Raw genomic sequence first — 72,089 nt, forward strand, 5'->3', positions numbered from 1 at the left:
TCCAACCCATAAAACCCTTCAAACTTTCCATAAAACATGCTTAAAATACCATAAAACATAGAGATCAACCCTTACCTCTTGAGTTGGTGTGACCTCAACGTCAAAACGTGGAGAAAACACTTCCAAAAGCTTCAAACTCCAAAACTTACTCCTTTTGCTCAAAACCTTCAAAACCAAGGCAAAAGCTTACTAAAACTTTAAAAAAACTTGGAAAGACTAAAAAATCATGCCAAGGAGGACATGAGCTCACCTTGGGTGGGAAGAGGAAGAAAACTTGCCTCTTCCACCGCCCTAAGTGGCTTTTATAGAGGAGCTGGTCAACCACGTTCGGCGGCCAAACATGCAGGCGAAACCATGCAACGTTCGGCGGCCAAACTTTTCTTTCGGAAGCCGAACCTCTAGCACTTTCGGCGGCCGAATGTCACCTTCGGCGGCCGAACCTGTGCTTTTGCCTCTTTAGCCTTTTCTTCAAAACGCAAAATCCTTTTTACTTACAACCTTTACTTAAACCCTTACTGGCAACTCCGACATCCCGAATTTCCACCGGACGGTGAGAATTCCGATGCCTGAACGAGCCGGGTATTACATTCTACCCCCCTAAAAAAAAACATTCGTCCTCGAATGTTAAAACAACACGTAACATATAATCAAAGCAACATGCAAAGCTAACATGCAAAACGTAAAACTTCCACCTTGTTCTTGACTTTCATAACCTTCTGCTGCGCTACTCTGATCTTTCTATTCTTCTTCCTTCTTAGTTCTCTATTACTTTTCTCTTCTACCTTCCTTCTTTCTACGTTTACTCTTATTCTTCTTTGCTCTCCTCTTCCTCTGTACTAATCTCTTTACCCTTTTATTACCTGAACCTGAATCTCTGATTTATCCTGCTTTTCCCGCACATCACTGGAACGCTCCAGGGTGAGGTACTAGGTCAGATAAACCGTCATCTACTAGCTGCTTCACTGTACTGTACTACTCATACATCTCTCTTATAACTCTTACAACAACTACCAACACATCAGTGTATCCAAAAATGAACATACCTGACCCTGCTCTGTCTGATGTGTCAGTCTTCTGCTGAGCCCAGGTGAAGATCCGGATCGGTGCTGATGGATCCTTTCCAGGAAATCCTACCAAAGAAGGGGGTACACCTCTCTCTTCACCTTGACTACTAGCTTGATCCATCGCTGGAACTGTTGGCTGGGCTACTCTTCCTGAAACTATTCGTGGTGACCATGTCCTGTTGAACCGAGTAGGACACTCACGTGCAAAGTGCCCTTCCTGTCCACATCGGTAGCATGCAGTTGTCCCTGCTAGACACACCCCTCCATGTGATCTTCCACATCTTTTACATCTTATAGGGCCTGCACCTGAGGCATCCAGACTAGCCTTCAGCCTCTGCCAGAACCTACTCCTCTTTGACCTTCTCAAACCTCTAGTCTTCTTTTTACCTCTTGTGGCTGCTGTGCTCAGAGTGGAGGGATCAACTTCTCCTGTGCTTGAGGTTTTGGACTCCTCGGTCCAAGCATCATCTACTAACTTTTCCTTCCTTTCTTCATCTATACTTACTTGCAGACCTACATCCCTCCTCTGTACCATTTCTTCCCTGTTAACCTCATCTCTTGCTATCTCCTCTCTGCTTGCTCTTGCCTCTGGCAAATCTGGGGAAAAGGTATCCATACCGTCCCATTCAGATGGATCTGACTCCACCGATTGACCATCACCTTGCATCTCAGCTCTTTCTGAAACACGTAGGCCCACATGCAATCAAACATAGCATCACGTAATCTCTTCTATAAACATATGTATTATGAATGCATCTGTCACCAATAATCCTCAACCTAGCATACATGCCATGACCAACTGTGTCAAAAGCCATTTCTGGTCTCTCAACTCATCTCATATCATAACATAGCATATTGAGGAATCAGGGATCAGTTAACATTCATAATACATCTAAAATGCACATGCATCAAACATGGCATTACACATCAACAAGCAGGACAGGACTCCTTATCCTATCCTAGTGGACATGATCTTTCTCTTCATCTTTCTTATTGTGCTTGCCTTACTAAAACAACCTCTTTCCGATGTGAGAGACCTTGCTCAACACACCGTACTTATGAGGCCCTCTGCTCTGATACCAACTGTAACAGCCCGGAAACCGGTACCCTTCTGTAACGGCTCCAAACTGTTCGGCACTAGGATCCAGATCGGCTTAAGGCCGCCGGGACCCGTAGTAAGCCTGACATTCCTTCTCTACTTCTGGTCTAATCCTATACATGATCAATCTTTTCATAAAACTTTATACTTTTAAACACCCCAGGCTTACCCCGAGGGACTGTAACTGAAACTTTTCTTTCCTTTTTTTTCCAAGCCTAACTCCTGCATGCTCATACTTATTAGGCTTGGCCATAAAAAACATCTGTAAAACATTTCATGCGTCATGAAAACATTTCTCTTTAAACTCATTGATCATGTACCATTCCAGGATTAGCCAACCATAGGCAAACCATACCTCTATACATTAGGCAAAACACATTCTAACCATATCTCTTTAACTTTTCTTAACTTTACTTTATCTCTTTACAACATTCTTTTTCTATACATTCATATAGCTCATGTCCATACATCATTATGTCCACAACTATACTATACATGCATACATAACATAGCATATCATCACTTGAACTTTACATCATCTTGCTAACCATATACAACTTGACATAACATAAAACTTCTCTAAACATATACATGTTTACACCTCAATCCATACTATGACATAACTTCTCATGATTCTGCTCTTTAGCCTTCTTCTCTTAGCTTACTCTGATCATACTCTGGCCCTGCAATACTGGGATAAGGGAGAGGGATGAGCTTCTAAAGCCCAGTGAGGGGAATCCATAAAAACAGTTCATTAAAACATATGCTCTCATGCCATGCATCATAACACAAACATTTCACATCAAGGAAGAAGTTGTCACCTATAGCCCTCCACATAACTGACTCATGCATCACTTAACTTTTCTCCTGAAAACATTTTGCCAGGGCGATTAGGCCTCCTGACTAGCTACTGAAATCATTTTGTCTTTCTTTTTCCTAAAAACGTTTTGTCAGGGCGATTAGGCCTCCTGACTGCATTCAGAAAATCATCATTTTGTCTTTCTTTTTCCTAAAAACGTTTGGTCAGGGCGATTAGGCCTCCTGACTGCATTCATAAAAAGAACAGGGGCGATTAGGCCTCCCTGCCCGCATACATATCATGTTTGACTCTTTACTTGACTCACATCATACCATAACATGCTATACTGAGGGCTACAGGATCACTCAACACTCATCCGCATACTCATCAAATTATGCAATGCAACATCTTCGTGGATTCTAATGCAACAACCTAAAATAACATGGCATTCATGATGCGTGTCTCATGCTCATACTATTATTCTCTTTAAACACCGTTGAAAACATGCATAGTTAGTCCCACTCACCTGAAGTCTTTGCTCTACTAACTTGGGCCAACTCTGTACTGGGCTAAACACCTCTTCTCTGATCAAATCCTACACAAAAGGACTCTTATGAGGTGCCAAACATCTCTAGTATAAATCTAATACACCTTCCCAAAACCCCTCTAAAGCCTCATAAACATGCATGAAAATTCATGCAAAGGAAGGCAAAACAGAGCACCTTCGGCGGCACTTTCGGCGGCCGAAAGTCTCCTCCAGAGACGAAACTCGGGTAGGTTCGGCGGCACCTTCGGCGGCCGAATGTGCATGACAGATCCGAAAGTCCAACTTCCGGAAGCAGCCTTCGGCAGCCGAAGCCACCTCCTCAAGGCCTTCGGCGGCCGAAACTCACTTCGGCGGCCGAACCTGAGTTCTTCCAGAACCCAGTTCATGCACAAACACATCTCCTCAAACCCATCCTAACTCACTTCACTTGCATATAACCTCTAAACATACCTAAAGGGTCCTAAAACACCCTTAAACTCTAACAACATCAACACATAAACATATAGTGCACAAAGGGTCCATGAAACCCTCCCATGCACACCCATGCATATCTAACACTTCCAACCCATAAAACCCTTCAAACTTTCCATAAAACATGCTTAAAATACCATAAAACATAGAGATCAACCCTTACCTCTTGAGTTGGTGTGACCTCAACGTCAAAACGTGGAGAAAACACTTCCAAAAGCTTCAAACTCCAAAACTTACTCCTTTTGCTCAAAACCTTCAAAACCAAGGCAAAAGCTTACTAAAACTTTAAAAAAAACTTGGAAAGACTAAAAAATCATGCCAAGGAGGACATGAGCTCACCTTGGGTGGGAAGAGGAAGAAAACTTGCCTCTTCCACCGCCCTAAGTGGCTTTTATAGAGGAGCTGGTCAACCACGTTCGGCGGCCAAACATGCAGGCGAAACCATGCAACGTTCGGCGGCCAAACTTTTCTTTCGGAAGCCGAACCTCTAGCACTTTCGGCGGCCGAATGTCACCTTCGGCGGCCGAACCTGTGCTTTTGCCTCTTTAGCCTTTTCTTCAAAACGCAAAATCCTTTTTACTTACAACCTTTACTTAAACCCTTACTGGCAACTCCGACATCCCGAATTTCCACCGGACGGTGAGAATTCCGATGCCTGAACGAGCCGGGTATTACAACATGCATGCGGAGGCACGTTCGGCCCCCGAATGTGGCCTGGCCAGCCACCTATAAAGGGGTCCCTTAGCCGAAACGGGTGAGCTTTTCTCCCCATTTTTGGCCAAGGTGAGCTCTCCGCTGCCCCTCTTCGATTTTTAGCTTCTTCCTTCAGATCTTTCATGATTTTCATGAGATTTAACTTTGTTTTGAAGATTTTGAGCATAAAGCAAGTTTTGAAGCTTGGAAGACTCAGGAGCTCTCTCCCTCCGTTCTCCAAGTTTAGGTCGCCTCCCCTCTCGATCTTCAAGAGGTAAGGGTCGATCTTGAACTCTTTTTATATTTTAAGTAAGTTTTAAGTTGATTCATGGGGTAGAAATGCATGTTTAGGTTAGATGAGCATGGTTAGGTTTTATGTGAACTTGTGGACAATGTGAGTTGATGTGTTGTTGCTATGTGTTGTAGTTGGGGTTTAGGATAGTTTGAAGCCCCTAGGAGCTGATGTATGTTTCTATGCATGTTTTGGTTGAGTTGTATGCTTGATTGAAAGGTTGGGAGGCGTTTGTGCAGTGTGAGCCGAGTTTCTGCCCTTTTGGCAGAAACCAGGTTCGGCAGCCGAAGGAGTTTCGGCCGCCGAAGGAGTTTCGGCCGCCGAAGGAGTTTCGGCCGCCGAAGGAGTTTCGGCCGCCGAACCTGCCTGGGAGGCAAGCCTTTCGGCTGCCAAAGCATGCCCCCGAAAATGGACTTTCGTCTCTGGAGGGCACTTTCGGCCGCCGAAGGTGCCGCCGAACCTGCCTGACTTTCGGCTCTGGAGGGCCTTTCGGCCACCGAACCTGCCGCCGAAAGTGCCCTGTTCAGCCTTCCTTTGCATGTTTTGCATGATCGTTTTGAGGTGTTTTAGGGGGTTTTTGGGGGATGTTTTTAGAGTCATGTTCTAGTATGTTTGGTCCCTCATTTGAGTCCACCTGTGTAGGTTCGGACCCGAGGAACCGAGGACCCCAGCAGTGAGTCAGCTGCTTCAGTCATTTTTAGAGCTAGCCAGAGGTGAGTAGAATAAACCTTTATGTTTTAAAGCAAATAAATTATTAAGTTTGAGCATGTTCATGCATCATAAATACCATGTGATATCCTAGGTTGTTTGCATTAGAATTCACGAATATGCTGCATTGCATAATTCTATGATGGATGTGGATGGATGTTGGATGATCCTTAGTCCTCGATATGATGCGATATGATATGATACGGTATGGTATGGTATGGAAGTCCGGTTGACCCATTCTACGTCCCGGCACTATGTAAGAGAAAGACCGGTTGACCCATTCTACGTCCCGGCATCTTGGAATGTTATGCTATGTTATGTTTAAGAGAAAGACCGGTTGACCCATTCTACGTCCCGGCACTTTGAAATGTAGAGGACTATAGGTGACAACACCATCCTTGATGTGATTTGTTTGTGATGTGTTGCATTCCATGAAAGCATGAGATTTTAATATATGATTTAAATGTAGTACTATTCTGCTCACTGGGCTCTAGTAGCTCACCCCTTTCCCTATTTTTCCCCAGACATGCAGGTACGGGATAGACCAGGAGGTCAGCTAGAGTAAAGTCTTGTTTATGTAATAGCTAGTGGTGGACATGACGGATATTGAAATGTATTGTATTGAATAGTTATGTAATGAAATGACGTTATTGAGGATTAGAATGTGCTTGACCCTAGTTTGTATGGTTATCCCTTTTGATACGTGATCTCTCCAAAGTAATGATTTATGGATGTTTTATGTAAACCAAACTTAATGTATGAATGTTATCCTATTGGAGCATTGATGAGGACTCCAATATGGGGGTTGATGATCATGTTATGTATAGTGCATGCATAGGTTGAGTTTGGTGAATGAATGAAAGAATGAATAAATGTAAAGGAAAGTTCAAATTTTTATGTATATGTTGATCATGTATGGGATTAAACAGGTTTACAGGTTGTATGTCAGGCTTGCTACGGGTCCCGGCGGCCTTAAGCCGATCTGGATCCTAACGCCGGTAGCGGTCCGGATTTTCGGGTCGTTATAATTAACACCCGATAGGTCAACCTAGCATATATCCGCCTTGCGACCTAGCATCAAATGCTCTAAAAAATGCCTCGATAAAGCTCAAAAAGGCCAAGAAACTTTTTAGGGCTAGAAAAATATATGGAAGTCCGCCAAGATTGTAAAAAGCCAGAAAGCCCGATAGGGCTATTAAAAGCCAAAAAGCTTGTCAGGGTAGAAAAATGGCCAGAAGCACGACAAGACTGCAAAAGGCTCGGGAGCTCGCAAAGGCTAAAATATGCCCGAAACTCGTCAAGGCATTATTATATCACTCGGATCAACTTTTGCTAGGACAAGATCTTAAACCTAACTGGTCGGCGGGGGAAGCAAGAAGAAAGTAAGGACATCACGTGCTCAGCTCGGACAAACAAGCCACATGATCCAGATCATGAAGACAACTGTCACCTTTGAATTTAAAGAATCGAAGACCAGCGGGGGACCTCTGATACTACATGAGACTCGCTGAAAATAGGCAGTGAGTTGTCACCATAAGACTGGGCCACGTGACAAGGATCTAATGAACCAATACGGGATCTCATCCATAGAAAGGAAGACTCAGACGATCATGGAGTCTGGATCCAAGAGAAAAAGAGAACCGGATACTTCATGACAGGTCGGAAAAGACTCGCGCTCATAACTTCAGGGCGAGACTCCATAAAGAAGTTACCATTAACAGCTACAATTTAGTAGATCCCATTTACACCTTCGATCACGTGATTCCAACCAACTAGTTGGTGAAGATTCTTTACCAATGAGCTGGCCATATTTGCTGGATTATCAGGAAATATTATATTTATCCCACATTCTTACAGTATAAAAGGAGAAGACTATTTTCTAATACAAATACTCTTAAGTTCTATCTTTGCTCTATCATCCAGTATACTGACTTGTGTATCAGATTGATTGTCATTAACACCCACTACCTCACTTTCTCTGCTTTGTAAGATTAACCAATCACATCACAACTCCATTTTGACCACATCTTTAGTTTATTTTCAACAATATCAGAAAGCATATTGAACAAATTCAAAAAAAATTGATGGATAATATTTTTATTTAAAATTAAATTAAACAAATTATTACTATGAAATTATTGATAAAAATAAAAAAAATAAAAATAATATAAATAGTAATTTTTTAAATATATTTAACAGTAAAAAATATTAAACTGTTAATTTTGTAAATGTTTAACTATACAGGTTTCGATAGACTGCAATTAGTTAAACATTAAAATAATAAAATTTAATTAATAAAAAATTAAAATTAATGAGTAAAAGTATAAAAAAATAAAAATAAAATATAAAATATTTTTAATAATTAATTTTAAAATTTATTGATATGAATAGTGATATGCCATTTAATAAAAATGAAATAATTTTATTAATTTTTAAAAAATTTATTTAAAATTATTTTAAAATATTATATTTTAATTGACTGAAAAAGTATAGATGTAATGGAGTTTTTTTGCAATTAACTCCTTATTTTTACGGAAGCCAAAATTTATCTTTTTGGAGTTAGAATTTATAGTTCTAGTGAAACGCCACGCTACTACTAGACCATCATAATTCATCAAGAATATGCTTCGCCACTGGTCCGATCATCTGATCAACGCCCACCTTATAACAGTGACAAACTCACTGGCTCTCAGTAGTGATTGAGAGGAGCAACCAATCAGAGGCTGAAGAGGGAGATGGCGGCGTCCAGACCCTTGAATCTATCGTCGTCAAGTTCCCACCTTTCTTCTTCTTTCCTCTCTCCTAATCTCAGAAATCTCAACCCCCCCAACCTCATTTTCCATTTGCCACGTTCTTCACCCAATAACGTCTCTATCAGTATCAGAGCAACATCCTTGTCGTCGTCGTCCGCCCGCAAAACAGCCATCTCCACCTCCCAGTCTGACCTATTCCGGGTGGACATTCTGTCGGAATCCCTTCCATACATCCAGAGATTCAGGGGTAAAACCATCGTCGTCAAATATGGTGGCGCCGCCATGAAAGTTCCTGAGCTTAAGGCTTCGGTGGTTAGTGACCTCGTCCTTCTTTCTTGTGTTGGTCTTCGTCCTGTTCTTGTCCATGGAGGAGGGCCTGAGATCAACCACTGGCTCCAACTCCTTAACATACAGCCTCTCTTCCACGAGGGCCTCCGCGTCACCGATGCTAAGACCATGGAGATCGTATCCATGGTCTTGGTGGGTAAGGTTAACAAGGACTTAGTGTCTCTCATTAACAAGGCTGGTGCTACTGCAGTTGGGCTCTCCGGTATGGACGGTCGCGTCCTCATGGCTCGACCCGCTCCCAATTCCGCTCAATTGGGTTTCGTCGGAGAAGTCACCCGTGTTGATTCCACGGTACTCCAGCCCCTCGTCGATAATGGTCACATCCCAGTGATTGCCTCTGTGGCGGCCGATGAGTCTGGGCAATCATACAACATCAATGCCGATACGGTGGCAGGGGAATTGGCAGCGGCTTTGGGCGCAGAGAAGCTTATTCTGTTGACAGATGTGGCGGGCATACTGGAAAATCGGGATGACCCAAAGAGTCTGGTAAAAGAGATTGATATAAAGGGAGTGAAGAGGATGATAGAAGAAAAGAAGGTAGCTGGTGGAATGATTCCGAAGGTCAATTGTTGTGTACGATCACTTGCTCAAGGTGTTAGAACTGCTAGTATCATTGATGGAAGAGTTGAGCACTCTTTGCTCCATGAAATTATGTCAGAGGAAGGCATTGGAACCATGATTACTGGGTAACATGTAGTCACTCTGTTCTGTATTGCAATATCTCCCTTGTTGTTATTGAGTACTATGACCTAGATGAATGAATTACTGATTATTCTCTATTGTTGATTCCCTCTTCCATTGATTATGTGGTTTATGTTGTTTTGATGGTTTTAATTTGATTGCCATCCAAGCATATCATGAGAACTTATTCCTAACTAGGAAGCAGGATTGGTTTTAGCATCTGTTATTTATCTATTTACTTTTAGTAATTGACATCCCACCATTTTTTATTGGATGGGGCGATTGGGGTATTTATTTCAGAGAGTTTGTGAGCTTTAGATAGCTGACATGGGACTGTGTTAGGTGTGTTCCTTGTGTTTTCTGCAGTGTAGTTTCTCATTTGGGAGACTGCAAACCATAGTTTCATTGCCTTGCGAGAACTCTAGAACATGAAATTTTCGGACTTCATTTAATATTGGCATTGGCTGCTCTGAGATCCCTTCCATTGGTGGAATCAATTGCAGCAGGATACTGCAGTGGACATGTGAAAATTAAGGATGTTATAATACAAGGAGTTGCTATGGTCCATGGGGAGAGAGCAGTATTTTTGAAGTTTTTTTTGTTTTTTGTCGAACTTTTGAAGTTCTCAATAATTACTTTTAGTGTTTGGTAATAGCAATCTACACAGCGGGAATACAGCTAACACAGCCTTGAATTCAACCCATTTATGCATCTAGAAGTCAAAGTCAGGACAGAAAAGTCTAAGTCAACTATGTGAAAAGATCAAAGGAATAATGCAATGTCAGCTTTTCAACATGAACAGAGAATGCTGCAGGCCTTTTGGTCAACAAAAATGGTGTATTAATAAGAATAGTTCCTTCTTTGCTTTCCAAGATTATCAATTAAAATTCAAAATTTCGAATCTAACTAGAGGTGCTGATGGGTGTTATTGGTGCATCACTTTCCTTTCTTATCTTGACACTTTCCTTCTGGACGAATATGAGCTCTTCTCAGATTTTATTTCAGGTACACAAGTTTTGCACATAAGCGTCACTTTCCTGCTCCCTCCCATGGTTTATTTGTTATATGTAGTATGTAATTCTAGTGGCATTTATGAACAGGGATTCAATTGGGAATCATGGAAAAAAGAAGGCGGATGGTACAACTTTTTAAGAAACTCTATTCCTGAATTGGCTAGTTCCGGCATTACACATGTTTGGCTCCCTCCATCTTCTCATTCTGTTTCAGCTGAAGGTAATTCAAAATAAACATATTTATCATCTGTGTCTCCTTTTCAGATTGTTAGATTGTGTTTTACACATGATTCTATCATGTACTATTTTGTCTGACTTATTCATCGTCCGAATTATAAACTGTTATCAAAAGAAAATTTCAAATTTATCCTTGCACTCAGGGTTTTAATAACAGATACTGCATATTGGTAGTTTTGGCATGGATATTGTTATATTTATGACCCTTTTTTTGGTGATTACTATTTAATTCATGTGTTTTATCATTATTAACAGTTCGGTCCTTGTGTTTTGGAAGATTGGCAAGCTAATTTTAGTCTCTCTGCTTTGCTTTCATCACACAATAAGTTCTTCCTTCCATTTTGGCCATTAGCATTTAAGATGAATTACTATTTAATTTCTATTGCAATTACATAGAGTTCCTACCATGAGTTCTGGAATTAGTTATACTTTTTCTTCATCTCTTTCTTCCCCCTCTTCTGTCCCTCTCTCTCCCATTTTTCTTTCGGTCTCTCTCTAACATAGGATAGAGAGGGAGGGGGGGGGGGGAGAGAGAGAGGGGAAGAGACATAAATGGCAGTGAGACAAAAGTGGGAGAGAGGGGGTTGAGAGACAAAGATGGAGAGAAACTGTAAATAATTGCACAATTAATGGATGAATCACTAAATGATTGCAATGTCCAAGAATTAAACAATAATTTATTTATAAATATTAATGGCTAAAATGGATGAAAAAACCTAACATAAGTGTGTAATAGAAGCAATATTGAAAGGCTAAATATTCTATTTTTATGGTATAGGGACCAAAGTGTTAGTAATGGTAAAAAGCAGGGACTAATTAGTAAATTATCCCTCCATGAGACTGTAGTTGTTTTTTAGCCTTATGGGCCCCAAGATTCTAGAAGATTCTAGGTAGGATTAAGTGTTGGGTCTCGTTTACTGATTGGGAATAAAATTGTTGACGTGAGGGACTAAATTTGGGTTAAAAAGTTGACACATCCAAGTTTTGTTACCAAAAGTCCCTGATTGCCAATTAGGACAAAAAGGTGGGGTCTAGCTAAGGCAGGCATTTTGGCATGTACAGCAAAAGTAGCTCTTTGGCACAAAGCAGTACGTGCCCTGACAGTGTGCCAGCTCCCAAACAAACAGCCGTAGCATGTGGGCTTCTGTCCAGCAACGGTAGCAGGGTTTTTTTGGTCTGAAAACGTCTCCCAGCAGTCCTAAAACAATCCTACTTGGAGAGTTTCCACTTGTTTGATTGAGTTTTAGTTACCAAAATTAGCTTATTTTGTTTTCCTATTTCGAAATTAGGATTTGTCAAGTAATTTTCTGTTTTATTTAGGGATTTTTAGGTTTTTTCTCCATTTAGTTTCGGTTCGTAATGTGTTTTAGCTTATCTAAATTTCCTAGACAGTAGTTTTATTTCCTATTAGGATTAGGAGATTAAAATCTATATAAATAGCCCCTAATTATTATGTATTTCTTGACATCTCTAAACTGGAAACCATGCATGTGTGACATATGATTTCCTTATAACCGCCTCTGAATTTGCATATAAAAATAAGAGAGCATTCTTTGCAGTTGGCTTCATTTGGAATTCAATGCTATTTTGGATTCTTTGGTGATGGGATCAAGATTGTACATTTATCTTTTCTTCTCTAACTCTTAAGGTTATTTGCCGGGAAGGCTCTATGACCTCAATGCATCACAATATGGAAACCAAGATGACCTAAAAGCTTTAATAAGGGCCTTCCACAACGTGGGGATTCAGTGCATAGCAGACATAGTTATAAACCATAGGTGTGCTGAGAAGCAAGATGATAGAGGAATATGGTCAATATTCGAAGGAGGGACTCCAGATGATCGGCTTGACTGGGGGCCATCATTCATTTGCAGTGATGACACTCTGTACTCTGATGGAAAAGGAAATCCTGACACTGGAGCTGACTTCAATGCTGCTCCAGATATTGATCATATAAACCTGCGGGTGCAAAGAGAGCTATCGGATTGGATGAATTGGCTAAAGAATGAAATTGGTTTTGATGGGTGGCGATTTGATTTTGCAAGAGGATATTCACCAAGTTTTACTAAAATATACGTGGCAAACACTAAACCAAGTTTTGCAGTAGGGGAAATATGGAAAGATCTTGCTTACGGAAATGATGGAAAGCCAGAATACAACCAGGACGCTCATCGGCTTGATATTGTGGAATGGATCCGAGTTGCTGGTGAAGATGTTACAGCATTTGACTTCACAACTAAAGGAATACTCCAAGCAGCCATTGAAGGTGAGCTATGGCGGTTGAATGACTCAAATGGAGGACCTCCTGGAGTGATTGGCCTGTTGCCAGGGAGTAGTGTCACTTTTATTGACAATCATGATACAGGTTCCACGCAAAATCATTGGCCATTTCCATCAGATAAAATCATGCAGGGATATGCTTACATTCTCACCCATCCAGGAATCCCGTCAATAGTAATTCCTCAACTTCTGGCTTACTTTATTCCTTGCATGTTAAAATCCTGAGAGTAACTCTTTCCCTTTTAACTCCTGACGAAGGCATGAAGTTTTACGCTAATCAAATTAAGGGAAATCAATTTGCAGGAGGAATAAATCTTTGAATTGGTTCTGCAGTAACTTCAGATGGTGTAACTGAACAGTTTTATCTTTTTTTTTTCTGGCAACAGTTCTATGATCACTTTTTCGACTGGGGTCTGAAAGAAGAGATTTCAAAGCTTATTGCAATCAGAACCAGGAACCATATCAGACCAAAAAGTGTTCTGCGAATTCTAGTGAGTGATGCTGATCTCTACGTGGCTGTTGTAGATGAGAAGATCATTGCCCAGATTGGACCAAGGTCTGATATTGGAAACCTTGTTCCGCCGACATTCCAACTTACAGCTTCTGGACAAGATTACACTGTATGGGAGAAAAAAAATATTAGGAGGTAAATTATTAACAAATGAATTGTTCATTCAATTAGTTGATGACAATGTGTGAAACTGTGTTTAGCCCTCATGATAAGATTCCAAGTTTATGTTTTCAAAGATTGTGATTGAATCCATTTACTGTCTTTACACATGGGTTATGTAATAAACTGGAACATTGTATTTTTCATCATTCTGAAGTTTTGTTTTAATCCTTTCACCAACCAACCCCGAATCCAAACCCAAGGCTTCAAGCATTATCCGTAGTTGATGTGGAGTAATGTCCAGCCAAACAAAACTGAAAGATGAAGCAAGACTTGGAGGGCATACATTGAATGTGTGGGAGTGTGCACGTTAATCTGTCTTGTCCGAAACCAACTTCATGAGTATGGATATGATTTGGAACAACGTTGCCTTCAGGACTTGATTGGTTGGTTTTTGGGCGTCCTCGTTTTAAGAGCTGTTGGCTTTGAAGTGATGCGAGGTTTCGGGAGCAAGTTGGTCTTTTCCTCTGTCCTCGTCAGTTTGTGGAACCCAACCTATACGCTGTCCTATCCAACCAAGTTTCGTTCCTAGGTGTGCGTTGTTTTCTCTCACATTACTTGCTTTGCTCCATTTATTTTACAAACAATATTATTCAGGAAAATAATTTCTGCAGTTTTTGGCAATTGGCGTATCAGAAAATTTTTATAAGCCCTTTACTAGTAATTAAGCACTATATTAAATTTTTTTTATTAATTAAATTTTAATTTTTTATTATTTATTATATAATTAAAAATTAATAAAATTGCTGTCATTAATTCATATTAAAGTTTAGAGGTGATAGCTAAAATATTTTATTTTTTCTTTAATTTTTATTGTGATTTTACTTTATAATATTTTTTGTTAATAATTAAATTTTATTTTTTTAATATTTGATCAAATGTATTTTTTGTTAATAGTATAGTTTGAAACTAATAAAATTATCGAATTACCTTTTATGTATTTAAAAATATTTTTATATTATTATTATTATTATTATTATTATTATTATTATTATTATTATTAATTTAAAAAAATAATTTGTTTTAATTTTATTTTAACTAAAAATTATTACCAATTTTTTTAATCTATTTAATATTCTTACTATTTAAAATTACTTTTTAAACTATTACTTAAAAAATAATTTTATTAAATATATTAATTATAAAATATTAAAAATTAATTTAGAAAATATTGAACATGCTTTAGTAAGAATATCAAAATAATAAAGTAATTTTTTTATGATATATTTCTAAAGGACTATTTACTACATGAAAATTTTAAAAATCATACTTTAGTAAGAATGTCAAAATAATAAAATAATTTTTTTATGATATATTTTCTAAAGGACTATTTACTACATGAAAATTTTAAAAATTTTTGTTATTTTATAATTTAATTTAAAATTTTAAAAATTGAGAAAATTATTCAAACTTATAAATTTTGTTACAATTGTATCTAAGTTTAAAATTTGAATTGAAAAGAGTGTTTTGTTGACATGATAACATAATATAAATTATTTTTTATATTTATATAATATGTAGATAAATGTTATTAATAAAAAATTTTATTTTCATTATCTTATCTTATTTATTTGTTATTAGATTTCTATTATTTTATATTTGGAGTTTTTTATCTAATAATTGCTTGGATTATCCTTCTACTCTTATTAGAAATACTGTAATGGTATGAACCTCCACTTTATAAGAGGTTTAATTTTATTAAATAAAATAAGTAAAAAAATTATAAATGTATTTTGAGATTTAAAATTCTTTCATTAACCAATTTTAAGAGCTTCCTATGATGCGACCTATGTCGTAGGACTATAACAAATTAATATCACAGCCAATCATCATGGGAGATCTAATAAACTTATGTGAAGAACTAAAATTCTCACTTCATGAAATGCATGCACAAATTGAGGCTTGATTGGCGAGGCTAAAAGCAAGGATGGATGCTGTGATTGCTTAATTCAAGTCTTAAATACAAAATATTTTTTGATAGGTTCAAAATCTTCTAAGTAATCCTTAAGATAGTTGCAACAAAGACTTGGATGTAAGTATGGGTAGCAATAATAGTATTTCAATTAAAGGTCTTCAAATTAAATATAGAATTGATACTCATATAGAAACAAGAAAGATTATTGCCATGAATCTAGCACGAGAATCAGACAGCAAGCAATAACTAGTGAAAACTAGAAGATAATTTTCTGGTCCATTACACAATATGCGATTATTCATTTTGAGATTATGAAAGAAACTTATTTATTCATTAAGAGCTCATTAGCTTAGAAATGGTTTTTCTTTTTTACGAGCAATGAATAAAGTAATTGTTTAAATTGAGAATAGAGGAGCATGATGACCAAATGCAGACAACGAAAGGTAGCCAATTTTATTTAGAATTTGAGCTAGAAGACCAGTTCTTTTTCTATGAGGAAAGTAATGTTATGAATAATGGATAGATCAAATTTATAATAAACTAGATTATATTTATCAACTAGTTTTTTTTATTTCTATTATCTTATATTGTTCATTTGTTATTTGATTTTTATTATCTTACTTTATGAATCTTTTATCTAATAATTATTTGTATTAGATTTTACTCTAATTATAAGTATTATGATTGCACGAGCTTTACTATAGAAGGAGTTTAATTTTATTTGATAAAATAAACAGAAAAATTACAAATTAAGAGCTCCTTATTAAACTTTTACTCTAATTAGAAGTATTATATTTATTCTCTCGGCATGAATGATTTTGCAAAAAAAGAATTCAAATAAATTCTTCAAAATCACTCATAATTTTATCTCCATATATTATGAAAATTTTTTAAATTAAAAAATTATAAATTATTTTATTCAAAATAAAAATTTTATAAAAGCAAAAATTCAATTAAATTGAATTCTTATAAAATTTTAAACTTTAAATAAATGATATATAAACCTACACTATATATAAGGAGTTTAATTTTATTCAATAAAACAATAAAAAATTACAAACAATTTAAAATTTAAAACTCTCTCGCTAACGTGTTTTAAGTGTTAAAGAGTTCCTTCATCGTCTATTATCCTGAGGTGCGATCGGTAATCCACGACCATAACACTTTTTTAAGAGATTTAATAACTTACTCGATACATCATAAAATATAGTCAAATAATAAAAATTTAATAAACTGATATCAGAATACTCGATACATCATAAAAATTCACCTTATTCTAAAGGTTGAGACTTAAGTAAATTCATATCACTCTTATAATTATAAAATCTCTTATTCGCAGATTCGTACGCGTCATTTTTAAGAGATTTAATAACTTACTCTACCTCTAAGAAATTAAATTATAATTTTTTATATAATTAATTTAAATTAAAAATAATTTATTATATCTGTCCATTCTATAATTTAATTGATTTAAATATTTAATGGATACGTATAAATATTAATCATCTTATATTTTTTTATAAATCCATCGATTACAGTTTAATTTTATTTTTAATTATATTAAATATAATTTTAATAATAAAAAATTAAATAATTAATTTTATTAAACTATCCAAATTAAATAATAATTCTCTTTAAAATTATTATATTTTTTCCATTTTCTAGATAAAAAATAATTTATGCAGCCCACGCGCTTTAGGCGAATTTAATTACGAAAGCGATTGCGAAGGATTTCTGTTATACAGCGTAAGAGAAACCAAAGCAACGCGTAACTGTTATTGATTTTTTGTTTAACTGTAATTGGTAAGAAGATAGCGTAGGGACAGGGAAACATGATGTCGCATTACCTGTCATAAGACAGCTTATACCCAGCACTGGTCGGATGTTTGATTTTCATGCACTTATCAACTCAAACCACCTGTTTCTGATTCGCATTTTCACTTTTCAACCATTGGTCTACGGCTCAAGAATAACGCTTGATTTTGGGTGTTCCGAACATCAGTCTTCGATTTATTAATATAACATAATATGTCCTATATAAATTTTAAGACTAATGGAAAAAAAACCTAAAGTTTTCTACGTTTAATGGATATAATTAATTTTTTTTAATAAATATATATTGTATTTTGAAAATAATTTATTTTTACTCTATCATCATTTAATTTTAAAGTTTAATTTATTAAAAAAAATAAAAGTAAAAGATACAATACATTTCTGTTTTAAAAAAATCAGGACATATGGGTGTTAATTTTAATATAATTTAATAATAAAAATCATATTTTTAAGATTATTTTAATAATTTTTTATACAACAACCAAAAATATAATGGCTATCGAGTTTTAAAAATAGGGAAATATATTTATTAATATTTATATAATTTATAAATGGAAAAGTATTTTTTTTTTTGAAATTTAATATCATAAAATATTAAGATTGGATGTATCATTCATATGTAGTAGTTGGTTAAGTTATTTGAATATAAAATAATAAATTATTAGAGTTATAAATAAATTAAACTATTAATAAATTACTTAAGATCTTATTCGATTTGATGAAAATATAATTTCACTCAATTTTTTTGCTAAATAATTTAATTTAAATCTAATTTTTAAGTTTAAATTTAAATTTATTAATATTTAATTGGTTAATACTTTTAAACTTATTTGTTTAATGAGTTTATGGATTAGCTTGAGATATATTCATTCACTAAAATTATTTATATTTATTATTAAAAACCTAAAATCTACGGAAATAGTTAATTAAAAATTATTTAAAATCTAATTTAATTTTATTAATATTTAACTCAAGTTAAAAAAATCAAATTAAAGCTTAAACTTATTAAATTTGATTTAATTAAAATATAAGGATCTTTTATGAAGTTTGAATTTCTTTAAAAGGTAATTAAGCTTGAGTTTAATTCATATAATCAACGTTACTAATAATTTAAGTTAATAAATTCTCGTGGACATCGGAATCAAAGTTTCGAATTTGGAAGTTTGACACCTTTTTGGGATTTTTTTGGAGGGAAAATAAATTAAAGGAAGTGATTTGTCTCTGTGTTTGTTTAAAATATATAACATATTATCAACGTGTGATTTGATTGAATCACGCTGGCAGAATTCTTATGACTACGGTATTCTAATACTCAAAATTAACCATTTATGATGTGCAGACAATGTAAACAATGTGAAAGATGATTGATTCAGTCAAAACTCGCCCCATAAATCTGGACGAGCCTCTCAAAATATCTTATAACCATTGAAGGATGTTATAAAATAAATTCACATAACACATAACGTTTATAATTATGAGATTTTTTATTCACTAATCAGTACTAGTCAGATTTTCAGAGAAATCATTAATTAATATTATCTTATTACAGTATAAAAGAAAAGAAGATACACAGTTCAGGGTACGCATTCAAATTCTCAAGTCTACTAGCTCAAACTTTTCATTTACACTCGTTTGTCTACAAATATCACTGACTTAAGTATAAGAGTGACTGTCATTAGACACCAATCATCTCATCTATTACTTTTGCAGGTTGCCAAATCACATACATATCATTTTTTGCTATATCATTTAGTTCCATTGCCAAGATCTCATTAATTCTCTTGCTCATTTGGGATAAATCTAGCCTAATAAGCTTTCTTTTTTCTCATTTTAAATCCTTTTCATCTCCGAATTCACTTCTAAATTGTAATACCCGGCTAGACTCCAGTATCGGAATTCCTACCGTCCGGTGGAATCTCGGATGTCGGAAACCTCTAGAAGGGTAAAAACATGTTTTTATAAAATATTTTCATATATTTTATGGTTTTAAGTAAGAAAGAAATTGAGTTTTGAATGAAAAAGACCATAGAGGAAAATCCAGGTTCGGCCGCCGAACATGCATGAGTTTTTGAATCACCTTCAGCTTCCGAAGGTGGCCTGGCCAGCCACCTATAAAAGGCCCCATGGCCGAAAATGGATGAGTTTTCTCCCCCATTTTCGGTCAACGGTGAGTCCATGCCCTCCCATAGTTGGTTTTGATGATTTTCCTCAAATCTTTCAAGTTTTAACAAGTTTTAACTTGGTTTTGAAGATTTTTGAAGCTAAGGTCAAGTTTTGGAGCTTGGAGACCCAAGGAGCTAGATTTCTCTCATCTCCAAGTTAGGATTGTCTCTCCTCTCGATCTTCAAGAGGTAAGCTTAGATCCTACCTTTCTTGTATGTTTTAAACAAGTTTTGAGGGGTTATGGGGTAGAAATGCATGTTTAGGTTAATGTTGAGTTTATGGATAATGTATGTTGTATGAGTTGCTATATGTGTTTGTGTTGGGGTTTAGGTTGGTTTAAGACCCCTATATGCTTATTTGCTTATGTATGCATGTTGTAGAATAGTTAAATGCATGTTTGAATGGTTTGGGAGGCAAATTGTGCATGAGGAGGCTGAGTTCTGCCCCTTGGAAGAACTCAGGTTCGGCAGCCGAAGGACTTTCGACCGCCGAACCTGCCTGTGGAGGCAAGCCATTGGCTGCCGAACCCTGCCCCCGAAAGTTGGACTTTCGGCTCTGGAGGGGAGTTTCGGCCGCCGAACATGCACGAGTTTCGGCTCTAGAACCATTTTCGGCCGTCGAAGGTGCTGCCGAAAGTGGCTGAGTTTCGACTCTGGAGGGACTTTCGGCCGCCGAACCTGCCGCCGAAAGTGCCCTGTTCAGCCTTCTTTTGCATGATTTCTATGATAGTTTTAAGGTGTTTTAGGGGGTTTTTGGGGAGATGTTTATAGTCATGTTCATGTATGTTTGGTCCCTCATTTGAGTCCACCTGTGTAGGTTCGAACCCGAGGAACCGAGGACCCCAGCAGTGAAATAGCTGCTTCAGTGTCTTTTCAGAGCTAGCTTGAGGTGAGTAGAATGAATCTTTATGTTTTAAAACAAATAAATCAATTTTGAGCATGTTCATGCATCACGAATGCCATGAGATATATTAGGTTGTTTGCATTAGAATTCACGAATATGTTGCATTGCATAATATGTTGTTGTGGATGAACATTGGATGATCCATTAGCCCTCGTATGAAATGATATGGTATGATATGATGATGTTACGATACGGAAGTCCAGGAAGACCCATTCTACATCCCTGGCACCTTGGAATGTTATGATATGTTATGTAAGAGAAAGACCAGGACCCATTTGAGTCCACCTGTGTAGGTTCGAACCCGAGGAACCGAGGACCCCAGCAGTGAAATAGCTGCTTCAGTGTCTTTTCAGAGCTAGCTTGAGGTGAGTAGAATGAATCTTTATGTTTTAAAACAAATAAATCAATTTTGAGCATGTTCATGCATCACGAATGCCATGAGATATATTAGGTTGTTTGCATTAGAATTCACGAATATGTTGCATTGCATAATATGTTGTTGTGGATGAACATTGGATGATCCATTAGCCCTCGTATGAAATGATATGGTATGATATGATGATGTTACGATACGGAAGTCCAGGAAGACCCATTCTACATCCCTGGCACCTTGGAATGTTATGATATGTTATGTAAGAGAAAGACCAGGACCCATTCCACGTTCTGGCACTATTGGAAATGTAGAGGGTTATTGGTGACAAGTTCATCTTTAATGTAATTGTTGTGATGTGATGCATTTCATGAAAGCATGAATTTTAATATAATGTTTTATTATTCTGCTCACTAGGCTCTAGTAGCTCACCCCATTCCCTTAACCCCCAGGTTTGTAGGTACAGGCTAGATCAGGAAGTCAGCAAGAGTAAAGAAGTCATGTTGTATGTAATAGCTAGTTGTGGACATGAAAAAGACATTGTAATATAATGTAATGTAATGTAATGATGTATATTGAGGTTTAGAGTTGTGCTTGACCCTAGTATGTAAAGTTAATCCCTTTTGCACATGATCTATGAAATGTTTTAATGATGTTTTATGTAAACCAAGCTTAATGTATGATATGTTACCCCATTGGAGTATTTGATGAGGACTCCAGTGTGGGGTTTTAGGGTTATGAGTTTGTGCATGCACAGGTTAAGCTTGGTAAATGAAAGAAAAAGTTTAAAGTTTTTATGTATATGTTTGATCATGTATGGGATTTAACAGGTATACAGGATGTATGTTAGGCTTGCTACGGGTCCCGGCGACCTTATATCGATCTGGATCCTAGCGCCGGTAGCGGTCCAATTTCCGGGTCGTTACATAAATGGTTGAAAATTTATGAGTAGTAGCCAAATTCATTATCAGCAGAAGAGCCATTGTCTCATCCACATCAAGAAGTGGACAAGACACCCCTCCAATGATAGCTGAAGCAAACCTCAATAACCTGAATAATGAGCAGATGATGCAGTATATCAAAAAACTGCAGTTAACTTTTGAACAGTATAAGGTTCGAGAGAAAGCCTATTTTATAGCCCCTAAAATGAGAGAAGAAGCCTCCTTTGAGATACTAAAGACTCGGATAGAAGCGCTACACACACAAACATTATCATCTACAACTATAATATCATTAGTAGAAGCCGGGTGGGAAAGATTGTTTTCATTTTGTCTCTCCTCCTCCTGCTCCTCTTCATCCTCACCCTCCTTAAGGAGTATGTCATCCATTTAGAAAAATTTCTCTATTGGAAAATGCTTGATCAACTCCTTCTTCACAGAGTCCTGGCCTTACACAAATATCTCTTCGCCGTGAGCCACCATGTCTTGGAGCTCTTTTTGCAGTTCTGCAACCCTTTCAACATTGTCTCGATTCTCTTGGGCTTAAGCCCGTAACACCTGCAATTGCCTGTGAAGCTCGGCCACCTGATCCTCAGCATCCTTGGCCTGGTCTTCTAGGTTAGCTTCATTGGCCTCATCCAGGTCTACATGAAGCTTGCCCAAGACTTCAGTGCTTCCTTCATGGTGTTTTCCACCTTTGAGACACGAGCCTTTAGCCTCTAGCAATCTTAGTGCAGAAGATTTCTCTCCCCCTTCTAAGTCTCGAATTTCCTTCAAAGGCCTTTATTGCACCCCTTGGCTAGATAGGCAGACATGATACACTTTATAGCGGAGTGAAACGCATTGTCATACAAGTCATTCGACTCAACCTCACCCAATCTCTAACGGTTGCCTAGTCGCATAGCGTTCTTTACTATGAGGAGAGACTATTGAGGCTCCTCAAGGAGAGAGTCAACCTAGGTCAGAGCCATGGCAAGATGCTAAATGTTCTGAGACCAAGGAGCCAAAGTACCAACCTCCTCATAGTTCTGTGGAGTAGTGTGGTTGGGAGATGGAGCTATGCTCTTAGTGGAAGACTCAGGTTGGGTGTTCAAAGGCCTAATTGTTTCAGCAAGGGGAGGTAAAGGAGGAGGAAGAACGATGACCTCCTCCGCTCGTCATGCTCACTCCAGATGAGGCGCCAAGGTGCCTGTGGCAGCCTTTCCTTTGCCAGCAGCACGTGTTGCTTTGGCAAATTTGTTCTTTCCCCTGCCAACCATGTAATACCCGGCTTGAGTCCGGTATCGGACTTTCTGTAGACCGGGGCAATCTTGAGTGTCGGAACCCTTGAGAAGGGTAAGACATATGTTTTCATGTGTTTTTAAGAGTTTTGAGTGGTAAAGGAAATGAGTTTTGATAGAAAATCAACAAGGGAGAAATGCAAAGGTTCGGCCGCTGAAGGTCACTTTCGGCCGCCGAACATTGCATGGTTTCGGATTCATGTTCGGCTGCCGAAGGTGGTCTGGCCAGCCACCTATAAAAGGGCCAAGGGTCGGTGGAAGGAGGATATTTCTCCTCCACTTGCAGCCAGAGGTGCGTTCAAGCCTCTCCCACGTTGACTTTCATGTTTTTCACCAAATCTTTCAAGGGTTTTAAGTGTTTTGGTGTGTTTTGAAGGTTTTGAGCAAAAATAGCAAGTTTGGACGTTTGGAGCTTTGGAAGAGATTTTCTTCATATCTCCATGTTAGGATCACTTGATCTCTTGTTTGGAAGAGGTAAGTCAAGATCCAGAACCTCTTTTACTGATTTTTGAAGGTTTTATGGGAGTTGTATGGATAGTATGCATGAATAGGGTTTTGGTTGAGGTTTTGCATGATTTAGTGTTTAAGCATGTGTAAGTGTTGTTTGATGTGTTGTTTTGGGTTATAAGGGAGTTTGAGGCCTTTTTATGCCTATTTTATGGTATGTGCTAGTTGGGAGTAGTTGATATGCATGTTGGGTAAGTTTTGGGTTAAGTTGCATGAAACAGAGTAGGGTTCTGCCCAGCAGGCAAAACCAGGTTCGGCCGCCGAAGGAAGGTTCGGCCGCCGAACCCCTTGTGGAGGCAGTTTCAGCTGCCAAAGCTTGCCCCCGAACAGTTGGACTTTCGTCTCTGGAGGCAAGGTTCGGCCGCCGAAAGTGCCGCCGAAGGTTGAGTTTCGTCTCTGGACGAGACTTTCGGCTGCCGAAGGTGCCGCCGAACATGCATGAGTTTCATCTCTGGAGAGGGGTTTCGGCCGCCGAACATGCCGCCGAAAGTGCCCTGTCCAGCTTTCTTTTGCATGTTTTATGTGATTGTTTAGGATCTTTTAGAGGGCTTTTGGGGAGTTTCTTGGAGCGGTTCTTGAGTTAGTTTGGTCCCTCATTTGAGTCCACCTGTGTAGGAACGGACCAGAGGAATCAGGGAAGTCAGCAGTGAGCACAAGTTCAGAACCTGCAGAAGTAGTTTAGAGTCAGCTAGAGGTGAGTGGAACTTCTCTTTTCAGAACTAAACTGCTTTGAGCATATATCATGCATCATAATGAGTCTAGTAGGATGCTTGCATTAGTTTCACGAATATGCTGCATTGCATATACGATGCGTATGAGGCTGTGGATAGACCAAGGCGACTCCAATAGCCCAAGCTCTGTTATAAGACCTGGCCGGGCCAGGCAGCCATCTGTAGGTAAGACCTGACTAGAGCAGGCAGCAGAGATAGTAAGACCTGGCTGGGCCAGGCAGGCAGAGTTGATAAGACCTGGCTGGGCCAGGCAGATTGAGGTTGTAAGACCTGGCTAGGCCAGGCATCCTTTTAGTATTGGGATTTTTGGTGGTCATGTCTATCCCTGAGATGATGTGCTGTTGTGCATGCCATGAGATCATGCTTTTTAGATTATGTTTTATAGTTCTGCTCATTGGGCTTGTATAGCTCATCCCTCTCCCCTAACCCCAGTTGTGCAGGTTCAGAGTTCAGAGAGGAGTCCAGCAGAGTGTGGAAGAAGAAGAGTTATGTATTAGCTAGTGTGGACATGTAATTGTAAAGAGATGTACAGTGTATAGACGTGTGCTTGACTTATAAGAGTTGTAATCCCTTGTTGTAAACACATGATCAGATGACTATGAGAAAAACCAGGCTTAATATTATGAGTTATATCCGCCTAGAGTGGGGATAAAATAGCAGAGATATAGTGCATGCACAGGTTAAGCCTTGGAGTACATAAAAGTTTTATGTTTTGACAGAAAATGTATGATCATGTATGGGATTTCACAGGTACACAGATAGTATAGCAGGCTTATTACGGGTCCTGGCGACCTTAAGTCGATCTGGATCCTAGTGCCGGTAGCAGTTCGGTTTCCGGGCTGTTACAAACCATGTAACGACCCGAAAATCCGGACCGCTACCGGCGCTAGGATCCAGGTCAGCATAAGGCCGCCGGGACCCGTAGCAAGCCAAACATTCATCCTGTAAACCTGTTTAATCCCATACATGATCAACACATACATAAAAATTTTGAACTTTTCCTTACATTCATTCATTCTTTCATTCATTCACCAAACTCAACCTGAGCATGCACTATACATAAACATAGCCATAAACATTAACTCCTCTTTGGAGTCTCATCATTGCCCCAATGGGGTGACATAACATGTATTGAGTTTGGTTTACAATAATCATCCTTAAACATTAAGATCATGTACTATAAAGGGATTAATAACATTACACTATAGTCAAGCACAACTCTAAACATCCATAAACATCATTACATTACATTTCTATACCATCTTTTACATGACTGTACTCAACATAACATATCAACATTTTTCATGTCCACACTAACTATTACATGACCATGACTTCATTACTGTTGCTGACCTCCTGGTTTACCCTGTACTTGCAAACCTGGGGGTTAAGGGAGAGGGGTGAGCTACTAGAGCCCAGTGAGCAGAATAATAAAACATAGCATTTAAAACATATGATATCATGGAATGCATCACAGCACAAACATTTCACATCAAGGATGAACTTGTCACCACTTAGCCCTCTATACAGTCCAATCATGCCAGGGGCGTAGTGCAGGCACACCTGGACTTCCATAGTATACATACATATCCATTCATGCCGGGGGCGTAGTGCAGGCTCACCCGGGCTTCCATAGTCTATCATGTCTTACCATATAAGGGCTAATGGATCATTCAACATTCATCCACATCAACAACATAAAGTGCAATGCGACATATTCGTGAATTCTAATGCAAGCACCCTAATATATATATCATGGCATACATGATGCGTGAGTCATGCTCAAACGTTCATCATTTACTTTGAAAACATAGAGAGTTATTCCACTCACCTCTGGCTAGCTCTGACAAGACTCGAAAGCAGCTATCTCACTGCTGGGGTCCTCGGTTCCTCGGGTCCGAACCTACACAGGTGGACTCAAATGAGGGACCAAACATCTATGAACATAACTCTAAAATACTCCCCAAAAACCCCCTTAAAACACCTCAAAACATCCATAGAAAACATGCAAAGGAAGGCTGAACAGGGCACTTTCGGCGGCAGGTTCGGCGGCCGAAAGTCCCTCTAGAGGCGAAAGTCAGGCAGGTTCGGCGGCCGAAAGTGCCCTCCAGAGACGAAAGTCCATTTTCGGGGGCAGGCTTTGGCAGCCGAAAGGCTTGCCTCACAGACAGGTTCGGCGGCCGAAAGTCCTTCGGCTGTCGAACCTGGTTTCTGCCAAAAGGGCAGAAACTTGGCTCAAACATGCTCCCATGCCTCCCAAACTTCCAACATGCATTAATCCTATTCTACAACATGCATACTCAAGCATACAAGCTCCTAGGGGCTTTAAACCATCAAGAACCCCAACTACAACACATCAAACAACCCATAAACATAACAAAAACCTAACATGCATTTCTACCCCATAGATCATCATGAAACGTGTTTAAAACATACTATAAGCTCAAGATCGGCTCTTACCTCTTGAAGATCGAGAGAGAGACGACCTAAACTTGGAGAACCAAGAAAAAGAGCTTCTGAGTCTTCCAAGCCTCAAAACTTGCTTCAATGCTCAAAATCTTCAAAACAAAGTGAAAACTCATGAAAATCATGAAAAATTTGACGAAAAGGACTCAAAATCGGCGAGGGACGGCGGAGAACTCACCTTGGCCAAAAATGGGGAGAAAATCTCGCCCATTCGGACAAGGAGACCCTTTTATAGGTGGCTGGCCAGGCCACTTTTGGGGCCTAACGTGCCTCCGCATGCATGCCATGTTCAGCGGCCGAACTTGAGGTTTGGCGGCCGAACCTGGACTTCCCTCACTTATGCCTTTGGGGGCCTAAAGCACTACCGAAGTGCATGCATGTTCGGCGGCCGAACCTGAGTCTTCTTCTCAAGACCATATTCATTCAAAACTTAATTTCTTTCTTGCTTAAAACCATAAAATATATTAAAACATTTTATAAAAACATGGTTTTACCCTTTTAGAGGTTTCCGACATCCAAGATTCCACCGGACGGTAGGAATTCCGACACCGGAGTCTAGCCGGGTATTACAAACCATATTTACACAAAATAGAAAGTAAGGTAGTTTAAGGGTAAGAATTTTTTAAAGGTAAATACCATGTTCTATAGTAGACTCTTCCTCGTCTCTCCTTGGTCGGACCCCATCCTTTCTAAGCTCCACATAAACTGTAACGACCTGAAAATCAGACCGCTACCGGCGCTAGGATCCAGGTCGGCTTAAGGCCGCCGGGACCCGTAGCAAGCCTAACATCCATCCTGTAAACCTGCTTTATCCCATACATGATCAAGAATATACATAAAAATTTAAAACTTTTCTTTCATACATTCTCTCATACACCAAACTCAACCTGTGCATGCACTGAACATAATCATAATCATAACTATGACCCCTCTGTGGGATCTCATCAATGCCCCAATGGGCGATACAACATATGTTGAGTTGGTTTACATAAACATGACAAAACATCTAAGATCATGTATTAAAAGGGATAACAACATTCTATGGTCAAGCACACCTCTATCATCCATAAGCCTCATTACATTTCATGTCTAACTATACTTTTACATATCATCAAATACATTTATCATGTCCACTCTATCTATTACAAACACATGACTTCATTACTCTTGCGGACCTCCTGGTCTACCCTGTACCTGCAAACCTGGGGAATTTGGGAGAGGGGTGAGCTACTAGAGCCTAGTGAGCAGAATAATAAAACATTTAAAACATATGATAACATGGAATGCATCACATCACAGCTAATCACATCAAGGATGAACTTGTCACCAATAGCCCTCTACATAGCCAACTGTGCCAGAACGTAGAATGGGTCCTGGTCTTTCCCTTACATAGCATAACATAACAGTCCAACTGTGCCAGAACGTAGAATGGGTCCTGGTCTTTCTCTAACATAGTGCCAGCGAACGTAGAATGGGTCCCACTGGTCTTACATTCCGTACCGTACATATCACATCGTTACATCATAGATCGAGGGCTATGGATCATCCAACATTCATCCACATCAACATTAAAATATGCAATGCAACATATTCGTGAATTCTAGTGCAACAACCTAAAACATCACATGGCATTCATGATGCATGAACATGCTCAAAACTTTACAATTTGATTTACTTTAAAACATATAGGTTTATTCTACTCACCTCTGGATAGCTCTGACCAGACACTGGAGCAGCTGACTCACTGCTGGGGTCCTCGGTTCCTCGGGTCCGAACCTACACAGGTGGACTCAAATGAGGGACCAAATAACTAGAACATAACTTAAAAACATCCCCCAAAAACCCTCTAAAACTCCTCAAAATATCCATGCAAAAACATGCAAAGGAAGGCTGGACAGGGCACTTTCGGCGGCAGGTTCGGCGGCCGAAAGTCCCTCCAGAGCCGAAAGTCAGGCAGGTTCGGCGGCACCTTCGGCGGCCGAAACTCCCAGACAGAGACGAAACTCATGCATGTTCGGCTGCACTTTCGGCGGCCGAAACTCCCAAACAGAGACGAAAGTCCTCTTTCGGGGGCAGGCTTCGGTAGCCGAAAGGCTTGCCTCCTAGGCAGGTTCGGCGGCCCAAAGTCCTTCGGCTGCCGAACCTGGTTTCTGCCAAAGGGCAGAAACTTGGTTCCTCATGCACAAATTCCTCTCAAAACCATCCAAACATGCATTTCTCCTAATCTACAACATACATACTCAAGCATACAAGATCCTAGGGGCATCAAACTACTTTAAACCCCATCTACAACATATCAAGCATCCACATTGCTCATAAACACATATAAAACCCATAAACCTAACCATGAGCTAAACATGCATTCTACCCCATAGATCTACTTAAAACTTGCTTAACACACGCCATAAGCTCAAGATCGGTCCTTACCTCTTGAAGATCGAGAGAAGAACGACCCTAGCTCGGAAAATGGGAGAGAGAGAGTTCTTTGAACCTCCAAGCTCCATAACTTGCTCAAAAGCTTAAAACCTTCAAAAAAAAGTTGCAAACTCATAAAAATCATGAAGAATGGAAGGAAGAAACTCAAGATCGGTGAGGGACGGCGGAGAGCTCACCTTGGCCGAAAATGGAGAGAAAAGCTCGCCCGTTTTCGGCTAAGGGACCCCTTTATAGGAGGCTGGCCAGGCCACGTTCAGGAGCCGAAAGTGCCTCCGCATGCATGCCATGTTCGGCGGCCAAACTTGAGGTTCGGCGGCCAAACCTAGACTTCCTTCACTTATGCTTTCGGGGGCCTAAGGCACACCTGAAGTGCATGCATGTTCGGCGGCCGAACCTGAGTTTTCCTCCAAGGTTGTTTTCATGCAAAAACTTATTTCCTTTTTACTTAAATCATGAAATACATTAAAACATTTTATGAAAACATGTTTCTACCCTACTAGAGGCTTCCGACATCCGAGATTCCACCGGACGGTAGGAATTCCGATACCGGAGTCTAGCCGGGTATTACATAAACATTTCAGTTGATTGGAAGTTGTCAAAAACCCTAAACACCCTATGACGGAGGATGAAAAACTTGTTCTTCCAAAGCTTGAAAAAACAGGAGATTTGGTCAAAATGAATTTGAAGCTTTTTTGCGCTGAAAAATCAAAACTCCTCATTCTTCCAGGTACCCAATTGGTATAGCTGGGAGAAGAGAGCAATGCTCATCTCGATGTTTTTTTAAAAGCAGACAAAATGAAAGACGACAAGAATTCTTCAGTTTTTGGAATGCAGTTGGGCGACTAACAATTTGTGGAATCTAAGGATCTCGATGAAGAATGGGTCAATCAGGAACTGAAGACCCACCTTTAACTGTTCTTTGTACACTATGATAATTTCTTCAGTGGATATTTGGTTATCGGCGTGAATGTTTGAATTAGAAGCATAGACCCAGAAGGTGTCTCAAGGGATTTGATAGTTATCGTGCAGACGATCTACATTCCTCTCAGACAACACTAATGGGATATCGTTCACCAGCAGAGTGTAATTTTCATGGATAGCCCTTAAAGGGACTATAGGGGCTAGAACATAAATGGGGCTAACGGAGGCAGAGCTGGAAGAGGAACTACCCCTAAAAGAGGAATACAAAAGAAGACTTATTCATTTCTAGGACAGGAAAAGCAATAGAAAGTGAGTTACATTTGAGAAGGACGCAAAGGAGAGCACCAAGTGATTAAGCTTCTTTAGAAAGGAGGAAGAGTTTGTGAGAAAAAATGGTAATGATTGGAGAAAGGGGAAAGTTATACTGTTGATATGATGGTTGGATTCAATGCAGCTTAAGAAGCGAGACAGCATTTATAACGACCCGGGAACCGGACCACTATCGGTGCTAGGGTTCAGATCGACTTAAGGTTGCCAAAGCCCATAGCAAGGCTACCATACATCCTATTACATCTGATAAAATCTCATACATGATCACATGATATAACAAAAAACTAATCATTTCATGAATCAAGACTCGACCTGCGCATGCATCATAACTAAAAACATAAAATCCATACTAGAGCCCTCATTAAATGTTCCAGTATGGTTAACAAAACATGCCTCAAGCAAACATAAACTCATACTTAAACTTTTTGCATAAAGGATCATGAAAATAGGGTTACAAGGACGAACACTAGGGCCAAGCATAATTATAATAAATAAAACAATACATGTTCACAACTATACTATTGCAAAAGACTGTACTAGCAACTTAGCCGACTTTCCCAAACTAACTCTGAGCCTGCAAATCTGGGGTTAGGGGAAATGGATAAGCTACAAGAGCCTAGTAAGCAGAATATAAAAAAAAAAAAAGCAGTTCAATAAACATATGATCGTATGAATACGTCACAACACAAACAACTTATATCAAAATAGACTTGTCACCAGTAATCTTCTACAGATTTCAAAAGCGTCCGGCCCACGACGGGTGCTCCTCAAGACTTCCTCTTAAAAATAACATAACATAACATATTCATAGTGCCATGGGTATAAAATGGATCTCGACCTGAACTTTCTCTTACATATTGCCAGGGGTGTAGAATGGGCCTCGGCATGGACTTTCGCATCCATCATAACATACTCGAGGGCTAGTGGGTCATCCAACATCCATCCACAACAACAACAATAACTATGCAATGCATCATATTCGTGAATTCTAATGCAAAACAACCTAATTTCATATACATGGCATTCATGATGCATGAGCATGCTTAAAAAGTTTTGACTTCTTTGAAATAATAGATCAGTTCAGTTCTACTCACCTCTGGCTGACGCTCGACTTTTACAATTCTCAAAACAACCCCCAAGAAACCCCTATAAACATACAAGAATATACATAGAAAATAAGCAGAAAAAGGTTGGGCAGGGGACTTTCAGCGGTAGGTTCAACAGCCGAAGGTCCCTCACAGATCTGAAGGTTGAAACCTTTGAGGGTAGGCTCGGCGGCCTAAAGCCCCGAACAGATCCGAAGGTTGAAACCTTCGGGGCAGATTCGGCAGTCTAAAGCCCCTCACAGATCCGAAGGTCATACTTTCGGAGACAGTTTAGGTGGCCAAAAGGATGCCTCCATAGGTAGGTTCGGTGGTCAAACCTGAATTCTCCAGCAAGGCAGAACCTGATTTTGCCTTAAACTCGCAGCCACCAAAACACTTCCTAATGTACATGCAAAAGCCTCACAACAAGCAAACGTACTTAACACACATAAGGGACCACAAAAACTTGCTCTAACTCAACATGCATCAACAGAAACCCAAGAGAAAAACATCCCACAACAAAACTAACATAAACTTTAAAACTTTTAGAATAATTGATTGTGCATACCCTAACAACTAGTAAAACTTGGTTTAAAACCTTCAGGAAACATAGGAGAAGCAAGGATTAACTCACCTCTTGAAGAAAATGGAACACATAACAACTAAAACTTGAAGGAAGAGGAGAAAAATCGCTTTCCGAAGGTCTCCAAAGCTAAGATTTGAAGTCCAAACTTGAATCTTAAAAAAACAAGGTAAAAACTTATGAATTCTCCAAGAAATTGAAGTGATTTCAGCAAAACATTTGGGAAAGGACATGGACTTACCTCTGCTCGAAGATGAAGAAAAAACTCTCTCGATTTTCGGGTTGAAGGCCTTTTATAGGTGGCTTGAGAAACCACGTTCGGCGGCCGAATCTTAAGGTTTGGCGATCGAATCTTGAAACCTTTTCAAAACTCTCTTTTTTTATTAAAAAATAAAATAAAATTCTAAAAAACCTCAAATTCATTTTATGAAAATCCTATTTTATCTTTCTAAAGATTCCAGTTTCGAGATTCTGGATTTCGATGGAGATTCCGTTGGAAAGTAAAAATTTCAACAATGAAGTTTAGCCGAGTATTATAACATTTATCATTAGGCAGGCTAAAGGACGTGAGACAGGGAGCCAATTTAGTCATGCCACGTGTCTAAGCTGTGGAAACCAACTGTAAACTTTTGAATATGAAGAATCGAAGTCCTTTGAGTCATATCAAAAGTCTCCCCGACTTTTGATATGATTCGGTATTCACCTAAATTATATAATGTGTTGTTAACGTACAATTGAACCACGTGGCAGAATCCTTACAACTATGGTACTCTGACACTCTGAATTAGCCATTCATGATGTGGAGACAAGATCGACTGTGTGAAAAATGTCTGATTCAGTAAATGTTCATCCCATAGAGTTGGGTGAGAGCATTTTATTACCATTAAAGGACATTCCAAAGCAAATCCACAGAACGTCTATAATTACGGAATCTCTTATTCACTAGTCGGTACTTATCGGATTCTCATAAAAATGGTTAACTAATCCTATCTTATTACAATATAAAAGCAAAACAAATACAGAGTTTAAAGTACGCATTTGAATACTCAAGTTTCCTAGCTCAAACTTTTCATTTACATTCACCAGTCTATAAAGATCATTGACTTAAATTTTGAATTGGTTGTCATTAGACACCAACCATCTCATCTTTTCTCTTTATAGATTATCAGGTCACATACAGATAGTTGTTTTTTCTATATCAAAGAGAATAATTTTTTTTTACTATTTTCTTTATTCTTATCCAAATTGAAAATTAAAAAATATATACATTTGAAAGGAGGTAAAGTAAAAGAATAAATATCACTCTAGAAAAAGTAAAAGAATAATAATTATATTATTATAAAATTTACATCATACCCTTAATTTTTTTAATGTCTTTTATCATTTGTACATGAAGTACAAAATTTCAAATAGGAAGTACATTTTTTTTATTTTCCCTTTAAACATCTGAAACAGTAATTAGTGAAAAAATACATTTTTTCTCACTTTTTAAAAAATTTGAATTAATCTTATGTTGATTTTTATTTATTTATTTTATAAAATTTAATATTATTTTATTCACATCAAATTAATTTAATAAACAATAAAATTATTTCGATAATTATTTACTCCATTTATAATAATAAAATTCTCAAACAGTTGAACTCATTTAAATAAAAAATTATCAAATAATCATTATATTATTTATTAATTTATTCTAAATTTTTTATTATTTTATATTTTTAAATATAATGTAAATTATAAATAAAATATTTATACACTTAAATGCGAATATAAACTTCACCGTACTGTATTGCATAAATAACAGAGACAAGGAGTGCTGTATCCCATATGGAATATTGAAGGGCAACGTTCGAGTCGTCGCGTCTCAAAGCGTATGAAAATTTTCAGCTGTCTTAGGAACGTGTTCCGAGTCAAAACGGTTCACGCGTGCAAGCGTACTGAACTTCCATTCACTGTTCAACCCGCCGTCCATGTCCGTCTATTTCCTTTCTTATAGAATAAGTTACTTATTCAACTAATTAAAAATCAAATTACATAATATATTATTAATTAGCTTCGTTTATTTATAAAAATTAAATCATTTCATTTTAAAAATTATTTTTTATTATTTAATTATCATATTAAAATTATTAATGAAAATTTACATTTTTTATTAAAAAAGCTTAACTTTTATTGATTAAATTTTTTTAATAGTGAAATAATATTTTTAGACACTAAAGGTAATTATAAATATATTATGTGTTTTTTATTTTAATATTTTTTTTCTTTTTTTCTTTTTTCGCTTAGATATACATTGACCAGTTTGATAAGAGGGAGAAAAATCAAAACTCAATGGTTAAATACAAGGAACCGAAGACCCGCCTTTAATTATTCTTTGTATACTATGATAGTTTCTTCGGCGTATATCTAGGTAACGGCGTGAATGTTTGAATTAGGAGCATAGACCTAGAAAGTGTCTCGAGGGATTTAATAATTATCATGCAGACGATCTACACTTTTCTCATACAATACTAATAGGATATCGTTCATCAGCAGAGTGTAATTTATACGGATAGCCCTCAAATAGACTATGGGGGTTAGAGTATAAATGGGGCCGATGGAGGCAAAGCTGAGGAACACTACAAAAAAACAGTGATTTAGCGACCAAAATTTTGGTTGCTAAAAAGAAAGATTTGGTCGCTATTATGAAATAGCGACCGAAACGAAATGGTCGGTGTTTGGCCAGTCGCTAAAGTTTTAGTGACAATCTGAAAATTAGTCGCTAAAATAACGACCAATCAGCGACCATTTTTTGATCGCTAATTTGGTGTCATGGCAAATTAAGTATTAGAAATATTAGTCGCTGGGTGGAAGTAAATTGGTCGTTAAATTTTGGTCGCGAAATGGTCGCTAATTTGGTCGCTATTTCGTTGTTATTTGATCGCCTCAAGGAAGAGCATTTAGTCGCTGTGTGGAAGTAAATTGGTCGTTAAATTTTGATCGCGAAATGGTCGCTGTTTTAGTCGCTAATTTGGTCGCATTTTGTTGTTATTTGATCGCCTCAGGGAAGAGCATTTAGTCGCCGTGTGGAAGTAAATTGGTCGTTACATTTTGGTCGCGAAATGGTCGCTGTTTTAGTCGTAAATTTGGTCGCTATTTCATTGTTATTTGATCGCACCAGGGAAGAGCATTTAGTCGCTATTTCGTCGCAAATTAATAGTAAAATTTAAAAAATATTTATTATTTAATTTGTTTTTGTGGCTGATTAGTCACTAATAAATACATTTAAATCTAATTCATATCATTTTTTCAATAAATTCATAAACCTGCTATAATATCAATATGTACATACACATTCCAATACATAAAACATCAAAGACAATATATACACATCAACTTCATTTCATAATTCTGCAATCTAAAAGTCCAAAACATTACTATAGTTCAACACTAAGAAACTTAAAATATCTCAAAATACATAATGGATCCAAATAGTATCAAATTCATATCATAAAATATATTATTTAAGTCAGTGAGTAATGACATCATGCTAATCCATATGTGAATCACCAAGGGATTTATGAGTTGGAGGACTATCAGATGATGATGGCATCAATGAGGAAGACTGTTGTTCCATCTTCGCTGCCTGTAGTTCATCACGCATTTGAGCTATCATCTGATTTTGGTCTTCTACAAGTTTCTGCAAACTATTATACTTCTCTTCAAACTTTGCTTCAATTTCCTTCTTCCATTCTGGTGATTGGGATGATGGAACATTTGTTGATGTTCCCCCAGTTCCTGTTTGAGAGAAGGCAGAAGAGGCAGCACTACCTAAACCATAAACTCGACTTCCTTGCCATCCTCCTGCTGCAGTAATGAACAATTGATCCTCATTAATAGTTCCTCCATCTCCTTCCACATGATCTAATCCCACATACTGGCTTGAATGTTGTTCTTTTAGCTTCAGATAATTTTCCTAGAAAATCACAGAATAACAGTTCAATTTGAAAACTAAAGTAAGAAAAAATGCTAATACCTACAAGATATGACAATTATAATACCTGCAATATATCACATTTACAATACTTGCAAGATATCATAATAGAAAAATCAATCACACAACTAAGAATCATAAACAATTTCCTTGTGAGAATCACCTAGATATCAAAATCATACTTACAACTGAAAATCAATCACACAACTTAAAATCAATCAACAACTCAAAATCAATCACACAACTGAGAATCATAAACAATTTCCTTGTGAGAATCACCTAGATATCAGAATCATACTTGCAACTAAAAATCAATCACACAACTCAAAATCAATCACATAACTGAGAATCATAAACAATTTCCTTGTGAGAATCACGTAGATATCAGAATCATACTTGCAACTGAAAATCAATCACACAACTCAAAATCAATCACACAACTGAGAATCATCAACAATTTCCTTAGAAAAAACACCTAGATATCAGAATCATACTTGCAACTGAAAATCAATCAAACAACTCAAAATCAATCACACAACTGAGAATCATAAACAATTTCTTTGTGAGAATCACCTAGATATCAGAATCATACTTGCAACTGAAAATTAATCACACAACTCAAAATCAATCAACAACTCAAAATTAATCACACAACTGGGAATCATAAACAATTTCCTTGTGAGAATCACCTAGATATTAGAATCATACTTGCAACTGAAAATCAATCATACAACTCAAAATCAATCAACAACTCAAAATCAATCACACAACTGAGATATCAGAATCATACTTGCAAATGAAAATCAATCACACAACTCAAAATCAATCAACAACTCAAAATCAATCACATAGACATCAAAATCATACTTGCAAGATATTACTTAGAAAGACAACTTGTTTAAATAGAAACTTACATAAATAATTTCAGCTCGTTTATCAACAAATTTGTTGCGATCACTCTTCTTTGTATGGGTGTGGAGAAACAACTCAGCTGCTGTTGGAGGAACTTTGTCTGTCTTAGCATTTTGTATGCGTCTAGCATGCTCCTCATGTGTTATGGACCCACCTGTATGTTTAGAAGGACCAGCTCCTTCACCTCCCTTCTCTGTTAGGCGGTTCTTTGAGTACTTTATTGACTTTGCTACATACTCTGGAGTACTCCAATCTAAATTCCATTTATCCCAAACTTCATTTGATATATAAGCACTCCTCTTTTTTTTCTTCTTTTCATTTGTCAGAAAGTCTTTGTATCGAGTAGCTGCTTTTTTATTCCATGCCTTCCTCACTATTGCAGCACTTCCCTCATCCCAGTGAAATTCTTTCTGTAAATTAATTTAAAAAACACATATACAATACAACATAGATTATAAGACATTTTATCTTTGTTAGAATGCATAATATATTGCGTACCTCAAACTCTCTGAAATAAAAATCTTTTGTGGATTGTGGGATATTCTTCCAGGAAGAACCCTTCTCGACATTGTACTTTTGAAAAATCTTTGTGCAGGCACCAGATGTCTTCTCAGAAGGCATAAGACTGTAATAGTTTAATAATGTGAGCATAATTTATAATTATTCAATATAATTATTTTTAAATAATTAACCAAAATGAAAACTAATAACAAAGATATGTAATACAATGATAAGTAATGTTACACATTATACGTACTTTCCGCTTGCATGCACATAACAGTAGGTCCTAGTAGCATATGATGAGGATGAGGATGCAGATCGACTAGCACTCGATCCAGGAACAAAACTTGAAGAAGTTGGGGCAGTGAGGGCAAGTGGAGCAAGTGGAGGGGCTGCAGGGACTGAATATGATACAAGGGTTGTTGGAGTAAGTGCTGGGGCTCTAAAGTCAGCTGAAGAAGGTGCAGTGGCTATAATGCCTCGACCACGAACAATTTCTGGATCACCTCGGCCTCGACCTCTACCTGTACCCGTTAAAACACCACGATCAGCATTACGTGTATCTTCTTTACCTTTACCCCTGGCCATATCTGCACAAAAAAAATCCAACAAGAGATTAGTATGTTGTAAAAGTAAAAATAATCAACAATAATAAAAAAGATAATTAGAGCAAAAAAGTTTACTATACAGCTTAGAGTTGACTAATCTAAGTAATATTCATCATTGTCTGAAGTTGAATAATGATATGTCTCATCTTCTTCTTCTTCTTCAACTAATTCCGAAATCAACACTTCACCACCCGCTGGATCATTTAATGTCTCAGGTAATCCTTCTTCATTTAAGACTAAAGGCTGCAAAGTTACAGTATCTTCTTGATATGCATCTGCTGTTGACGCTGTCGAAGTTACAACAACATTTGGTAATTCAATCACTGGCCTGGCTTTAATTTTTATCACAGATTGCCAATCAGACCTTGCTCATCTTAAAGAAGGATAAGGAATGTAATAAACTTGTTGTGCCTGGCTAGCCAAAATAAATGGCTCATACTTATGAAATCTCCTTCTTTGATTTACATCCACAATATTATACATTAAATGAATTTTCACTCCAACATTTGGGGTAGGATCAAACCATTCACAGTGGAATAGAACTGTCTGCTTCATAGGTAAAGCCGGGTACTCTACTTCAAGAACCTCTATCAACTTACCATAGTAATCACTTGATTGATCACTATAGTCCGTTCCTTTAATACATACACCACAATTCACCGTCATTCGATTAGCACTTCATCCCTCAGTGTGAAATTTGTATCCGTTTACATAGTATCCTGTGTACACATTCACTGTATTTAGAGGTCCTTTGGCTAAATCTTGGATGAGAGGATTGTTCACTGTGTTGGTTGGTTCATGTACCTATTACAAAAAGTGAACATATAAAATTAATTTTGATTAATTCACCAAATTCAGCGTAGTATTACAAGTATTATAAAGCTTACGTATGCTTTAAACCATGTGGGAAAGTTATTCTTCAATGTGATGTCTACCTCCCCATCGGTAATGTTAGGTGATATCCTCCGTAGTTCCTTAATATATATTCTTGCATTAGGAGAAATTATACAACTTTGGTTATTTCCATGAATATATATGCATTTTAGAAGACTGTTAAATTTATAATTTGGCAGTGAATTTCACTTACTTGATAAATGGCGAAACTTCTTCACAATTTAGTAAGATATATAAATGAGCTGCATTTCTTTCATCCTTTGTCAATATCCTTTTCTTTGATTGACCTATGGGTCTACCCGGATATTTGAATATTGATAAATTTCCTTCAATCTCCTGATCTTCCACTACACAACCATCATCATTACGTGAAACCCGTCGATGCCTTGTAGAAATATGTGACTCAAAATAGTAAGCACAAAAAGAAGATGTTTCTTCTACCAAGTATGCATTAGCAATTGATCCTTCAACTTTGGCTTTATTTTTAATATTCTTCTTTAAAATTTCATTGTACCTGTATTACATAATTAATTAGCATACAAATTAAGCATATTAAATAATTGATATATTGAAAAAGCAGCAGTGATTAATTATTACCGCTCATAAGGATACATCCAACGATATTGCACTGGACCCCCAATGCGAGCTTCATATGCAAGATGAACCGGAAGATGTTCCATCGAGTCGAAGAAACCCGGAGGAAATATTCACTCCAATTTGCATAGTATAACCGGAATGTCCTCTTCAAGCCTTTGCATATCTTCCTCCCGTAAGATCATACTCGTTAGTTGCTTAAAGAAAATACTTAGCTTGGTAATTGCTTCCCACACTCTCATTGGTAATAATTCACGAAAAGAAATAGGCAACAACCTTTGCATGAAAATATGACAATCATGACTTTTCATTCCAAATAATCTGTACTTGTTCATGTCGACACATCGAGCCATGTTAGACACATAACCATCAGGAAATCTGAGTCCCTTCATCCATTCACAAATAACTTGTTTTGCCGGTTTGTCCAATACATATATTGCTTTTGGATACTTGCCAGTTTCTGCATTAATCTCCAACTCAGGTCGCTGACATATTTCCCTCATATCTTCTCTTGCTTTTGCATTATCTTTTGTTTTACCCTCTATATTCATAATGGTATTGAACAAGTTATCAAAAAAATTCTTTTCAATATGCATTACATCAAGGTTGTGTCTAATAAGCAAGGAACTCCAATAAGGTAAATCCCAGAATATGCTGCGTTTCCTCCATCCACATGTCTTACTAATAACAGCATTAACAATATCTGAACCTGGATCTGTCACTCTCATTAATCCAAGACTCTCTATCTCATGCAAAATTTCCTCTCCAGTCCTTACTAGAGGTGCATGTTCAGTTACAACTTTATTTTTTCTAAACCATGATTTATTCTTCCGCCATGGATGGTTATGGTTCAAAAATTTGCAATGATTGTCAAACCAACATTGTTTGTCACCTCTTGGCAAAGTAAATGCATCAGTGTTATCCATACAATATGGGCATGCAAGCCTTCCTGCAGTGCTCCAACCAGAAAGCATGGCATAAGCAGGAAAGTCACTAATGGTCCATAGCAAAGCAACCCGCATGAGAAAATTTTGCTTCTTATCCACATCATATGTCTCAACCTCCATGTTCCATAATTGTTTTAGTTCTTTGATTAAGGGTTGTAAGAATATATCAATTTTAAATTTAGGATTATTTGGGCCCGGAACTATAACAGTGAGAAATATATATTCTGACTTCATACACAGCCATGGCGGAAGATTATACGGTGTCAAAATGATGGGCCAAGATGAGTACTGTTGGCCAGATTGTCCAAATGGTTGGAATCCGTCAGTAGACAATCCAAGCATCACATTCTTTATCTCTGATCCAAATGATGGATAACATGCATTGAAGTGTTTCCATGCAGGAGAATCAGATGGATGATGCATGACCCCTTCCTCATATTCATGTTCAGCATGCCATCTCATATGGGGTGTTGTTGCGTCTGATGCATAAAGCCGTTGTAACCTTGGAGTGAGAGGAAAGTAATACATCTTCTTATATGGCTTCTGAACAACTTGCTTTGTCAAGCTGTTTACCGTGCGTTTATATCTAGGAAGCTGGCAAAACTTGCATTCTTGTAACTCAGCGTCACCAGACCAATATATCATGCAATTATTTTTGCAACAATCAATCTTTTCCACTCGTAGACCCAAACCATCAATTAACTTTTTCATTTTGTAAAAATTATCAGGAAGCACATTATCTTCGGGTAGAACTTCTTTCAAAAACTCGACAATCTGATCAAAACATTTTATAGAGAAATGATGCTCCGATTTCATGTTCATCAAACATGCCACAGCAGACAGTTTTGTGTGCTTATTGCATCCTGGCCATAACTCTTCACTTGCTGCTTGTAACATTTCATACAACCTTTGTGCCTCGGCATTAGGTGCCTCCTCCATGAATTCAATTTGAGGTGGTAAACCAAACTCTTCAAGTACCATTTCATGGTATCGGCCATTAGCCCCAATTTGAAAATCGTTTTCCATGATAGTTTCGGACAATAGCACACTAGAGGTTCCTTGATCATCCCAACATTCACCATGTGCTGTCCACCTATAGTAATTAGGGACGAAACCATTTTTCATCAGATGATATCATACATCATCCACACAGAGGAACCTCCGATTCGAACACCTTCTCATACTACAAGGACATCTTATATTCATACCATCCATACATTCAGGATGGGTTGAAGCAAATTGTATGAACTCCTCTAAACCGTTTAAAAATTTAGTATTCAACAACCCATCCTTGAGCCTATTATACATTCACTGTCGATTGGCATTCATTTTCCTACACAAGATATGTATAGTAAAAATATATAAATTAAATCATAAAAATGGGAGGAGGAATTAAAGTAAATTGAGATAATTTTGATTATGATTTTAATTACAGTCAATCGGTCAAGTGTTGTTGTGCACAACAGTAGCTCAGACTGCATTTGCAGTAAGTGCTGCTGTGCATAGTGCACTGGCTGCAAGTGCATTGCTGGGCAGCATGTGCACCTTGCTGCTGCACTTGCAGCAAGTGCAATGCTGAACTGCACAGCATTTATGCACAGCAAATGCTTTGCTATTGCACTTGCAGCAAGTGTAGTGCTGCACAGCATGTGCACGTTGCTGCTGCACTCAGTGCTGCACAACATATTAATATAAACGGCTGCAATTCAAAAGTATCTTCTTACCTTATTATGAAATGCAGCTATGGACAATCCATCCAAACACACTAGATCAAAAAATATGAAACCCTGATGCAGCCTATGAGGTTGAGTTTCATATTAACATAAATGAAGTGAATTAGCTGGATGGTAATTATATTTTTTATTTTTATCTCGTTTTAGGAGTTAATAGAGGCATTTTAATTTGTTATAATTATATTCTTACAATTGAAAATAAAACTAATTTCCAACATTAAATTTGTTATAATTATAATTGTAATACCCGGCTAGACTCTGGTATCGGAATTCCTACCGTCCGGTGGAATCTCGAATGTCGGAAGCCTCTAGTAGGGTAGAATCATGTTTTCATAAAATGTTTTAAGGTATTTCATGGTTTTAAGTAAAATGGAAATGAGTTTTTGCATGAAAACAACCTTGGAGGAAAACTCAGGTTCGGTCGCCGAACCTCAAGTTCGGCCGCCGAACATGCATGCCTTCGGGAGCGCCTTTAGGCCCCCGAAAGCATAAGTGAGGGAAGTCCAGGTTCAGCCGCCGAACCTCAAGTTCGGCCGCCGAACATGGCATGCATGCGGAGGCACATTCGGCCCCCGAACGTGGCCTGGCCAGCCACTATAAAAGGGTCCCTTAGCTGAAAACGGGCGAGCTTTTCCCCATTTTCGGCCAAGGTGAGCTTTCCGCCGCCCCTCACCGATCTTTGACGTTTTTCCTCTAGATCTTTCAAGTTTTTCACTTGTTTTAACTTCGTTTTGAAGATTTGAGCTTTTGAGCAAAGTTTTGGAGCTTTGAGGTTCAAGAACTCAAATCTCTCCCAACTTCAAGTTGGTCGCCTCTACTCTCGATCTTCAAGAGGTAAGAGTCGATCTCTAGCTTATGTTATGTTTTAAGTAAGTTTTATGAAGTTCATGGGGGTAGAATGCATGTTTAGGTCATAGTTATGTTTATGGGTTTTTGGTGTGATTTTGAACAATGTGAGTTGCTTGTGTGTTGTAGTTGGGGTTTTGTTGGTTTGATGCCCCCTAGGAACTTGTATGTTTGCTTGTGTATGATTGGAAATGTTGTAGAATAGGTTTATGCATGTTTGGATGAGATTGGAGGCATAAATGCATAAGGGAGCCAAGTTTCTGCCCTTTGGCAGAAACCAGGTTCGGCAGCCGAAGGAACTTTCGGCCGCCGAACATGGCTGGGGAGGCAGGCCTTTCGGCTGCTGAAGTTGCCCCCGAAAGGAGACTTTCGTCTCTGTCTGGGACTTTCGGCCGCCGAAGGTGCCGCTGAACATGCATGAGTTTCGCCTCTGTCTGGGACTTTCGGCCGCCGAAGGTGCCGCCGAACCTGCCTGACTTTCGGCTCTGGAGGGACTTTCGGCCGCCGAACCTGCCGCCGAAAGTGCCCTGTCCAGCCCTTTCTTGCATGTTTTCCTATGATTGTTTCATGATGCTTTAGGTGGTTTTTGGGGAATAGTTTAGAGTTATGTTTAGGTATGTTTGGTCCCTCATTTGAGTCCACCTGTGTAGGTTCAGACCCGAGGAACCGAGGACCCCAGCAGTGAGTCTGTTGCCCCAGTGTCTGGTCAGAGCTATCCAGAGGTGAGTGGAATAACTTATTATGTTTTAAAGCAAAGAATGAAATTTTCAGCATGTTTCACGCATCATGAATGCCATGTGATGAATTAGGTTGCTTGCATTAGAATTCACGAATATGTTGCATTGCATACTTTTATGTTGATGGGGATGAATGTTGGATGATCCATAGCCCTCGATCTATGATATGACGATGTGATATGTACGGTACGGAAAGTAAGACCAGTGGGACCCATTCTACGTTCGCTGGCACTATGTAAGGGAAAGACCAGGACCTATTCTACGTTCTGGCACAGTTGGACACTGTTATGTTATGATATATTATGTAAGGGAAAGACCAGGACCCATTCTACGTTCTGGCACAGTTGGACCATGTAGAGGGCTATTGGTGACAAATTCCTCCTTGATGTGATTAGCTGTGATGTGATGCATTCCATGATCCATATGATTTAAATGTTTTTATTTTCTGCTCACTGGGCTCTAGTAGCTCATCCCTCTCCCATTTTCCCCACGATTGCAGGTACAGGGTAGACCAGGAGATCCATAAGAGTATTGAAGTCCTGTGTATGTAATAGATAGTGTGGACATGATAAATGTATTAATGTTATGTAAAAGTACAGTTTCAGTCATGTATTGATATTGAGGATTAGATATTGTGCTTGACATTGTGTATGAGGTATCCCTTTTATTACATGATAAAAAATGTTTTATGATGTTCATGAAAGCCAACTCATCTCATGTTGTATCGCCCGTTGGGGCATTGATGAGATCCCACAGAGGGATCACGATTATGATCATGACTATGTACATGTATGTTCAGGTTGAGTTTGGCTTATGAGCGAAAGAAATGTTTTAAATTTTTATGTACGTCGTTGATCATGTATGGGATTAACCAGGTTTTCAGGATGTATGTTAGGCTTGCTACGGGTCCCGGCGGCCTTAAGCCGACCTGGATCCTAGCGCCGGTAGCGGTCCGGTATTCGGGTCGTTACAAAATAGTATCAGAGCCCTAGGTTCATAGGATCGGACCTAGAGTGTCGGGCTCATAGATGTTCTAGAAGGTCAAGCACAATAGGAAAGATCATGTCCACTAGGATAGGATGTGGAGTCCTGTCTTGTATGATGATGTGAAATGCCATGATTATATACATGTGCATTGATGCTATGATATGAATGATGTGTATGTGATGAGGGTTCATGTGTGCCCACATGAACCATATGACGCTAATGTTTGTATGATGTGCACTGTTTTTCAGAAAACAGGATGAGAGGAACCCGTCGATCGGCAAGATTGACTGGAGTACCACCTGAGGATGAGGGCACGAGCGCCCGTCCTCCTACATTGCCTAGGGCAATGTCTTGTAGAGCCAACAGAGAAAGAGTGTCAAGGGACCCTAGAAGGTCTTTTGACGCTAGCAAAAGGGGGACAGATAGGGGAGGAAGTTCTTCAGATGTGAGGGAGGTTACGGAAGAGGAGCAGAGGAGGGATGGGAACCTGGATGTGAGCATGGAGGAAGAGGGGACAGGGGAGTCTCAGGGAGGCGTTCAGGCCTCGGGGTATGGTTTTCCACCCCATTATCCACCCTTCCCACAGGGTTCAGGGTATCCGATGGGAGGTACATCGGATTACTCAAGCTTTAACCCCTACCCTACCTACATGCCTTATCCACCTTTCTATCCACCTTACACACAGTACCCAGCTTATCCACCCTCACCCTTCTATCCAAACCCGGCAAACCCCACCTCGGGGAATGCTGCACCCCCACCTCCACCAACTACAGAACCAGCAGCCCCAGTTACTCAACCTCCCAAACCTAGCTCAGCCGATGGGAGCAAAGTAAAGATGACAGATTACCTTAAGCTGAATGCTCCCAAATACAAGTCAGGGGATGACCCCTTTGAGTATCTGAGAGTAGTGAAGACAATAACTGATGAGCTAGGGGCGAATGATAGCAGGGCCATTCAGATGGCAGGGTTCACCTTAAAGTGCAAGAAGGCACGGGAATGGTTCAAGTGTTATGTGGACCCGAGACTAGACGGCATGACATGGGAGGAATTTACGAATGAGTTCGCTGGATGGGCTTTTCCAGACAGTTCCAGAGAACTGAAGATGATTGAGTTTGAGCAACTGAGGCAGTCAGAGCACATGGGTGTAGAGGAGTTCACGGATAGATTCTTGGAGCTATTGCCTTTTTCAGGGCAAGCTCTAGATACAGATACGAAGAAAGCCAAGAGGTATGTTATGAAGCTGCATTCCAGGTACTCCTCGTTGATTCAGTCAGCTGAGAGAGAAAGTTTCCACACTGTGGTGGATATGGCTCGAAGAATGGAGGCAAGTGCTATAGTTGAGGGGTCAGTGAAGCAGTCAGTGGCCCAGTCTTCAGGGGTTAAGACCCCAGGCAGAGGAGGGCCAGGTCTCTCTTCTCAGAGCTCAGGTAAGAAGAGGTGGGATAACACCACCAAGAAGCCGAAGAAGAATAAGTTTTGGAATAAGTTGAAATCTGGTCTGGGATTTGGCGGTGGCTCGAGCTCAGGCTCAGATGGTACAGAATGCCAGAGATGTGGAAGACCGCACAGGGGAGTGTGTCGAGCTGGGACTAATACATGTTTCAGATGTGGACAGGAGGGACACATAGCTCGGGAGTGTCCTAGAGCGCCTTTTATGGGCCAGCCCCAGCAGACAGCTTCTGGTAGTGTGGCACAGCCAGTAGTTCCAGCCACAACTCAGGGCAGTGGCAGAGGTAGAGGGAGAGGGGCAGCCTCTTCTTCTGGTTCCCGAGGTGAAGGTCCATCAGCTCCTGCCAAGATCTTCACCATGACTCAGCAGGAGGCTAACACATCCAACACCGTGGTGTCAGGTAATCTCGTCATTGGGTGTTCTGATGTGTATGCATTAATGGACCCGGGTGCATCTCATTCGTTTATTGCTCCGAGAGCCGTTGAGAGGTTGGGTCTGATAGTCTCTGGGTTAGAGTGTCCCCTATGGGTCAGTGGACCTAAGTGTGACCCGTCAGTGGCAGTGTCAGTCTGCCAGTATAGTCAAGTTTTTGTTGAGGGAAGATGCCTCTCCGCCGACCTTGTGGTTCTAGATTTGACAGACTTTGACGTCATTCTAGGGATGGATTGGCTATCTACCCATGGTGCTACCTTGGACTGCAGGGACAAGGTAGTCAGGTTCAGAGATCAGAACGGGTCAGAGGTCGTCTTCAGAGGAGACAAGAGGGGTACACCTAGAGGTCTGATATCAGCTCTTCAGGCTCGTAGGTTGCTTAGGAAGGGATGTCAGGGGTACTTAGCTCATGTAAGAGAGCTAGACAGTCAGGTCAGGGAGCCAGCCTCGGTGCCAGTTGTCAGAGAGTTTCAGGATGTTTTTCCAGACGAGCTTCCAGGTTTACCACCTGCTAGGGAGATAGAGTTCGAGATAGAGTTGGTGCTTGGAACTAGACCGATCTCTATCCCTCCCTACAGGATGGCCCCAGCCGAGTTGAAGGAGTTGAAAGAGCAGTTGCAAGAGCTGGTAGAGAAGGGCTTCATCCGACAGAGTACCTCACCTTGGGGTGCTCCGGTCTTGTTTGTGAGAAAGAAGGATGGGTCCCTCAGACTTTGTATCGACTACAGGCAGTTGAACAAAGTCACTACCAAAAATAGGTACCCTCTGCCAAGGATCGATGATCTATTCGACCAGCTAGTAGGAGCGGGTTGTTTCTCCAAAATAGATCTAAGATCGGGGTACCATCAGCTAAGGATAAGGGATGAAGACGTGCCGAAGACAGCTTTCAGGACCAGATATGGGCATTTTGAGTTCCTTGTAATGCCGTTCGGGTTAACCAACGCCCCTGCAGCATTCATGGATCTCATAAACAGAGTTTTTAGTCAATACCTGGATCACTTTGTTATTGTCTTCATAGATGATATCTTAGTGTATTCCAGGAATGCAGAGGAGCATGCCAATCATCTGCGGTTGGTCTTGCAGACTTTGAGGGAACATGGCTTGTATGCCAAGTTCTCTAAGTGTGAGTTCTGGCTGAGGAGCATTTCGTTCTTGGGGCATGTAGTGTCAGAGAATGGTATAGAGGTAGACCCCAAGAAGACAGAAACTGTGGCTAACTGGCCTAGACCCACTTCAGTGACAGAGATTAGAAGTTTCTTGGGTTTGGCAGGTTACTACAGGAGGTTCGTTTAGGACTTCTCAAAGACAGCAGCTCCTCTGACCAGACTAACCAGGAAGAATCAGAAGTTTGTGTGGACCGACCAGTGCGAAGAGAGTTTTGAAGAGCTTAAGAAGAGGTTGACTTCAGCACCAGTTTTAGCTCTGCCATCTAGTGATGAGGACTTTACAGTCTTTTGTGATGCATCCCGTGTGGGACTGGGTTGTGTACTGATGCAGAACGAGAGGGTGATTGCTTATGCTTCTAGGCAGCTGAAGAAGCATGAGTTGAATTACCCCACGCATGACCTTGAGATGGCAGCAGTAATCTTTGCACTCAAGATGTGGAGGCACTACCTCTATGGGGTTAAATGTGAGATCTTCACGGATCATAAGAGCCTGCAGTACATCCTGAGTCAAAGAGATTTGAATTTGAGACAGAGGAGATGGGTGGAGCTGCTGAGTGACTATGATTGCAAGATTCAGTACCATCCGGGTAAGGCGAATGTTGTGGCAGACGCCTTAAGCCGGAAATCACTTGGTAGCTTATCCCACATATCGGCAGAGAGGAGGCCAGTGGTGAAGGAGCTCTACAAGCTCATTGAGGAAGGTCTACAGATGGAGTTGTCTGGTACAGGTGCCTTGGTGGCCCAGATGAGAGTGGCACCCGTGTTTCTGGAGCAGGTAGCTCAGAAACAGCATGAGGACCCGGAGTTAGTGAAGATTGCCAGGACTGTTCAGTCAGGCAATGATAGTGAGTTCAGATTCGACAGCAAGGGGATCCTCCGCTATGGGAGCAGACTATGTGTACCAGATGACATAGGGCTCAAAGGAGACATTATGAGAGAGGCTCATAATGCAAGATACAGCGTTCACCCTGGAGCCACCAAGATGTATCAAGATCTGAAGAAGGTTTATTGGTAGCCAGCGATGAAGAAAGAAGTGGCACAGTTTGTGTCAGCCTGCGAAGTGTGTCAGAGGGTGAAGCTGGAACATTAGAAGCCGGCTGGAATGCTTAACCCGCTACCTATTCCAGAATGGAAATGGGAAAATATAGCTATGGACTTCGTAGTGGGGTTACCGGCGGCGTCCAACAGATTGGACTCCATATGGGTGATTGTGGACAGACTCACCAAATCTGCTCACTTCATTCCTGTCAGGAGTGGCTATTCTGTGGACAAGTTGGCGCAGGTGTATGTTGACGAGATCGTCAGGCTGCATGGGGTTCCTGTTTCGATAGTGTCAGATAGAGGGCCCCAGTTCACCTCCAGATTTTGGCGAAGTCTGCAGAATGCCATGGGTACTAGGTTGGATTTCAGTACTGCCTTCCACCCACAGACGGACGGACAATCAGAAAGGACCATCCAGACCATAGAGGATATGCTCAGGATGTGTGTGCTGGATTTTGGCGGTTCTTGGAGGCAACATCTACCTTTGGTGGAGTTTGCCTACAATAACAGCCATCATGCTAGCATCGGGATGGCTCCATATGAAGCTTTATATGGAAGGAAGTGCAGATCACCTGTTTGCTGGGAAGAGGTTGGAGAAAAGGCCTTGGCAAGGCCTGAGCTAGTAGAGATTACCAGCAGGTAGTACCCATAATCAGAGAGAGAATCAAGACTGCTGCAAGCAGACAGAAGAGTTATGCAGACATCCGCAGAAGGCAGTTAGAGTTTCAGGAGGGGGATCTGGTATTGCTCAAGGTGTCTCCTATGAAAGGAGTGGTTCGCTTCGGAAAGAAAGGTAAACTAGCCCCACGATACATCGGACCCTTTGAAATCTTGCAAAAGATTGGGAATGTGTCGTACAAGCTGGATTTACCTTCTTCAATGGAAAGAATCCATCCGGTTTTCCATGTTTCAATGTTGAGGAAGTTTGTGTCAGATCCGAGCAAGGTTCTTAGTGAGCCTGATGTGGAGGTCCAAGAGGATCTCACCTATGTTGAACAGCCAGTACGGATCATAGACACCCAGATCAGAAAGTTAAGGAACAAGAAAATCCCGATGGTGAAAGTCCTGTGGAACCACTACAATTTGGAGGAATGCACTTGGGAGACACGGGAGTCTATACTCCAGCAGTACCCTCATCTCTTTTAAGGTTAGATCTCTATGTGTTTATGTGATATGTATGTATGTTATGTTTTATGCCATGCTTGTGCTAGTTGAGGAACATTCGGGGACGAATGTTCTTAAGGGGGGGAGAATGTAATACCCGGCTAGACTCCGGTATCGGAATTCCTACCGTCCGGTGGAATCTCGGATGTCGGAAGCCTCTAGTAGGGTAGAATCATGTTTTCATAAAATGTTTTAAGGTATTTCATGGTTTTAAGTAAAATGGAAATGAGTTTTTGCATGAAAACAACCTTGGAGGAAAACTCAGGTTCGGCCGCCGAACATGCATGCCTTCGGGAGCGCCTTTAGGCCCCCGAAAGCATAAGTGAGGGAAGTCCAGGTTCGGCCGCCGAACCTCAAGTTCGGCCGTCGAACATGGCATGCATGCGGAGGCACATTCGGCCCCCGAACGTGGCCTGGCCATCCACTATAAAAGGGTCCCTTAGCCGAAAACGGGCGAGCTTTTCCCCATTTTCGGCCAAGGTGAGCTTTCCGCCGCCCCTCACCGATCTTTGACGTTTTTCCTCTAGATCTTTCAAGTTTTTCACTTGTTTTAACTTCGTTTTGAAGATTTGAGCTTTTGAGCAAAGTTTTGGAGCTTTGAGGTTCAAGAACTCAAATCTCTCCCAACTTCAAGTTGGTCGCCTCTACTCTCGATCTTCAAGAGGTAAGAGTCAATCTCTAGCTTATGTTATGTTTTAAGTAAGTTTTATGAAGTTCATGGGGGTAGAATGCATGTTTAGGTCATAGTTATGTTTATGGGTTTTTGGTGTGATTTTGAACAATGTGAGTTGCTTGTGTGTTGTAGTTGGGGTTTTGTTGGTTTGATGCCCCCTAGGAACTTGTATGTTTGCTTGTGTATGATTGGGAATGTTGTAGAATAGGTTTATGCATGTTTGGATGAGATTGGAGGCATAAATGCATAAGGGAGCCAAGTTTCTGCCCTTTGGCAGAAACCAGTTTCGGCAGCCGAAGGAACTTTCGGCCGCCGAACATGGCTGGGGAGGCAGACCTTTCGGCTGCCGAAGTTGCCCTCGAAAGGAGACTTTCGTCTCTGTCTGGGACTTTCGACCGCCGAAGGTGCCGCCGAACATGCATGAGTTTTGCCTCTGTCTGGGAGTTTCGGCCGCCGAAGGTGCCGCCGAACTTGCCTGACTTTCAGCTCTGGAGGGACTTTCGGCCGCCGAACCTGCTGCCGAAAGTGCCCTGTCCAGCCCTTTCTTGCATGTTTTCCTATGATTGTTTCATGATGCTTTAGGGGGTTTTTAGGGAATAGTTTAGAGTTATGTTCAGGTATGTTTGGTCCCTCATTTGAGTCCACCTGTGTAGGTTCGGACCCGAGGAACCGAGGACCCCAGCAGTGAGTCTGTTGCCCCAGTGTCTGGTCAGAGCTATCCAGAGGTGAGTGGAATAACTTATTATGTTTTAAAGCAAAGAATGAACTTTTCAGCATGTTTCACGCATCATGAATGCCATGTGATGAATTAGGTTGCTTGCATTAGAATTCACGAATATGTTGCATTGCATATTTTTATGTTGATGGGGATGAATGTTGGATGATCCATAGCCCTCGATCTATGATATAACGATGTGATATGTACGGTACGGAAAGTAAGACCAGTGGGACCCATTCTACGTTCGCTGGCACTATGTAAGGGAAAGACCAGGACCCATTCTACGTTCTGGCACAGTTGGACACTGTTATGTTATGATATGTTATGTAAGGGAAAGACCAGGACCCATTCTACGTTCTGGCACAGTTGGACCATGTAGAGGGCTATTGGTGACAAATTCATCCTTGATGTGATTAGCTGTGATGTGATGCATTCCATGATCCATATGATTTAAATGTTTTTATTTTCTGCTCACTGGGCTCTAGTAGCTCATCCCTCTCCCATTTTCCCCAGGATTGCAGGTACAGGGTAGACCAGGAGATCCATAAGAGTATTGAAGTCCTGTGTATGTAACAGATAGTGTGGACATGATAAATGTATTAATGTTATGTAAAAGTACAGTTTCAGTCATGTATTGATATTGAGGATTAGATATTGTGCTTGACATTGTGTATGAGGTATCCCTTTTATTACATGATAAAAAATGTTTTATGATATTCATGAAAGCCAACTCATCTCATGTTGTATCGCCCGTTGGGGCATTGATGAGATCCCACAGAGGGATCACGATTATGATCATGACTATGTACATGTATGTTCAGGTTGAGTTTGGCTTATGAGTGAAAGAAATGTTTTAAATTTTTATGTACGTCGTTGATCATGTATGGGATTAACCAGGTTTTCAGGATGTATGTTAGGCTTGCTACGGGTCCCGGCGGCCTTAAGCCGACCTGGATCCTAGCGCCGGTAGCGGTCCGGTTTTCGGGTCGTTACAATAATTTTTCAAAGTTAAAAGATAATTTAAGACAAACTAATAAATTAAGTATTGATTAATTTTTTACTATTTTAAATGAATATAAAAGTTATCAAACTATATATATTTTAGTTTCATATTTAATTTTTTAGAAGGGCCAAGTACTAATTTATATACTATTAATTTTAAAATTATTATTAAAATATATATACCTAATTTTTTTTAAATAAAACTAATAAGCCTGAATATTGAGATAAGAAAGTTGGATTCAGGTTTGTGCTTTGTAAAACTATATTTTTATTGAATGCAATATTATATTTTAGCAAATTATTATTAAGGCATTAATATTTTATTAAAATTAATTAATTAATTAAATATTTTTAAGTTAAACTACAATAAAGTTAGGTTGTTTAATCTTTTTATCCAAGAAAATACTGATTAAATTATTTTAATTTTAAATATATACACTATTTAGTATATATAATTTTAGCTATTCATATACTCTACAATTTATCCATAATATTCCATCGTCTAACTAAAATTAATTGATTAAGATAATATTAATTTAACATAGGTGATTTTTAATTTAATCTTAGTATTTTAATCTTAATTTAAAAAACTATTAATATAAATTTAATATATCAATATTAAAATTAATATTATCATATATATTATAAATTGAATAATATATAATATAAAAACTATTAATTGAATAATATATAATATAAATTTAATATATTAATATTAAAATTAATAATATTATAATATCAATACTTTTAATACTAATTAAAATGATATTTTATGATAGTTTTATTTTTTACAAATTAAATATTGTTTGAGAATAAAAAACATTAAATAATTTGTAATTTGGAATGTATAATTCGTAAACAAAGTAAATTCATAGCATTGAAAATTAACATTCTACCACTTAACTCTTGTTGATTTTTCTTATCCGTGTCAAATTATAGACTATTTTTTCTTATCCGTGTCAAATTATAGACTATCTTCTTACTTAATACTCTACTAAACCTTCAAAAAGAAAATCTATTTAACCTATATAAAAGTATGTTATTTTTCTTTATCTGTGTCAAATTATAGACTATTTTTTCTTTTTGACTGTGTGATTATTAAAATCGGTCAAAAATAACATTTTCGGTTATCAATAAAATTATAATCCACCTGGAATTCTAAACCTAAATCCTATGTTCCAAAATCTGAATAGTAGCAAAATGTGTAAAAAGCTCAACTATCAACAATAACAGCTAAGCCTTTCTTTCATTAACAAAAGTCAAAGACAAATAAAAACTGTACTCACAAAACATTCATATCACATGAACAAGCAAAAGAAAAAAAACAAAATGATTGAGCTATCAAGGATAAAATATCTCAAGCCCCAAATCCAATTGCTTAAAAAGAGGCAACATCTCCAAGTTGCATCAATTCAATAACAAAGACAGTCTTACAATGGCATTCTTGAGTTAGTTCTCAGTTAAATTCCTAATGAAGAATGTGTTAACAGTACTCAAATTGAACCGAAATCATCTTACCAGCAATGTGTCCCTCGATTGGGAAAATCTTTTAACCACTTTGAAACTCCATCACCAAACTGCAGTAATCCACAATGGGGAGAAAGAAAAATTCCCAAAATTGCATCCTAAACTAAAACCCCACCTAACAAACAAAGATGGGGAAAATAAGAAAAGAACGCGAAAAATTAAAAAAGTTTGAAATAAATAAACAAATGAAAATTGAGGAGAAGCCATAAACAGATAATAGAGGAGAAACTGAGTAAAGCGAAGACCAAGACTCAAAATGCAGAGAGAAGAGAAGCCAATAAAAAAAAAAAAGAAAAATAAAAAGAGAGAGAGAGGGACCAGCGTTTCCAAAGGGACAGATAATGGTTCCATTAAAAAGGCTAAAATTACAACAGAGGGCAGGCGGAAAAAGTGATTGCACAGAATAAGGTAAGAAGATACTTTTGAATTGCAGCCCATAAATTCTAAAAATCAACAATATCCAAATAATCAAATTAATAGTCCAAAAATTCTAAAAATCTTTAATAGCAACTAAAAATTCTTTAACAACATGCACATAAAAGATCTTGATTATCAAAAAATTTGATTGCAAACCTGAGAGAGTTCCAGTCAAAGGAGATGTCACTGACGCCGATTGGGGAGAGGCAAGGGTTGTCTCCAACAGTCGTTAGTGAAGTGGGGGAGAGAAGCGTCAATTGGAAAGAGTAGATGTCACTGACTGGGGAGAGAGAAGGAGATGTCGCCGATGCCAACCAGGGAGAGGAAAGAGTTGTCTCCGACGGGAAGTGGGAGATGTCGCCACTGGAGAGAGAGAAGGAGATATCGGGAGAGAGAAGATTTATCGTCGCTGGGGAGAGAAAGGAGATGTCGCCGGTGCCGACTGGACTGTCGGCACTCTTTAGTGAAGTGGGGGAGAGAGCCGTCGATTGGGAATTATGGGAAGGGAATCGGGGGAGAGAGGCGCCGACGGAGAGAGGGAAGTGTGACTCGAGTAAAATGGAAAAATAAATGAGGGATTAGGGTTAGTTTTGTTAGTATAGCTAATTAGGGATTAGGGATTAGGGATTAGGAATTAGGGATTAGTAGGAGTGAGCATTCGGTCGGTTTGGTTCAAAATTGAACCAAACCGAATAAATCAAAAACCGAAATTTTAGTGTTTATGAAAACCGAACCAAACCGATTTTGATCAGAAATCAAATCGAACTGAACCGGTCTGATTCTGTTCAATTCGGTTTGATTTGATCGGTTTCGATTTTTAATAATTTTTTTATTTTTTACACTTTATTTTTAGTATTTTAAAATTTAATTAAAATATTTTAATCGTAATATGATTTAATTTCTCTATATTATTGAAAAAACATATTATTATTATTAATCGGTTTGGTTCGGTTTTTTCGGTTTTTTCTGATCAAAACTGAACCGAACTGAAATAATCAAAAATTTTAAAATTAAAAATCGAATCGAACCGAAATGTATAAAAAATAAAACAAAATTTTCAAATCGGTTCGATACGATCGGTTTTTTCGGTTTGAACCAATTTCTGCTCACCTCTAGGGATTAGGGTTAATTTTGTTAGGGATTAGGGATTAAGGATTAGGAATTAGGGATTAGAGATTAGGATTAGGGATTAGGGTTAGGGATTAGGGATTAGGGATTAGAAATTAGGGTTAGTTTTGTTAGGAATTAGAGATTAATTAGGAATTAGGGTTAGAGATTAGGGATTAGGGATTAGGGATTAGGGATTAGGGATTAGGGATTAGGGATTAGGAATTAGGGATTAGGGATTAATTAGGGATTAGAGATTAGGGATTAGGATTAGAGATTAGGTTAGAGTATCCTTAAATTGTCAAAACGACGTCATTTTGTATACCGAATTGAAATCACTTAATTTAAAATTTAAAATTTTAAATAAAATAAAATATAATTAAAAATTAAATTAAAATTTTAAAAATGAAATGGTTGGCGATTGGTTGCTATTTAGCGACTAAACTAATTAGTCGCTAAATATGGTCGCAAAATATTCTTGTCCAAAAAGTAGTCGCAATTTCATCGCAAATATCTCACGCCATTAATTTCCGCTAAATTTAGCGACGATTTAAGATTTGGTCGCTAAATAGCGACCAAATAACGATCAATTTTTGGTCGTTGAGCTTTTTGTTAAATAAAAATATTATTTCATTCATGTAGTAGCAGAATAGTCGCTGATTGGTTGCTATGGTCGCAATTTCACAGTTTTTTTGTAGTGTACCCTAAAAGAGGAATACGAAAGAAGACTTATTCATTTATAGGATAGGAAAAGCAATGGAAAGGGAGTTACATTTGAGAAGGATGCAAAGGAGAGCACCGAGTGATCAAGCTTCTTTAAAAAGGAGGAAGGGTTTGTGGGAAAAAATGGTAATAATTAAAGAAAGGGGAAGTAATACTATTGATATGACGGTTGGTTCAATGCGGCTTGAGAAGTAAGACAACATTTATCATCAGGCAAGCTAAAGGATGTGAGACAGTGAGCCAATTTAGTCATGCCATGTGTCCAAGCTGTGGAAACCAACTGTAAACCTTTGAATATAAAGAATTGAAGTCCTTTAGGGGAGAGACCTCTGATATGACTCTGTATTCACCTAAATTATATAATGTATTGTCAACGTACAATTGATATATGTAGCATTATCCTTACGACCATGGTACTTTAACACTCTGAATTAGCCATTCATAACGTGGAGACAAGATCAACTGTGTGAAAGATGTTCAATTTAGTAAAGGTTCTCCCCATAGAGTTGGGCGAGAGCATCTTTTTACCATTGAAGGACGTTGCAAAGTAAATCCATAGAACATCTATAATTACGGAATCTCTTATTCACTAACCGGTACTTGTCGAATTCTTATAAAAGTGGTTAACTCTATCTTATTAGATATAAAAGCAAAGTAGAAGCAGAGTCCAAAGTACGCATTTGAATACTCAAGTCTACTAACTCAAACTTTTCATTTACACTTGCCCATCTAAAAAGATCACTAACTTAAGTTTTAGAGTGATTGTCATTAGATACCAACGACCTCATCTTTTCTTTTTATTATTAGGTCATAGTGGTATAATCGAATCGACTCGAGCTAAACTTTATAAATCTTAAGCTCGTTTATTAAAAAATTTTAGAAGTTCGAACTCGAACTCGACTCGATCTCTAATATTTAGTTCGAACTTGACTTAAAAATTAAATATTATAATTGAGTTCGATTCGAGTTCGACTCGTGAAAAGTTTGTTTAAACTAATAATAAATCTAATTCAAGTTTGAGTTCGAAATCTCAATTAAAAAACTTATTAATAAAATTTAATTAATTTAAAGTATAATGGAAAGTGAAATTTTTATTTATCGAGAAACTTCACCTCCTTCTCCATAAGTTTCTGATGTAGAATAGGATAGGTTGATTTAATAACCTTTAATATCTTATATGTAAAATAAGATGCAGTGATTTAAACAATGTGGATTTATAGTTTAGTGATTAATATAAGGTGACTTTTTTAAGGTTGTAGGTTGAATTTCCATTAACAGTAAATTTTTTTTTATTATTTAAATTTTAATATTTAAATCTTTTGTTTTTTTATTATTTAGATTTTAATATTTTATTATTTATTTATAACATCAAATATTATTTATTATTTAAATATTAACTATAAACTTTTTAGTTAATTATATAAAATATATTTATTATAAGATTACTATATAATATTAAATTTAATAATTATTTATTTAATTAAAGTATATATAATAAATATATAAATATATATATAAATAGTTTATACCTGTGAAGGAGAGGGGGAGTTTTTATTTAAATTACATAATTTTAATTAAATTTATATAATTTTATTATTATTATGAATAGATATTTTTATATAAAATTCATTAATATATTATTATTGATTATTCATATATTATTATTTAATTATTCATATATCATTAATTATTTTTATTTAAATATATAATTTATATTAAATTATTTTATGTAGTACAAAAAATACTATATATATAATATAAATATAAAATATTACATAAAATAAATATATTAATATAAGTATAATCAATTTAAATTTTATTATATATATATATATATATATATATATATATATATATATATATATATATATATATATATTATACTTAAATTTTATCAATGAAATCATATTAATTTATATTTAAAGTATATAAAAATTTTAATTTATAAAATTAAGTGAATAATATTAAATAGAAAAATAATCATATAAATACATATATAAATATATGAAAGTAATAATAATGATACCAGTTTATTAATAGACTTAATAGTTTAAAAAATTATCTATTTAAAAAAATATATAGTGAAAAATAAATATATAAATTAATAATATAGATACATAATTAAATGATGGAAATATATAAATTAATAATATATATGATAAATAGATTAAATGGATAAAAAAATGTAATTAATTCATATGAAATTAGAGGTGTAATGGAATTGAACCAAACCTCTTAACGAGTCAGCTCGATAAACATCTTAACGAGTCAGCTCAATAAACATCTTAACGAGTCTACTCATGAGTCTCTTAACGGGTTTTTTCACGAGTTTTTTAACAAGTCCATTCACGAATCTCTTAACGAACTAACTCGCGAGTCTCTTAACGAGTCAGCTCATAGATCTTAAAGAGTCAACTCACGGATATTAACAAGTCGAATATTATTAAACTCAAATTTGACTCATTTAATAAAGAAGTCTAAAAATTATGTTCAAATACAGCTCATTTAAAAATTGAATCGAGTCCGATCGAATTTTTATTGAATCGAGTCTCGGATAATTCACCAATAGTTTGATTCATTCATTTACAGTCCTATCAGGTTACCTATATATTGTCATTTTTTCTATATTAAGAGGATAAAATTTTTTTATTATTTTTTTATTTTTATTTAAATTGAAAATTAAAAAATATATATATATATATTTGAAGAGAGATAAAGTAAAAGAATAAATATCACTCTATAAAAAGTAAAAGAATAATAATTATATTATTATAAAATTGACATCATACCATTAATTTTTTTAATGTCTTTTATTATTTGTACATGAAGTACAAAAATTTCAAATAGGAAGTACATTTTTTTTATTTTCCCTTTAAATATCTGAAACAGTAATTAGTGAAAAAATATTTTTTTTCTCACTTTTTAAAAAATTTGAATTAATCTTATGTTGATTTTTATTTAAAATAAATTTTTTTTGAAATAGATTTATTTTATAAAATTTAATATTATTTTATTCACATTAAATTAATTTAATAAAAAATAAAACTATTTCCATAATTATTTACTCTATTTATAATGATAAAACTTTCAAACAATTGAACTCATTTAAATAAAAAATTATCAAATCAATTATTATAATATTTATTAATTTATTCTAATTTTTTTATTATTTTATATTTTTAAATATAATGTAAATTATAAATACAATATTTATACATTTAAATGCGAATATAAATTTCACCGTTCTGTATTGCATAAATACCAGAGACAAGGAGTGCTGTATCCCATCTAGAATATTGGACGGCAACGTTCGAGTCGTCGCGTCTCAAAAAGTATGAAAATTTTCAGCTGTGTCAGGAACGTGTTCCGAGTCAAAACGGTTCACACGTGCAAGCTGTACTGAACTTCCATTCACTGTTCAACCAGCTGTCCATTTCCGTCTATTTTCTTTCTTATAGAATATGTTACATATTCAACTAATTAAAAATCAAATTACATAATATATTATTAATTAGCTTCGTTTATTTATAAAAATTAAATCATTTCATTTTAAAAATTATTTTTTATTATTTAATTAGCATATTAAAATTATTAATGAAATTTTACATTTTTCAAAAAAAAACTTAAACTTTTATTGATTAAATTTTTTAGTAGTGAAATAATATTTTCAAACACTAAATGAAGCTTTAAAGTGGTAATTATAAATATATTATGTGTTATTTATTTTAATATTTTTTTTCTTTTTTCGTATTTCAGTTGGATATACATTGACCAGTTTGATAAGAGGGAGAAAAATCAAAAGTCAAAGGTCAAAAACAAAACAGTCAAATTGATTATTTTAAGTTTTAGGCATATAATGACAATGTAGGATTTGTGCAATGAAAAGAATTCTAAAATATTATATCAGGCGATAAAGTTCACGTGAAAATAATTAATAATTGATTTATCCTTCTCATTCAGTTGATAGTTAATCAGTTTTCAAATAGCTAATTTTGTTGTTCAGTAACTCTTAAAAAAAATAATTAATAATTGATATGTAATTAATCAGTTGCCTTTTCAATCAATTTTAAATTTAAATTTTTTTTCATTAATGAATAACTAATGAGACTTTATTTTATTTAGATCATATTTTTTTTAGTATTTATTAATCATCAAATTTTTATATTAATATAAATTTTAATATATATTAATAAACTATTATAATTATAAAATAAATATAAATATTATAAATGAACTTATATATATTAAAAAATAAAATGTATTTTATTACTATTTATTTTTAAATCTTAAATATATTATACAATAAATTTTTAATTTTATGTATTTATTACTTTAACATAAATTTATGAAATGTAATTAATAATTAACTATTAATTAGTAGTTATCAGTTATATCTAACGGAAACTATAAATATAAATATATCACAGAATTATGTTTAGAAGAATAACAAAACAAATAATTAGAATCTGTTTTGACATGTAAATTATTTTTAATGAAAATAATACTTTTAGTATTAAAAATAATTCATTAAATTCTGATAAATTACTAAAACATAAAAAATTAATAAAGCATGATATAAAACAAGTAACAATTTTTATTTTATTTTAATTCATATTTTAAATATGTCATAATATATGTAATATAATTTTAAAAATGCATCACAAATTTAAATTCTTATATTATGATAAAAAAAATCTCATTAAAAATGAGCGTTTTAGAATATTTTTGGTTTGTTTAAAAAAAAATATTTTTTATTTTTTAATACCGGATTAAAAAACGTAAATTAATAAAAAATTTTTAAAAATTGATTTTCTCTTTTAAAAAATTATTTTATTAACTTTGAAAAGGAAGTACCAAAAGAGAAATACGAAAAAAGACTTATTCATTTATAAGATAGGAAAAGCAATAGAAAAGAAGTTACATTTGAGAAGGATGCAAAGGAGAGCACCAAATTATCAAACTTCTTTAGAAAGGAGGAAGAGTTTGTGGGAAAAATTGGTAATGATTGGAGAAAGGGAAAGTTATTTTGTTGATATGATGGTTGGGTTCAATGCGGCTTGAGAAGCGAGAGAGCCAATTTAGTCATGCCACATGTTCAAGCAGTGGAAACCAACTGTAAACTTTTGAATATGAAGAATCAAAATCTTTTAGGGGAGACCTCTGATATGACTCGGTATTCACCTAAATTATATAACGTGTTGTTAACGTACAATTGAACCACGTTGTAGAATTCTTACGGCCATGGTACTCTGACACTCTGAATTAGTCATTCATGACGTGGAGACAAGATCGACGGTGTGAAAGGTGTCTGATTCAGTAAAATTTCGCCCCATAGAGTTGGATGAGAGCATCTTATTACCGTTGAAGGACGTTGTAAAATAAATCCACAGAATGCCTATAATTACGAAATCTCTTATTCACTAGCCGGTATTTATCAGATTCTCATAAAAATGATTAATTAACCCTATCTTATTACAATATAAAGACAAAATAGACGCAAAGTTTAAAGTACGCATTCGAATATTTAAGTCTACTAGTTCAAATTCTTTATTTACACTCGCCTATCTAGAAATATCACTTAAGTTTTAGAGAGATTGTCATTAGACACCAACCACCTCATTTTTTTCTTTTTATAGATTATCAGGTTATATATAGATCGTCATCGTTTTTTTTTATATTAGGACGATAAAATTTTTTCACTATTTTCTTTATTTTTATCTTAATTAAAAATTAAAAAAAATATATATTTGAAAGGAGATAAGTAAAAGAATAAATATCACTCTAGAAAAAGTAAAAGAATAATAATTATATTATTATAAAATTGACATCATACCCTTAATTTTTTTAATATCTTTTATTATTTGTACATGAAGTATAAAAATTTCAAATAGAATGTACATTTTTTTTTATTTTTCCTTTAAATATCTGCAACAGTAATTAATGAAAAAAATATTTTTTTTCTCTCTTTAAAAAATTTAAATTAATCTTATGTTGATTTTTATTTATTTATTTTATAAAATTCAATATTATTTTATTTACATTAAATTAATTTAATAAAAAATAAAGCTATTCCGATAATTATATAAGGATAAAACTCTCAAACAGTTGAACTCATTTAAATAAAAGATTATCAAATCAATCATTATAATACTTATTAATTTATTTTAAAATTTTTATTATTTATATTTTTAAATATAATATAAATTATAAATAAAATACTTATACACTTAAATGCGAATATAAATTTCACCGTACTGTATTGCATAAATGACAGACAAGGAGTGCTGTATCCTATCAAGAATACTGAAGGGCAACGTTCGGGTCGTCGCGTCTCAAAAAGTATGAAAATTTTCAGCTGTCTTAGGAACGTGTTCCGGTGTCAAAACGGTTCACACGTGCAAGCTGTACTGAACTTCCATTCACTGTTCAACCAGCCGTCCATGTCCGTCTATTTCCTTATAGAATACGTTACTTATTCAACTAATTAAAAATCAAATTACATAATATATTATTAATTAGCTTCGTTTATTTATAAAAATTATTTTTTAGTCCTTAAAATATAGCATAATTAATGAATTCGTCTTTCTATTTTTAGAACTCAACATTTTTATTTTTAAAATTTAATTCTATCAAATTACAGCTATCTCTGTAAAAAATATTTTAATAACAGAAAAAATGATCGAATATACTTTCTAAAACTTATTACTTTAGTTTTGAAATTTAATTTTTATAAATTTATAGGTCTTTTTTAAAAAATTGAAAAAAAAATATATTTTCGTATATGAAATATCATATAATTAATAAATTTATTCCTCTATTTTTTTAATTTAATATTTTAGTCCCTAAAATTTAATTTCATCAAAATTCAAGAAAGAAAATTTCAAACACATTGTGCATAAACAAATAAAAATTTCAATAAATCTAATATTTAAATTCAATGAAGATAATAAAAATTAAAATATATAAAATTTAAATGATTAAAAATAAAAAGTTAAAATTTAATAGAAATTATTTTATAATATCATTCATTATCAATTACTGTTCGCCATTTAAAAAATTAAAATATCTTTGACATTTTAAAAAGTTTACTAATTAATCTTTTTATTAATTTTAGTCGTTAAGTATTATACAAAAAAATATAAAATACTTAGTGTAACGATCCGAAATTGGACCGCTACCGGCGCTAGGATCCAGATCGACTTAAGACCACCGAGACCCGTAGCAAGCCTAACATACAATCTGTCATACCTGATAAATCCCATACATGATCATACATTTATATATAACTTTAAACTTTCCATTTACCAAACTCGACCTGTGCATGCACTGAAACTGAATACATCAAAATCCCACACTAGATCTCTCATCAAATGCTCTAGTTGGGTTAACATTACATACATCAAGTTTGGTTTATAACATTATAATAAAACATTACATAAGGATCATTTATCAAAAGGAATTAACCAAACACTCTAGGGTCAAGCACAATACTAAACCTTAATACAAAACTATACAATATCTTACAAGACATACATTTCATTGTCTTTCATGTCCACAACTAAACTATTATATACATGATACTTTTACTCTTGCTGACTTCCTGGTCTACCTCAAACCTGCAAACGGGTTAAGGGAAAGGGTGAGCTACTAGAGCTCAGTGAGCAGAACATATAAAACAGTTTATATAGATATGCCATCATGAAATGCGTCATATCACAAACAATTCACATCACGGATGGATTTGTCACCAATAACCCCCTATTTCCTCTTTATCATAACAAATTGCCAGGACGCGTAGCATGGGCAGCCCTGGACTTTCTTACATGGTGCCAGGACGCATGGCATGGGCAACCCTGGACTTTCTTACACTGTGTCAGGACGCGTGGCATGGGCAGCCCTGGACTTCCTTATCATACTGAGGGTTAATGGGTCATCCAAATTCCATCCACATCAACAATAATTAATGCAATGCATCATATTTGTGAATTCTAATGCAAAACAACCTAATACATATCATAGCATTCGTGATGCATGGATCATGCTAAAAAGGATTTCATTGCTTTGAAAAATAATAGAAGTTATGTTCTACTCACCTCTGGCAGATACTGAACTGACTCTGAAGCAGCTATCTCACTGCTGGGGTCCTCGATTCCTCGGGTCCAAACCTACACAGGTGGACTCAAATGAGGGACCAAACATAAACTAACATGACTCTAAACATCTCCCAAAAAACCCCATAAAATATCACAAAACATTCATAGAAAACATGTAAAGGAAGGCTGGACAGGGCACTTTCGGCGGCAGGTTCGGCAGCCGAAAGTCCCTCCAGAGCCGAAAGTCACCAACCTTCGGCGGCAGGTTCGGCGGCCGAAACTTCCCTCCAGAGCCGAAAGTCCAAACTTTCGGGGGCAAGTTTAGGCGGCCAAACTGCCTCCGCAGGCAGGTTCGGCGGCCGAACATGGCTTCGGCAGCCGAACCTGGGTTCTCCAGAAGGCAGAACCCAAGCCTCCAACATGCATCCAGCCACTCCAATCCTCTCAACTCAAACCAACTCATGCAAAAACATGCATAAATACATTCTTAAGCATTTAGGGGCTCAAAACTAGCCTATACCCCAACAACATTAACATTTAACATACATTTCATCATTTAACTCACATAAACCCTAACATTATCCATCTACTCTAAACATGCATTAAAACTCTCTAAAACCCCTCAAAACTTTCATAAAACATAAAAGAAAGGTAGGACCTCCACTTACCTCTTGAAAATCGAGAGGAGAGGCGATCCAAACTCGGAGATAGGAGAAATCGAGCTCCGAGGTCTCCAAGCTTCAAAACTTCGTTTTTAGCTCAAAATCTTCAAAACTAAGTTAAAACTTGTTAAAAACTTGAAGGATTTGAGGGAAACATCAAAACTAACCATGGAAGGGTATGGACTCACCTTTGCCCAAAAATGGGCGAAAATGGAGAGGAAAACTCGCTCATTTTCGGACATGGGGCCTTTTATAGGTGGCTGGCCAAACCACCTTCGGGGGCCAAAGGTACTCCCTAAACTTCACCATGTTCGGCGGCCGAACCTGACTTTCTTTCCATGGTGCTTTTCTTTCAAAAACTCAATTTCTTTCTTACTTAAAACCTTAAAAACATGTAAAAACATTTATAAAACATGATTTTACCCTTTTAGAGGATTCCGACATTCGAGATTCCGCCGGAAAGCATAAATTCCGATGCCGGGATCTAGCCGAATATTACACTTAGGGATTAATTAGTAAACTTTTTAATAATTTGAGGGACCGGCTAATAATTTTTTCTAAACTATAGCGACTAAATAGTAACATTTTTAGTGATAAAATTAATAAAAAATTTAATTAATAAACTTTTTAAAATGTCAAAAATATTTTAATATATTTTTTTAAAATTTAAAGACTAAATAGCGAGTTCTTTCATATTATTGGGACTAAATAATAATTTTTTATTTTATTATTGATAAAAATATTTTTAAAATTATATTTATTTTCTTTTTCTTTAATCATATAATCATTGATTTAATATAAAATTTTGACCGAGAAATTTAATATAACATTTTGACAGAAAAACTTTAAATTTTGACAGGATTAAATTTTAAAAATAAAAGTGTTAGGTTTTAAAAATAAAGAGATAAATTGATATATTTCAAAAATTAAAAAATAATTTTCTCTTTAAAAAAATATTTTTTATATTTAATTATCATATTAAAATTATTAATGAAATTCTACATTAAAAAAAAATAGCTTAACTTTTATTGATTAAATTTTTTAGTAGTGAAATAACATTTTCAGGCACTAAATGAAGCCTTAAAGTGGTAATTATAAATATATTATGTGTTATTTATTTTAATATTTTTTTTCTTTTTCCGATTTTCACTTAGATATAAATTGACCAGTTTGATAAGAGGGAGAAAAATCAAAAGTCAAAGGTCAAATACAAAACAGTCAAATTGATTATTTTAAGTTTTAGGCATATAATAACAATGTAGGATTTGTGCAATGAAAATAACAGGCGATGAAGCTTATGTGAATAACGACGAAACTAACTTCAGTTTTGTGGGATCTCTCTTGTCTTTTCCTTTTCTTTTTCTTTTATTAAAAAAATATTCTTATTCAAAATTTTTTATTAATATTTATTTCTTAAATCTTAGATATATTATACAATAAATTTTTAATTTTATGTGTATTTAATAATAAATAAATTATATAATATTTATTTTTATTTAAAATTAAAAATTCAAAATTAAAAGAATAGAATCTGAACGTTTTTAAATTTATTTAAATTTAAATATATTTATCGACTAAATTAAACCTATGAGTTTAATATTTATTTTTATTTAATATAAATTAAATAAACCATAAATATAAATATATCATAGAATTATGTTTAGAAGAATGAAGAAATAAATAATTAGAATTTCAATGTCAAAAAAAAATGTAAATTATTTTTAATGAAAATAATACTTTTAGTATTACAAATAATTCATTAAATTCTGATAAATTACTAAAACACAAAAAATTCATGAAACGTGATATAAAACAAGTAAAAATTTTTATTTTATTTTAATTCATATTTTAAATATGTCATAATATATGTAATGTCATTTTAAAGTGTGCATCACAAATTTAAATTCTTATATCATGAGAAAAAAAAATCTCATTAAAAATGAGCGTTTCAGAATATCAACGGTTTGTTTAAAAAAAATAGAAAAATATTTTTTATTTTTTAATATCAGATTAAAAAATGTAAATTAATAAATTTTTCTTAAAAATTGATTTTTTCTTTTAAAAAATTATTTTCTTAACTTTAAATTAAATTAAATAATATAAAGTAATTTATTTTTAGATATAATTATTTTTTATAAGTAATCAGAATATTATATATTTGGAAAAAAAACAAAACATTAAAATATATTTTTTAAAATAATATTTTATAATGTCTGAAACACTATAAAAATAAATTAATAAAAAATATTTTTCTAATTAAAAAAATAAATCATCCTCTTTTAAAAAAACAGCATGTTTTATATTTTGATAATATTATTGAAATTTATAAATATATTTTATTTTTTAAATTAAAATTAACAATAAAAAATAAATTATTTCTATTAAAAATATATTTCAAAATTTTTTTTATAAAATATATTTTTAAATATAAATTATTTTCCATAGAAAAATATAAAAATAAGAGGCTATTTTTTAAAAAAAAAAATTTCTTGTTTTATACTAAATTAAATTTGAATTAGTTGCGTAGCTTTCAGTGATGACGTTATCAGCAGTAAACACTACTGCCAGCAACTGCTTTCTGAAATAAGCCTAAACCAGCTTCATTTTGTCCCCACAATATCCTCACGTGCGCCTTTAAAGCCTTTCAAACCCGTGTCTAAAATGCGTCATCCAGCTGGCCGTCCATGTCACCACTTCCTTCTCCCGCGTATATAAGCCCCGCGTCCTTCAACTGCTCACACAATCCTCCATTTCCAGACATACTAAAAATTAATTCACTCTCTTTCGACTTCTCCAAAATCAACCATGCACAAGCGAGCAAAACTCACCGCTTCTCCGACCAACGACTTCTCTCCTCCGCCACTTGCTCCGCCTCGCCTTACCCAAGAACAAGAACTCTCCATCATGGTCGCTGCCCTCAAAAATGTCGTCTCCGGCGGAGCCACCAACACTGCTACATTAACGGATGTCTCTCAGGAGTTGTTTCGCCTTCAGTTCTCCACTACTGCTGCTACTTCATCACAGTTCGCCACCAGTTCTTCCGCTACTACTGTTACGGATGGGTTTTGCAGTCCATTACTGCCGCCATCGGATCTTGACACGTGTAATGTTTGTAAGATCAAAGGATGCTTAGGATGCAACTTTTTCCCGCCAAATCAAGAGGAAAAGAAAGGGAAACGAAAACGAGTGAAGAAAAATTACAGAGGAGTAAGGCAGAGGCCGTGGGGCAAATGGGCTGCGGAAATCAGGGACCCACGGCGAGCGACGCGGGTTTGGCTAGGGACTTTCAACACGGCGGAGGAAGCTGCCAGAGCTTACGATAAGGCGGCGATAGATTTCCGAGGGCCGAGAGCGAAGCTCAATTTTCCATTTCCTGATAACATTGGTAATACTAGCAACTTGGAAGATCAAAAAAGCACCGATCAAGAGCAAGAGCAGAAAGAAAATGGGAAAACGAAGGAATTTGAAGCGGAAAGAGAATTGGGAAAGGAATTCTGGGAAAAGATTGGTGAAGATGAAATTCAACAATGGATGACGATGATGGATTTCGGTGGAAATTCTTCAGATTCTAGCGGTATTGCTACTTCTACATTGTAAAATTCAATTATATATATATTATTATCATTTGAGAATTCTTTCACTTTTTTTCGAGAGACTCATTAGTTAATAATTTTATAATGCAAGTTCTGTAATGCCAATAATTCTTTTTGATCAAATGTATACAAATTAGTTAACCAACGTCCAATTTAAGAAAATTCTTAGTGATTTTCTTAGAGGTAGTCGAGGGTGGGTGTTTGGTTAGAGGGAAAATTTAAAATAAAAAAGGTAGAGTGGGACTCACGCGGGCCACGTCAGGATTCGGATACCACCTGATGAAAAGGGCACAAACGCTTGTATGCGCTAAGCGTGTCCACAAGCGCTAGAACTTGTCGCTGCCACCTAACTAACACAGACTTCCCATTATATAAATCATATTAAAAAAAGAAAACTTATTTTTTAGTCCATAAAATATACCGTAATTAACGGAATCATCCTTTTATTTTTAAAATTCAAAACTTTCATCTTTGAGATTTAATGTCAAAATAAAAGGTCTTTCTGTAATAAATACTGTTAGTGACAGAAAAAATAATCGAACTATCCTTTCTAGAATATAGTACTTTAGTTTCTGAAATTTAATTTCTACAAATTTATAGATTTTTTTCTCAAAGAATTGAAAAAAAATATATATTTTCATCTTTAAAATATTACATAATTAATAAATTTGTCCCTCTATTTTTTTGAATTCAACACTTTAATTCTTAAAGTTTAATTTCGTCAAAATTTAAGGAAGAAAATCTCAAATTCAATTTCTATAAACAAACAGAAATTTCAATAAATTTAAAATTTAAATTAAGTAAAGATAATAAAAATTAAAATATATAAAATTTAAATTATTAAAAATAAAAAGTTAAAACTTAATAAAAATTACTTTTGTGATACCGCTTGAACATTGCTCACCATTTGAAAATTTTATTAAAATATTTCTGACATTTTAAAAAGTTTAATTAATCTTTTCATTAATTTTAGTTATTAAATAAAAAAAATCTAAAATACTCCTAATATGAAGGATTAATTAGTAAACTTTTTAATAATTTGAAAGATCAACTAATAATTTTTTTTAAACTATAGGGATTAAATAATAAAATATTTAATAATAAATTAATAAAAAAATTAATTAATAAACTTTTTAAAATATTAGAGAGATTTTAATATATTTTTTAAAATTAAAAAATTAAATAATAAATTTTTTCATATTATAGAGATTAAAAAATAAATTTTTTATTTTATTATTGATAAAGATATTTTTAAAATTATATTTGTTCTCTTTTTTTTAATTAAATGAAAATTATTAACTTAACCACAAAATTTTGATCCAGAGACATTTAGATATGAAAATTATTAATTTAACAGAAAATTTTAAAAGAGAGACATTTAGATTTTGACGAAATTAAATTTTAAGGATAAAAGTGTTAAATTTTAAAAATAAAAGGATAAATATATTAATTATACTATATTTTAGGGATTAAAAAGTAAATTTTTTAAAAAATAAAAAATTATAAAATAAGATAAAGTACATTTGGTAATCATATTTAACATGTGCTCTAAATCATCATATAAAGTAACGAACCAATGTTTGTTTTTTTTATATACATGAACCTATTTTGACATGTGCACAAATGATCACGTGCTTGAATTTCAATTAAAATTATAAAAATTGAAGATTGGATAAGCAAATTTGAGTCCCACGTTTATCTGCATGGGATATGTACAGTTACTTTACCAACATAATTATTAGACAATATTTCTGTGAAAAAAAATAATTTTTTATTTAAAAAATTCCTTGCACAGTATTTATTTAGAATTTTAAAAGTTTTAAATTTATAATTTCATACATTATAAAAATATTATTCATCATAATATACGTCTATAAAATAAATCTTCTCTAATTAAAATTTTGAATTGAATTAAAAAAGGAGGGATCACTCTAAAATCTCTAAATTTTCCATTATCCATAATAAAGTTAAGTATAATTATATTTTTAAAATATAATAATAAATATTTAAATAATTTTTCAATAAAATTTTATATAAAATATAAATATTTATTTAGAATTATGTCGAATATAAATCTTATCAATTTTTATTATAATTTATATATCAACACTTAAATCATATAATTTGTTTGATATTTTAATCTTAATAAAATTATATATATATATATGATGTAATTTTTAAATATAAAAATAAATATTAAACTATAATAAACTGCTAGTTATGCAGTAATATCAAATATTAGAATGAGTCTGATATTTGCAAAAATTAACGTACATTTAATTCAATTATTATTTTTTAATATCAAAATACTTTTAAATTTGATGAAAATTAATTATAAAAATCTAAATTAATATGATTTTTTTTTAAAACAAAAATTTAAAAATTGGAAGAATAAAATCTGAAACGATTTATTTAGATATATTTATTATCAGACTAAATCTGTGATTTCATATCATGTTATATTTATTTATTATAACACATAATTAATTAATTTTATAACTAAATTCAATCCAAACCATATAATTTTCTTTATTGGTTAACTAGTGGTCAACCATTTAAATTACTTACTATATTCACTTTCCATCGATTATTAAAATTAATTTATTAATTAATAATATACTAATTATGAAATAAAATGAAAAATTATTAACGTTTTAATTGTAAATTTATTAATATATTAAAAGTACAATTAAAAAATATAAATTAAAAAATAATAAAAAATTAAATGAAAATAAATAATTAAATTTAAATATTAAATTTTAAATAACAATGAACTAAAAAATATCTAATTAATTTTATAAATGATACACTTTTAAATTTTATAAATTAAAAAGAGCTTAATTTAAAAATTTTAATTTTAATTTTAATTTTTTAGAAATTAAAAAAATTAAAATAATTTTTATATATTATTTTAATTTTTTTCAGAAATGTGATTAATTTAATTTTATAAAAATTAAAAAATAAAATATATTTTGCACATTATTTTAATTTTTTTAAAAATGCGGTTACTTTTACTTTTAAATTTTACACAAATTAAAAATTAAAATAATTTATATATATTAATTTAATTTTTTTAATAAATATAATTAATTTTAATTTTATAGAAATTAAAAAATTATTGCATCTAAAATAATTATAAAAAAATAAAATAATGTATTTATAAAATATTTTGTAGGTGTAAAAATACAGTTAATTTTTAATTTTTAAAAAGTAAAAAATAAAAATAAAATATTTAAATTGAAATATTACCTTTTTAATAATAATAAAAATAAAAAATTAAAATTTAAGATATATAATTAAATATAAAATAGTTATTTATAGGTAAATAGTAAAACTGGAATTAGGTGGAGAAAGAGAGACCTCTGCACTTTGCAACATTTTTTCTTTTAAATTGCCTATCATGCATTCCAAGCGCGGCAGGCTTGCCGCGCGTTACACACAACAGATAACGTGAATCTCTGTCAGCCTTC

The 72,089-nt window shown here is 35.6% G+C and overlaps 5 protein-coding genes across 5 annotated transcripts; 3 read left to right on the forward strand and 2 right to left on the reverse strand.

Moving 5' to 3' along the window:
* The first annotated feature begins 8,251 nt into the window (after positions 1 to 8,251).
* Positions 8,252 to 9,551, forward strand: LOC110624884 (acetylglutamate kinase, chloroplastic). The gene has a single exon (XM_021770306.2). It carries the CDS (start codon positions 8,409 to 8,411, stop codon positions 9,462 to 9,464), a length of 1,056 nt encoding a protein of 351 aa, XP_021625998.1. The 5' UTR covers positions 8,252 to 8,408; the 3' UTR covers positions 9,465 to 9,551.
* A 154-nt stretch (positions 9,552 to 9,705) lies between these two features.
* LOC110624883 (alpha-amylase) lies at positions 9,706 to 13,804 on the forward strand. Its single transcript, XM_021770305.2, has 4 exons — positions 9,706 to 10,460; positions 10,556 to 10,688; positions 12,354 to 13,159; positions 13,372 to 13,804. The coding sequence occupies exons 1-4, from the start codon at positions 10,374 to 10,376 to the stop codon at positions 13,633 to 13,635; spliced, it is 1,290 nt and encodes a 429-aa protein (XP_021625997.1). The 5' UTR covers positions 9,706 to 10,373; the 3' UTR covers positions 13,636 to 13,804.
* A 21,666-nt stretch (positions 13,805 to 35,470) lies between these two features.
* On the reverse strand, positions 35,471 to 37,842 carry LOC110625118. The gene is made up of 4 exons (XM_021770661.2): positions 37,762 to 37,842; positions 37,503 to 37,629; positions 37,007 to 37,414; positions 35,471 to 36,074 (listed from the first exon to the last, which is right to left on the reverse strand). Exons 2-4 carry the CDS (start codon positions 37,623 to 37,625, stop codon positions 35,649 to 35,651), a joined length of 957 nt encoding a protein of 318 aa, XP_021626353.1. The 5' UTR covers positions 37,626 to 37,629; positions 37,762 to 37,842; the 3' UTR covers positions 35,471 to 35,648.
* A 1,872-nt stretch (positions 37,843 to 39,714) lies between these two features.
* Positions 39,715 to 42,197, reverse strand: LOC110624158. The gene is made up of 2 exons (XM_021769278.1): positions 42,094 to 42,197; positions 39,715 to 41,641 (listed from the first exon to the last, which is right to left on the reverse strand). The coding sequence occupies exons 1-2, from the start codon at positions 42,195 to 42,197 to the stop codon at positions 39,715 to 39,717; spliced, it is 2,031 nt and encodes a 676-aa protein (XP_021624970.1).
* A 25,577-nt stretch (positions 42,198 to 67,774) lies between these two features.
* LOC110624639 (ethylene-responsive transcription factor ERF109) lies at positions 67,775 to 68,666 on the forward strand. The gene has a single exon (XM_021769854.2). The coding sequence runs from the start codon at positions 67,832 to 67,834 to the stop codon at positions 68,621 to 68,623; it is 792 nt and encodes a 263-aa protein (XP_021625546.1). The 5' UTR covers positions 67,775 to 67,831; the 3' UTR covers positions 68,624 to 68,666.
* Positions 68,667 to 72,089: the final 3,423 nt, after the last annotated feature.

Source organism: Manihot esculenta, chromosome 10 (genome assembly GCF_001659605.2).
Source record: "Manihot esculenta cultivar AM560-2 chromosome 10, M.esculenta_v8, whole genome shotgun sequence".
NCBI classification, from domain to species: Eukaryota; Viridiplantae; Streptophyta; class Magnoliopsida; order Malpighiales; family Euphorbiaceae; genus Manihot; species Manihot esculenta.

What these genes read in the sequence shown, in the direction of transcription:
- LOC110624639 (XM_021769854.2), top strand. Translation starts at nt 67,832, where the DNA reads ATGCACAAGCGAGCAAAACTCACCGCTTCTCCGACCAACGACTTCTCT.
- LOC110624884 (XM_021770306.2), top strand. Translation starts at nt 8,409, where the DNA reads ATGGCGGCGTCCAGACCCTTGAATCTATCGTCGTCAAGTTCCCACCTT.
- LOC110625118 (XM_021770661.2), bottom strand. Translation starts at nt 37,625, where the DNA reads ATGCCTTCTGAGAAGACATCTGGTGCCTGCACAAAGATTTTTCAAAAG. An exon ending in TTTATTTCAGAGAGTTTGAG is followed by an intron (nt 37,415 to 37,502) that starts GTACGCAATATA and finishes ATTAATTTACAG; the next exon opens with AAAGAATTTCACTGGGATGA. An exon ending in AACGAGCTGAAATTATTTAT is followed by an intron (nt 36,075 to 37,006) that starts GTAAGTTTCTAT and finishes GTGATTTTCTAG; the next exon opens with GAAAATTATCTGAAGCTAAA.
- LOC110624158 (XM_021769278.1), bottom strand. Translation starts at nt 42,197, where the DNA reads ATGCTGTGCAGCACTACACTTGCTGCAAGTGCAATAGCAAAGCATTTG. An exon ending in GCTGCAAGTGCAGCAGCAAG is followed by an intron (nt 41,642 to 42,093) that starts GTGCACATGCTG and finishes TAATTACTATAG; the next exon opens with GTGGACAGCACATGGTGAAT.
- LOC110624883 (XM_021770305.2), top strand. Translation starts at nt 10,374, where the DNA reads ATGGGTGTTATTGGTGCATCACTTTCCTTTCTTATCTTGACACTTTCC. An exon ending in CTTCTCAGATTTTATTTCAG is followed by an intron (nt 10,461 to 10,555) that starts GTACACAAGTTT and finishes ATTTATGAACAG; the next exon opens with GGATTCAATTGGGAATCATG. An exon ending in ATCCAGGAATCCCGTCAATA is followed by an intron (nt 13,160 to 13,371) that starts GTAATTCCTCAA and finishes TTCTGGCAACAG; the next exon opens with TTCTATGATCACTTTTTCGA.